Below are 72089 nucleotides of genomic sequence, written 5' to 3' on the forward strand. Positions count from 1 at the left end.
CTAAAGTAATACAAGGGGGAGCCTTAGCCTTACAGAGGCAAATTGAGGACTACAAGTTGAGGCCCTTTATGATTGAGACTAGAAAAAGTCAGATTTTGAAGATCGGAGCCTGGCCTGGACTAGAAAAGGAAAGTTGGAAAGATCCCTCTATGCAGGGATTAACTGACTTTTGGAATATGGACTTGGGTCAGGAGGAGATTGGAGTTCTGGGGGCCTTTGGATTTGGAGGAATTTTGAAACATGCCCGGAAATACTTTATGGATCCTAGTTTTAATTATGGAAATCTGGCTGACCTGTCGAGAAGGAATAAAAGTATCATTGGATTGGAGTTTCCCCGAGATCTGCTCTTTAGCATCAAAGAATATGAAGAAGACTGGCAGGAGGGACGTGGAAAAGAGTTAAGAGCCTCGGACATAAGATCTCCAGGTTGATGGACTGTATGGAGTTGACGGAAGTAGCTGGCAGAGTCCGAGACTGGGGAGAGGAGATAGTGGAAGAAGATTGGAAATTTAAAGTCTATATATAGAAATATTGTAAAATTAATGAGTGATAGAAAAATGTTGGAAGGAAATTTTATGGCTTTAGCTGAAATGCTATAAGGAGTTAAGCTTAAATAAGTATACTAATTTTAATGGAAATAAGATTAAAAATATGTTAAGACATTTATATGATAGAAAATAGAGAAAGATGGAAAGGAATTGCTGAAACAATTAATGGAAGTGGAATACAAAGAGGGAGGTGAGAGGAGGTCAATGATACAAGGGAATGAAAGATAGAATATGGAAAAGGTATGATGTATGTTTTTAAATTGTTTTTGTTTGGTTTGGTTTAGTTTATTGTGTTAGTTTAATGTGTTAAGGTTGTGTTTTGTATTGTTTATGTATTGTATTGTTTTTTCTCTTTTTTGTTCTTTTTTTTCTTTTGTCTTCTTTCTTCCTTTTCTTTTTTGTAAGTTTTAAAAGTAATAAATATTATTTTTTTAAAAAAACAACAAACAGGACCCAAGCATAAGAGCACTCCCCATTCCTGGTATTCAGAAGCATTCCGCCTCTGACTGAAGTCCAACAACATCTGGAGGGCCACAGATTAGCCATCCTTGCTGTAGAGAAACTTCTCCAGCCAACAAGCAGGCATCAGATTAGGGAACTAAGTCTGATTTAGCAATAATGCAATGCCTGCATGGCCCAGTTGGCTACTCACATCACCTGATTGACTCAACAAGCAGGAGTACACCTTCAAATTGTTTCAGGGTGGTGCCGCAGAGCTGCCAGAATCAGGCCACCTGCTCTTTCCACCACCAAGTTGTCAGATTCCCTTGTTTATCCTGCTCATGACATATCACAGAGATGTGGAATCTGTGGTTTTGCAGATGTTATTGGACTATAACTTCCATCATCCCTGACCAGCTTCCCCATCCCTGCCTCACAGTTTGTTTAGATAGAAGGATGTACTAATTAGCTCAGTGGGGCCTGTTCCCAAGAAGGTGTACATTGAATTTCTGATGGGGATACAGGGATAATGTCAGTGACTGAAAGCTGGGGGTTAGTTACTGGGGGTGTTGTTGTTTGTTACTATGTTATGCATTTTTGTGTTTTGATATTGTAATCCACCTAGTGATCCTCGGATGAAGGGCATTTATAGAAATTGAATAAATAATTTAATTTAATCTACTGGACAACAATGTGTGCTTCTTCCCCACATCCTATGAACATGTCATTTTACATTTCACGGCAAAGACCTTACTTTCTCTCATCTTAGAACTGTTGGTTGGATACTTGTCAGATCCTTAGCACTGAACAACCTGCATCCCAGACTCCATTATTACTGCTGATGCTAATCTCTGACTGTTAAACACGGGTCAGAACCAGCAGATAATTGCTACTCCATTCTGCCATGCATGGTCCTTTGTGAGCAGTTAATGAATGTTCAGGAAAATAAAGCTGGATGGAGAAAAAAGAGGGGGTTGTGGTTTGCATACAATGAGATGGAGCACTGATAGGAAATAGGGAAGGGCACAGCTCACGGATGGGGGAAAATAATTAGAAAAGATCATCTATATGGTGCTGTGTTATTCCTGTTCCACCCATATGGCTGTTGCTAACAGTGTTGTGCAGAATGACAACTCCCCAGGGAGTAATTACTTGCCGCTTTCTATTATAAGAGTTATTATAAGGAGCACTGTCACCATTGCTGGGGATCCAATTGCCATTTTCGACATGAAAAACGCTTTAATGGCTACTGCTGTTAGCGTGTCTCACAATGAGATAGTTGCTTGTATGTCTGGATCTCACAGATATGTTGCTCCCAAGAGGGCAGGCTCTTGGGTAGAGACTAACTCCATAATGTGAAGTTGAAACACGAGGTCCCTCTCTCATAATGGCCTTTGTGGAGGGATGCACACAACACTGCTGAGGCTTGAGAAGGGCAGCCTCATGCTATCACACATACAAAAGAAGCCATGGCACATGCAAGGAGTTTTTTGCATGACCCACAAATGCCTCTCTGTGATCTTCTTCTTCTTTGGCGATCACTCGTAGTCGAGTAAGATTGTCTTCCATAAGCACGGTTTTAACAATGAGTCCATAAGTGACTGTGGAGGCCAATTCTGGACCCACACGTCTTTCCACAGTAGGGACATTGGTTTCCGGGCAAGAGCTGATCACAGTGTGGATTTGCCAAGCGTGCCTTCCTCCTAGCACGTTTCTCCCTTGCGTCCTCAAACTCTCTGTGATATCCATGATATCACAATGAAATGGATTGTCTGTGTGCTATGACTTTACTGCTCTCTGTGAATGTAGTTACTCTAGATGTCATCAAGATTAGTTTGCACATCCATGCAATGACAGCCCATCTCAGACAAATATTTACCCCCTCTGACTCCCAATTGCATATGTTTTGTCTATGTTATGGTGAGATGTCAACATGATGTGCTCAAAAATAGGCCATGGCTTTATGACACTGGTGGCAGCCCCTTTTCCTTTCTTTTGATACCAGCTCACCATAACCCAGCCTAACCAAGAAGACAAGAACTACTTCCCAGGAACAGAGTCTCCAGGGATGGACTCAAAGGGAGGAAAAATGACAAATGGCTCACTAGTTGAGCTACTCTTACAGCCCAGAAAAAACATAACTGATGCCACAAGTGTCTGTTTGGAGGCCTATTTCCCCTTCTTGACTCTCCTCATTAACTCTAAAAATGCTGAGAGGAAATAGGGGGGAGAAGGCATTGGGGAAGGAGTTATAGGAAGTGTTTGGTGATTGATTAGCAGCCATCCTCCTTCAGCTGTTAATCAGATGAAGTAAATGGCTAAGTGAATGGAAAAAGTTACGATTTTAGTAGGGTTGAAAAAGGTCCATTTTGCTATTATACAGTGGTACCTTGGTACTCAAACGCTGAAAACCCGGAAGTAAGTGTTCCGGTTTTCAAACTTTTTTGGAAGCCGAATGTCAGATACAACTCTTGACTATTTTTGGGGCACGCGCACCAATCAGAAGCTGTGCTTTGGTTTTCGAACATTTCGGAAGTCAATTGGGCTTCCAGAACGGATTAAGTTTGGCACTTTTTGTTTTTGCTATTTATTTTGTGTTTTTGTTTTTGAGGCTTTTTCGGTTAATTTGTTTTTGTGGCTATGTGGAACCCAGTTCAGCTACTGACTGACTGATTGATTGTGACTGCAGAAATGGATAAAAGCCCCCCATCCAAACAATGACTATCATCAGTGCAGGAAAGAATTTTTTTTTTTTTTTTTTATCATCTACAATACTGTCATGTTTATTTTATAGTACAGAACATTGATTATTGCTTTCATTTTATGGATCAACAGTCTCGTTAGATAGTAAAATTCATGTAAAATTGCTGTTTTAGGGGTTGTTTTTAAAAGTCTGGAACAGATTAATCCGTTTTGCATTACTTTCCATGGGAAAGCGTGCCTTTGTTTTGGAACGCTTTGGTTTTGGAATGGACTCCTGGAATGGATTAAGTATGAGAACCAAGGTAACACTGTAATGTTGTAAGCTTCTTGCATGCATAATTGGAATATGCTATAGTTAAGAAATATTGCTATAACACGTGTCCAGGCCAAAACCTGAAAACCGGGATGTCTTCAAGGCTGTGCTCCAGGGCAAGTCACTTTACCCATGTGACCTCCTAAAAGTGCTTTTGCAGGGCAAGATCACAGGGCCCAAAATGGCCGCCGTGTTCTCGCATGAAAAAAAGAAGAGATGTACCGGTTGTCAGTTGATGGGTATGCTACAATGTTATGGAAATTGCACCATCTCAGCACATATCAGGTGGGAGCTTGAAGAACAACTGGCCATTGGCATGGGAGATGATATGAAACCCTCCCCCCCAATATCTCCTCTCTTGCTACATACCCAAGGAAAGACCAGCAGACCTTGCCCTCACTTACTTTCCTAAGGAACACCCCAAAGGCTACATACCCTGTAGAGGTGCTTCCTTTAGAGATGATTCACTACCCCCAAAATAAGTCATCCTGCTAATTTGACCCTGAGTTTAGGTCTTGCCTAAAACAAAAAAGTCCCTTGCTAACTCCAGGGCCTCATCAGAGTTTAATGCAGAATCCATGCTGCTCAGTACTCCATTTGCTACAGGCCCGAAACTGAGTTTTGTGATAGAATGAGGGCTTTGCTTATGGATAGCAAGCACAGAGGTATGCAAAGCAGGAAGCATTCATTTCTTGAGTACAGAGTGAGTGATGGAAGAGTTTCAGCTGGTAAAGAGTCACAGCTTATAACTGCATTTGAAGTAATGTCATTCTGAAGTCAATCTCGGGAAAGAAATATGACATATATTATGTAGCCAAAGTCAAGAGAATATCCATTTTTATGCCAGAGCTTTTAGAAATATGACAAAAGTGGATTTCAAGGAAAATCAATCCTGCAAGTGGCTGAGGGAATGTTTGAAATAGGAGTACAAACTTGATTCTGCTGATGAATCTGAGTGCTGCTTCCAATGTCACCATTTTAAAATATGAAATACCTCCTTCAAGTTGCCCCTTCATCTGGACAGCTCCCGTTGGAATCTCTGTGCTGAGAACTAAGGGCCAGTTACTACATTCAGCAGAATTGAGCTTTTTCTCAGTGAAATTTACTGGGCTGTACCATTTCAGGTTGCAAATATGAGGCTGCATGGCTCAGAAAATCTCTCTGAACATAAAATGGGAAGGCAAGGAGAAGGCTACTTGGAATTTGTTTCCTGGCATGCTACACTTCTATGTGCAGTGGTTATTATCTCATTGCTGTTGTTTGTTTGTCATTAAAGAAATATTTGAACATGCAAACCCTCCCCTGAAGTTTTGAACTAGTACAGTCTAGGAAAAGCTCTGCTACTTGATTTTACTGGGTGTATAGACTTCCACCCACTCTCATTCAGAGACATATTACGCTTTACTAGGAAGCAGAAATAGAAGATGTCTGATTGACTTGGGCATCCTTGTTCCACATTTCCTAGTTATACACAAAGGAGAATGTGGTACATCACTCACACAGGGAGGTATGATCTGTACCTATCTCAGGACCACACACATTTCCCCAGAGGGTTGATGGGTGCATTTTTCTTTCATATGATGCTTAGAAGTGAGGAAAGAAAATGTGCTAGTCACTCAAGACATCATCTATTGCTGTTTCTTCATGATGTGCCAAATGGCCTTTTGATGTATGCCCCACAGAAATAGCCCCCTCAGGCATTTTTCTCCATGCAGTTGTAATTAGAACATTGCAAAACACACACATTAATTCTTTAAAAAACTTTTATTTTTGCAGGAAGGGGAAATCTGTAAATGGGAACTTGCTGTGCTTGTACAGGTATGCCACAGGATTAGGAAACTTGATTGTGCAGACTTCCAATCATAGGGGGAACCTGTGTGTATATATTGCAAGCTTCCCTTTACCGCTCACCACCCAAAATCTGTGGTGGGGCAGATCTGGCAAAAAGCAACAGTCGGGCATTTTCCTCCTGCACGTGATTAGTCATAATGAAGAGAATACCCAAACAAGGCTGAAGAAGGTTCTGGAATCTGTCATCATCTCTCATGGAATCTTCTAATCAAGATTTTGGAAAAACCAGAAAGTACCAGTGAAATATACTCAAGAGTCGCAAAGTGATTTCATGCTCTTTATTCAGCTCATAGTGGTGAGGAGGAATGGATGAATGTCCCCTCAAAGTTCTGCTTTATATACATTATTTACACAATGGGCTGCACATGATTGGCTAATTCCGGAATTCTACTGTAAGCCAATCAGGTTGTGGATTCGCTTCTATCTGGAGAATGCTTGGGTGGTTCCTGGCAACCAATCATACTGCTGCATTGTTCTAGGACCAATCAGACTGCTGCATTCTGAATCCTATTGTTCTAGGACCAATCAGACTGCTGTGTTTTGGATCCTACTGTTCTAGGACCAATCAGACTGCTGCAGTTTGGATCCTATTCAACTCAGTACATAACAACCAGTTACATAGCGATGGATAAAAGGCACTCTGCGCCTACTCAAAGGCACTCTCTTCTGTGTTATTTCTCACATGCTGAAAACAGGTTCCACAGCTGAGACCAGACAGAAATGAAGCCCGGTTAAGAGCTCTCTTTGGATTTTGAATGTTCAACTTCACAGCTCAGAATCAATGTAGAAAAAAGATCTGCACAATATGTTCAAAGACCTGCCTGTTTGAAAAAAGAAACACACACACACACACAACCCCTGCCATGTACTCAAAATTATTAGAGCCAAAACTCACTGAGTAGCATCTTTTATGAATTATGTGCTGAGCTTCTTTACTTGGGATTTGGGCCAAATGTGGGAAAAGATTGATGAAACTTTCAAGCAACCGTTTGACCAATTTATCAAATTCCTACAAGTACTGTTGTTTTATGCGGATGAGGGGCTTAAACTTACAGAAAGAAACTAAAGTGGAATGATTCAAATTTCTGCCCCAAATATCTACATGTTTTAGCAGAGCAAAAGCCTGCCTTTTGATATTTCATCTTTTCATAGGATGAGTCCTAAATCACACCTCAGTTACTGCCAATATGAGGAATTTCTCGATAGAGCAGAGTGGACTGTCCTGGAACGATGGCACAGGCAGGGTGCCCTAGCAAGGAGGAAGATTGCAGGAGACCAGTACTGGAAGAAACATGGCACACAGAAGCAGGACTGCCAGGAGCCATGCTGTGTCACTGGAACTGCAAAATCAATTCCATGCCCTCACCTCAGACACGATTTTTGGGCCAGAGGAACAAGGACAGCAGTTGCAGACCTCAGGATACCCTGAGGCAGTTGTGGAAGGTACTGTGTACAGAAAGATTCCTGCCACTCTGCAGAGGAGGAAGAGATGTGTAGTGGTAATATGTGACTCCCTACTGAAGAGAACAGCACCAGGTGTGCCAAGGTAACAGGATGTCCTGGAAGGTGTGCTGACTTCCAGGTTCAAAGTTTTACAATGTGACAGATAGGTTGTCAAGTCTTATATAGCCCAGTGACCACAACCCCTTCCTTCTGATTCATGTAGGTACAAAAGATACTGGTGGACACTGCCTTCAACTTCATAGCAAATGACTATGAGACCCTGGGCAGGAAGCTGAAGGGCCTTGCACAAAAAGGTGTTTTTTTTCTTCATTGAATATCATGGCCCATGAAATGAGGGGAAAATACTGGAATTAAACTAACTGGCTGCACACTGGTGGACCAAAGCTCAGAATGAGCTCAGGCTTGCAAGAGAGGTTAAAAATGATTTTTAAAAAGGTTTCTTTGGTTGTGTTCAAAGCAAGAGGAAGAACAAGCAAGCAGTAGGTCATCTGTATGGAGAAGACTGAGAAATGCTACTGGGTGATAGAGAGAAGGCAGAGTTGCTCAACTCCTACTTGGTCTCTGTCTTCACCCAAAAGGAAAGCAGTGCCTAACCTGGTGATAACAGAATAAATGATGTAAGGAGGGAGCTGCAGCCCAAGATAGGAAAAGAGGTGGTAAGGAAACACCTAGTTACTTAAATGAATTCAAATCTACAGGGCCTGATGAGCTGCTTCCAAGGGTACTAAAGGAGCTTGCAGAAGTAATCTCATAGCCTCTGTCTAGAATCTTTGATAATTCTTGGAGAACAAGTGAGGTCCCTTCAGATTGGAGGTGGGCAAATGTTGTCCCCACCTTCAAGAAGGCAACCACATAGCTATTAGTTATGAGTGGATCCTTTAATGTTCTTAACAAAGCACAAGATTTTGCTACAGCTGACCAAATTCTAGGTTCACATTTTCCCTTCCTTGCCGCTCCTCCCTCAGTGTTTAATTTACTGATATGTGACATTTTGCCCCAGTGACATCTAGACATCTAGCTAATTTTGTCTGCTTATATAGGTGTGGGGTAGCTATGACCTCCAGATGTTGAGGAACTACAATTCCCATCATCCCTGACTACTGTATAAACTGGCTGAGTGGCTGAGGCTGATGGGAGTTGGAGTCCAGCAACATCTGAAGAGATACAGGCTCCCCATGTTTAATAGAAGCTAAAGAACAATAACTAGCTGCTTCCTGTCCTCCAAAACTGTTTCACAAGCTTATCTCAAGAGTCTGAGGATGCAGCTACATTGGCAAAGAAAAAGCACTTTATATGTGTTGTTTATGCATTCTAACACTGTGACACCAGATGACACTGTGGAGTTCTGTTTTTACCAACACAATTTCTCATACAAAGTATAAAACGTGTTTAAGTGAAACGCTTCTTTGATGTGTCTAGATCCAGCCTGATTTTCAGCATTCTGTATCAAATGCATTTAGTTGGGGAAGTGGGTGTGTTTGTGCAAATCCAGCATCTATGGAACAGAAAAATGACAAACTCAAGCACACACAGTTCCAGAAGGAGGCAGCACATGTATATGAAAATGCACAAAGATTATTTCCAGGACAACAATGGACAAGAGTGGTGGTATAGAAACAGCTAGGCAGTAAGGAATGAGCTAGAGATTGCCAAGCTCTTCCCCTGCTCCTTAGACATAGAATCACAGAGGACCAGGGCATAAGATGACAACCCCAATCGTACTGGAGAGCCAAAAGCACCTTCATAATTCCATATGTTTTGCTTGGGAATGAAATAGTTGAGGCTGCTGTCTCTTTTATTACTGCCACTAACAACCCCTCAGAAAACACCAGAGACCATTTTCACATATCTCAGTTCTGTGGTTTTAAGATAAATTGCTCTGCATTTCAAATGAGAATTTTAAAACCTTCCCTTGTATTTTCCCGCCCCATTCAAAGTGTCACTGAGATTCAGCTCTGTGCTTATATTTGAGTCCTCAAAACAATTGCCCCAGAGGGTCGCCACAAAACATTATTGTTATGTATTGTAATATGTGCTACATTCTTGAAACAGCTCGATCCAACATTCAATGGCTTGAAAATAACTAGTGTTCCATCATCATTGTTGATGGGCTGTCTAATGCTTTTAAGGGAATACATGAGCCCAGTCTGGAGACAAAACACTGGCAGATTGCCTTGCGTCATGAACATGTTCACCATAAATATGCACAACATTCTCGGTTTACTAACTTCTTGGGTTTGGAGTTGTCGAGGGACAATGTGAGATGCCAGTCATTTAAGGTAGCATCCTGGCAGTTGCCATTTAAAATAACATTAATAAATCCACTTAAATCTGGGTTTTGAGCTGTTTTTTAGACTGAAGGTTCATCCACATTTCCCACTTGACCAGTGTTTTGATCTTATCGTGTACCAATCAATTCCCATGGGTCCGAGAGCATTTTCCCCCTTCACCCCCTTCAGCTGTGCTTAGCACCCAGACTGATGAAGAGTTCTGGTGGACTCAGAAGCTTGCTCACTGTTGGGTGGTATTTTGAATGGTTTTAACAAGGGGGCTTTGGAATTTAAGTGGCAGCTAATGCACCCAACCCAAATCCTACTCTGCTTTGTTTATTTGCTGAGTTTCCTGTCTGAGAAACCATTATTTATTTGTCATGAAAAGGACTGGCAGCCAGTGACCTGGGAGATTATGTCATCACCATCCCTGCTGTGAAATAAGTGGCAGTGTGTTGTCTCTGCCTGTTACATCCATATATTAAATCATCTTGAGTGCTCCATGTTGGGGTGGGAAAGCAGGGTGAATTGACAGGCAGTGTGGCCTCTGGAGTACACCATGTGGGCAAGTTGTGACTCCGCTTACGTCTGTCCACACATCTAAATAAACAAGTCCTCAACTGGTGCCTCTCACATGCCCAGCATCTGCTCTCAGGCTTGCGGGCCATTGTTTCCCATTGATCTGGGAGTATGGATGAGATAGAAAAATCTGGAGACCCTCCCCACCCCACCCCACCCCCCAAATGCATTCAAGACAGCCGTGCCAAAGACAGCATAAGAAAGCACGGAAAGATTTCACATAATAAGATGGTTGGGGAATAAATTGGCAGTCAAAGTTCAGTGTGGATAAGTACAAATTAATGTGCACAGGAAAAATAATCTTGCTTGCACACAATGGGTGGGTTTCTAAATTAGCTGGTACTGCTCAGGAAAGAGAACCTTAAGTCATCATTGCCGAAAACACTGAAAGCAGTTTAATGCATTGCAGCTGTCAAACTCAAAGAAGGTAAACAGAATGCTAGGGACCATTAAGAAAAGGATAGAAAATAGCACAGGAGATATTAGGCTGGCACAATGTCATTCTATAGCACAAGTATGTTCATATCCTAAGTGTTTTGTCTCGTTTTGCTCGCTCCACTTCAAAAAATGTAAATAGCACAGCGGAAGGAGAAAATGAATACAGATTCCAAGCAGGACTAATGGAGAGCTTACCGCTAGAATTGTTGTTGTCGTTCGGGGGAGCAGTAGGGGAAGCAGAACTGACTTGCCTTGCTTGCCAGGTTTCCTCCTTTTACCACCGTCATCAGTTTTGTGGTGGCAGCTGTCCTCCCAGTGGACGCTAACTGATGGACACCATTTTGTTGTTGTTGTTTAGTCATTTAGTCGTGTCCAACTCTTCATGACCCCATGGACCAGAGCACGCCAGGCACTCCTGTCTTCCACTGCCTCCCGCAGTATGGTCAGACTCATGTTTGTAGCTTCAAGAACACTGTCCAATCATCTCGTCCTCTGTCATCCCCTTCTCCTTGTGCCCTCCATCTTTCCCAACATCAGGGTCTTTTCCAGGGAGTCTTCTCTTCTCATGAGGTGGCCAAAGTATTGGAGGACACCATTTAGAACCCCAGAATTCCCTTGGCAAGGATGGCATATGATGATGTAGTGTCACTCGCTGGGGCATTCTGGGAAACATTGGTTGTTAGCAGTAGTAGAAACGATCCCTGCTGATGCTGCCACCTGTAAATTCCTTCTTTCACCTCCTTTACCTTCAAAAATTGCTGAAATCACCTCCCTCATTTCCCCCCACCCAGGAATGGGACAATGAAAATGGAGTGTCCATTTTGCCTTAATATGGAGTCACATACCAATAAGAAAGGAGCAGCTTTAAGAATTCAACCCATGTACCATAAGTAGAATTGAACATAGTACTAAGGTAAATGTTCCATCAGTGCAATGATTTATCCTTCCCCCTCCTTCCTTTCCCTAAATCTATTCTAGGGGTTTCCCCCAAAGTCACTGGAGTAGATTTGGGAAGAGCTTGGGTTATGCACAGTGGGGAGTAAGGGCTAAGTGGCCTCATGCAAGTAGAAATCCTTGACCTAATGGGACTTGTTAGAAAAATACCACCCTGTAGAATTTAGGGTTGGCATCAAGCCTACTAAATAATATTTGGCTGTCAGGGCCAAGTTGTCTGTTGAGGTTTCAGGGTGCAGTGGTGCCAATGGCATTCAGTTTTTGAGGGTGATATGTTTAGTTTTCATGGCTGATCACTTGATGTAATCTTCCACTGGGAATCTTTTGAGAATTTCCTCACCTTATCTTCCTTATTTTCTCTCCTTCCTTCCTGCTGGGTTTCTTTTTCTCTTCTCCAATAGGTGGATTTGGATCACAAGAATGGGCAAGGATCTTTCAGATCTTCTTAAAGTCTTAGATGTTCTTAAATGTTTTAGAAGTTTTTTTTAGTGTTTTTAGGTGTTCTTAATTGTTTTTAAATGCTGTACAGGTGCTTTTTAGTTTAATTGTATTGTTTTATTACCTTATTGTTTGCTGACCTGTGTTCCTTTGGAAGCAAATGTGAGAAAAAATGACTTTTGCTTTTATTTCCCTGCCCCAGGCAAAGCCAATGTCTTGTCTCTTTTCAGTGGCCAGGTAGCATTCACTTAACTTGATTCATGAGGAGGTCAACCTTTTTGGAAATCATACTATGGAAATGAACGCTGCTTTTCTAGGAAAATTGGGCCTACAACAAAACAATTCAGCATGAAGTTCATGGTTCCAGCCAGCCACATTCCCTTCCAGGATATCCCATTCCATGTCCTGTTCCACACTTTCCCCCCATTTCTCCCTCAAAAGTTTGCTAACATTCTTTGCCCACCTAGCCTTTTCAGTTGTCCCTGAGTTTATTTGGGGAGTATTCCCATTAGTTGGTTTTTAAATATAAACTTCTACAAACCTTAGGATTTCTGCAAGCATTTTGAAACCTGCTTCTTGTGTATCAATGGATGTTTCGCTATGTAAATATCCACACTCAGTAAAGGAATTCCCTATTTGCAGGAGAAGCCAACATGATGCCCTCCAGATGTTGTGGACTACAGCATCCACCACCCCTAATTACTGGTGCTGATGGGAGTTGTCATCAAAAACACACAGAGAGAGCACTATGCTTGCTACCACTGGGATACTAGACCGTCTCTATATCTGAGCCCACTGGGGTTTAGGGCATGTTACTCTAGGATGCCTCTCTCTGCGAACTAAGAGAGAGCAAGGAAAGAATCAAGGTAACCTTAACCTATTGAGTCTGAATGGCTTGTTCCAGGAATAGATGCGTGTGACATAGAAGCATTGGTGGTTCTTGGGCTGAAGCATGGCTGTGTCTCATGCAGATGGTGCCGGCAAAGTGTACATCAAAAAGACATTAATGCACAGTCAGCCCATCAAGCTTTCCTGTGCTAAATCAAATGCCAAAGCCATAGGGCAATGGCAGTCCTTGCTGACACACATCCCAGATGCTACACCTCTGTATTTCTGGTGAATGCCATTCTGGTGCAGCTGAATGCAAAAGAATGCTTATTGACTTGTTCGTTCCCTGGTAGCAATTCCAGTGGGGCATGTTCTGTTAAGCTAGGCAAACATGCTGTTTTTTTCTTCTGCTGCTACAGCAGATTACATGCCCCAGGAAACCGAGGCAATCCCGGATCTCCGGTGGAGGCCTGTTGCAGATCTTAGGAAAATAAAATGAAAAGAGAATGAATTATCTGGAACATAAATTACTCCCACGTGTTCACATGCCACAGGATTTTCTGAACGCAGAGGGAACAATACAAGGCTCCTTAAATTTTGAGAGCTGCCGATGTGCATTCTGAATGGAAATTGAAGGTGCACACCCCTCTTGGCAACTGAAAAAGGCTTACATTTGAAACATTAAAGTGTAAAAACGATCTGCCACCAGAGGAGCTCACCCTGTTTGCTTCGGTGTGAGTCACTGAAGTGACTGTAACTTCCTTCTGCCACCTCCAGATATCCCCTGATTTATAGAGTGAAACTGAAATATTCCAGAATGTTTCATGTCAGCCCTAATCACATGAAAATATTATGGTGAGGTGTTCTGAGTCCCTGGCTCATCTGTCTTGGTGTTCTTTCCTACAACTGGGCATGTTCTCTACTTGAGATCCAAAATGGTGTGGACAGCGATTGAATCCATATGGAGTCAGCAAGAGTGATTTCACCACCTTTTCTCACTCTAGTTGCTTCTGGTATCATTTCTTTCATTGTGCATTTAAAAACCCCACAGACAGTTGATTTGTTATCTATCCATCTATTGTTATTATGAACATTCATTACTCACATCTGTATTCTTTTGTGTGTTTACCCCTGTCTCACTTTGGCCCTTCCTCCTGGCACTGCCTTCCATGTAGCAGAGTCAGCACCACACTTCAGTCAGTCTGGCCCCTGCCCAGCACTGCTGGCAATCCCTATTGGATAGCTGACTCTTCTTTTGCTTCTGCTGTGGTGGTGTGCTGCTCCCCTTCTCACCCAGGACAAATCCACCTGATGGTGGTGGTGATGTTGGAATGGGAGCTGCGTTAACACTGGTCTAGTCTATGGCCATTATCTGCCACTTTAGATTGCCCCAAATGCAATGCCAGACATCAATGTTGAACATTGTGTTTTAGACCATCTTAGATGGTAGCTGGCCAACGTAGATCGAAGCTGAGCACAGGCTCTGCTCCTGTCCCAAGGCACCATAACCACCCCCTGAGAATACAGTCAAGAAAGGAGGAGGCATGACTGGTGGGGACAACAGGGTGCAGCAACAATGGTATGGAGGAGCCCCAGGGTGGGTGGAAAGGGTGGCAGAGGGCCATTTGGGTGCCTCACCATACCAAGTCCTGATACCAACCCTAACCCTTACTGATAGCAGCAAAGCTCATTTCAGCAGCTTTAAGGATTCAAACTAGATGCCATGGGTAGAATTCAATGTGGTGCTAATGCAAACTTTCCATCATCATAAGGGTTTCTCCTTGTGCAACAGAACATTCTCCCCTCCTCCTCCTCCTCCTCAACCTACTTTAGGAGGGGGGGGGGGAATGATTGCACCACACAGGCATAACCTCCTTAGGCCACATCATTCTGTCCTAGCCTGATTCTTTGTAAATCAAAATTGCTGCCTAATTGATCACATCTCACTGTTCTCTTAACCAGAATAAGAAAGAAGGTGTTTCTTTCAGCAGCCAAGCAATCGGGAGATGGGACAGAGAAAGGTGATCTGATTAATCTGTAGGATGAGCGGAAATTAGTTATTTTCATCCTTAATCGCCCATGGGATAGGCCAATTATGAAGCTGTTAGAGACCGATTAGGTATTAGGGAAGTCACCCTTCCTCCTTACCTCACTCCTGTAACCCGGCATGAAATTACTGAAGTCACTCAATTTCACTCTGATTGAAATCCATGAAGGGAGATCTCACCACTGGGCATGGGGAGGCTGCAGATGCTTCATTTTCATTGCCAGCAGAGAACCAGCTTCCAGAAATCGACTTTACTGATTTTGTTGCAAATGGAGTCTTCAGCGTTGCAAGCGTACTATCCAAACACCTTACTTACCGACTCATTTCTCCCCCCTCTCGCTCTCCATGTATCTACCCATCCAAGGCTGTATGTACTCTTTAGGTGTTGCATTGTATTCAGATTCTGCTATTTCTTGCCATATTCTGGTTATTATTGCCAACGTATAAGTGGTCATCCTGAGACATATGTTGCATCTTTCATTTTCCCGATAGGGTTCCATGCAATTAATGAATAGGGTTGCGTGCAATTTAAAGGTGATCAGATCATGGGGCTTTTGATGCTTCCTAGGAGGGATGGAGACAGTTGGCAAATTTCTTTAGCAGCATGTTTTCCCCCCCATAAATAGGATCAAATCAAAGGTATTTGATTAAACATAGGACAGGTGTTTTGTTTGTTTTTTAAACCGAAGTTACTAAAGTAAATGTTAGTAACTGCTTCAATGTCAATAGCAGCATCAGAGAATGTTGCCAGATTCCAGTCTGGCTTGTGTGTCTGTCGCTGGGTCTGCGCCAGGGTGATTTTGTACGCTTTTACAGTTGCCAAGGGCATCATTGCCAACAGTTAACCCACTAGATAAGCCTCAAGTAGTTCCTAGGCAGAGACAGCAAAAGACATCTTCTCATTATTAGAACATAAGAAAAACCCTTCAGGATCACCTGTTACAGAAACCAGATGCTTTTGAGAAGAAACAACCTTACCGGGGGGGGGGGAGGAGGCTGTCCCCTTTTGTCACCTTAGGCAAAATGGGAAGCTGCTGCCCCTGTCACTACCCTACAAAAAAGCCTTGGTTATGCCTTGGTTAGTACAGGGATGCACAGCTGCAGGTTCTGGGTTCTGGCAAGATCTCTCAAGAGGTCTATGAGATCTCACTAGAGCATGGAAGCCACAGACACTTCTTTGTGCTTGTCCAGCAGCAGTGTGTTGGGAGGTGGTCCCCACCAAGGAAAAAGTGAGGAGAAGAGGTGGCAGTGGTGAGATCTCGTGTGAACCTCCCCTCTCCTCAGGCACATACCTCAGTAGACCTCTTTTGCAGCCTCTTTGGATGGTTTTGCCTGGTTTGAACTCTAATAATGTCTTTTGCTTGGTTGCATGGAGGAAAGATAAAGAGGTGTGTGTGTGTGTGTGTGTGTGTGTGTGTGTAGACACTAGCCCGCTGTACATAGGCAACATTTGCATGTGTTGCTCCACCCACTTTTGCCTCTGGCCCCTCCCACCACTGGCATGCAGCCCCCCAGAAAGTGGCCCAGAACAGAATGTGAACCTCAGTCTGAAACTTCTATAGCAATGGCTCAGTAACAACCTCTCGTGTCTCTTGCACTACCAGCAATGAAATCTTCTTTCAGGGCAGATTTTCCTCCTAATTTCTAGGAGATACAAGACCTGCTCCTGGAATGCACTTATTACTTAAACAGTGACAAGAAGGAAGTTCAGGTTTCAGTCCCGGATAGCAGCCCTCTGTCCTTTCCTCCTGGTTAAATTAAAATAGAGTTCCGCTCAGTGGCTTCCTGGTCCCAGCAGAGAATGAGCTCTTCCTTTGCCGCTTGAGCAGCTTCTAATATTTTACCTATCTCTTGCCATTTTATTTTATATATACTTCTTTCATTCAGTCAGTTAGGAAATAAAATAAAGTGTGATGGAATGAAATGGTGAAGGAAGAGCATGCAAGTCCCCATCCCTCTCCAAATCCAAAGCAGTTGATTTCTCTTCACAATTGAACCTCCCTGAGTTGGTCCAGATTAACACTTTTGCTGAAGCAGGAACATAGGAAGATACTTTATGCTGATTCAGCCCATCAGCCCAGCTAGCTCAGAGCTGTCACTACACCGACTGTGGCTCTCCAGGGTTTCAGACTGTTGTCCCTCCCAGCTTTATCTGGAGATGCTGGGGATAGAACCTGGGAGCTGCTGCATGTCAAGCAGATGCTCTAGCACTGACTTTCAGCCATTCCTGCTGACCGAGCTCGATTTGGAATTCAGCTTCTAGCTCTGCATTCCTGGCTTCGGATGGAATGGGGTGGCGTGAGATAGATAAACTTTATTTGCATTAGCCAACAGCCGTAGCAACATAAAACAAGCAATATATACAACAACAATGGATACAAAGGACCATCAGATGACCATTGCACCCTCGATAAACCTAGCAACCTTTGCTGTTGTCTGATCATTCTGATCTGACAACAGGAAGAACAATGTGGCCTTAGATGGGTGGCCTGGGATAGTAAGTATGAGGGGGTGATGATCTCATTCCTCAGGTCTTTATAAAGGGGGCAAGACAGGAGAACATGAGCCACTGTTTCCAGATTGGAATGGGGTGGTGGTGGTGGGAACTCAAGGGGTTGGTCTGAAAATCCTACTTGAGCTTTCACAGGACACTTTAGTGTGGTTATATATTTTGTTTGTTTCTTTATTGATTTGTGGAATAGGATGGAGCTTTAAAAAAGGGTCATGGCTGCACTTTTGACCTTGGTTTGCGAATTTGAGGGTGCCATATTGGGTGCTTGAGTCTGCGTACATACTCTATGTGTAAAGCACAAACCCAGCAAGATAGCTCAGTCGGTAGAGCATGAGGCTCTTAATCTCAAGGTTGTGGTTTCAAGTCCCACCTTGGGCAAAAGATTCCTGAATTACAGGGGGATGGAATAGATGACCCTCATGGTCCCTTCCAACTCTACAATTCCATGATTCTGCCAAATCCTGGAAGCTGTGAGTTTGTGAAGGGTGCTGGGAAATGTAGCTTTCTGAGGCATAAATATCAGTTCCCAGGATTCTCCTATATGCAGGCTTAAACTGGGATGAAGATTTTTGAAAAGGTGTGGATTTTGCATACAATTTGGGTATCATGCTTCGCTGCTTCCTTTATGGTTCCTTCCTTCCTTCCTTTGGAAAGCTGGCAGCATGGACATTAGAGGATTGCAGTGGCTGGTGGCCATTAGTCTTTCCCGCGAACATTGCTGCACCGAGATAGTTTAAATCAGTTTGTTGGATTCACTCCTCCATCTCTCCCCCACCTCCACACACATGGGGTGGCAAATTTGAGGGAGATTTTGCTACAGCCCCTCCCTAAGTACCCAGCAGATACTTGACATGATTCCTGAGTATTGGAGTTGATCCTCATGATTACACAGTGGGGAAAACCACTAAGAGCATGTTATTCATTCATTTATGCACCCATCATTCTTTCAACTTACATAGTGCTTTTTTACACAAGAATTCCAGACATAATAAAACTTTAAAATACAAAAAGAATTCAGCATAACAGATAAAACCAAATCTCTACAGAATATGCAACATACAGAAAACAGCTGAATCCAGCAGCTGCTTTTCTATACCATACAACAAGCCAACAATACTAATAAAGTGCAGAACTTTTGGGGGGCATTGAATTTTAGGGAAACTAAAATGGCAGCCACAACTGCAGCCACCAGAGGCCTACCGGTCACATTCCTGTTGGGACCTTCAGCCCTGGAGCTGACAGATCTCTTTCTGGGTTCAGTGGACTTCTCTTGCCATCATATCTGCCTTCGCCAAGGAGTGAATATCATTTGAGATGGGCATAATGAAGGGTGACTGTGTCCACCTCAAATGGGGATCAGCATAATTAGAATGGAGGGTTTGTTTGTTAAAGCACCTTCAAACTAGTGTCCCATCCTTACTACAGTTGAAACACAGAAGCTCGATTACTGACTGGGACCAGGTATACATCACCTATGTACCTCACTAACTTTGAAGCCATCTATATTGGCTTTGGGATCAATTCCGAACACAACTCAAAGAGCTGGTGTCAATCTTTGAAGCCCTAAACTCCTTGGAACACAGATACCCCATGGACTCCCTTCAACCACATCGACTTGCATTAAAAATATGCCTCATCAGTAAGACAGGTGGGGACCAGAGAGCGATGAAATTTTTGTTGGTGACATCCTAACTTTTGTCAGTATCTGGTGCAGGGGTGCCAACTTAAATAAAATATGCGGGGTGGGAATTAAGGCCCACCCCACATAATTCATCACTGTTTGAATTGCAATGCCCATCAACTTTAGGGGAGGTGGACCCCTCAAATATGCTATTGGGGGCAAAGGAACCTCAGTCCCTAGGAGTTGGCTCCTATGATCTGGTGAAATAATTTTCTTCCGGCTGCACAACAGAACTTATCTTTCCACTCCTCTTTCTGTGCCCCCCACCCCTATATCTGTTCTGAGGGGGTTCTCCCAACTCTCCAGAGCAGACCTTTTTTGGGGGGGGTGTGTGTGAATAAGTGCATGTGAGAAGAGAGGCAGGGTAAATTTGACTGCAGAAGTAGAAATTGTCTCATTGAATACCATCTTCTGGAATTATCTCCCGAAGGAAATTCATCTAGCATTGCAAGTCCCCTTTTACCTCTTTCTCCATATTGATGCCTGGGACACTCATGCACAAAACACCTACTTTACAAATAGGGGGAAGCTGTTCAAGTATGAATTAGCATCATTAAGTTTCCATTATTATTATTATTTATTTATTTTTTGGTTTAACTCCAAGCTTGCTGTGCTATGTTATCTGCTGTGTACCTGACGATGCCCTGTTAAATCGGCCCCTGTGCTGAGCGGGTGAGCCAGAGTAGCTTCAAATCACTACCCTGAGATGTATGGTGCTGGGTTGCAACCTTAACAGGAACGGATGGCTCTTTAGCTGACTGGGTGACATTCAGTGGAGCCAATTGCCTTTAATCAGCCAGGCTGCCTTTCTGCTTGCTTTCCTTTGGCTGCTAAGGAAATTAGGCAGGTTGCGAAGAATCTGTGCACAATTAGTGTGGCAAATTGGAGCTTCCCACGAGGATACACAGCATCACACACACCAGGAACAAGAACGGAGCTCTCCTGTACAAAGGAAGCCCATTTAATGCATTAAATATTTAATTCATCAACTAAAGCTTTAATGAGGTGAAGACATTACACAGAGGAAAATGCCAAAGGGGTTACTGGGGCAGGACAAGCCTCTCTGGGAGATAATATATTGTCTTCCTCTTAGATATATTGTGTTTCTCTTGTATTTTGTATTTTTTTGTACCACAAAAATCAGTGCCTTGGCAAATGGACTCATGATACTTTCCCTATATCTGAATATATGTTACAGCCTCGCCACCTGCTCAAGGTACGTTGATTGAAGGAAACAGGGCTGGAGTAGCAGCTTTGTTGTCTATCTATATAAAGAATCACTCCAAAAATTACTGTGGCGTTTTAAGAGAATGGCACAATCACTGCCACTCAAGGTGGAATCAGGCAACCCTGTGGCAGCTCTTTATTATTTGTTTGTTTGTTCATTACATTTATATCCACCTTTCCTCCAAGGAGCTCAAGGCAACATACATAGTTCCACTCCTTCCAACTTTATCCTCACAACACCCTGTGATAGGTTAGGCTGAGAGTGAATGGCTGGCCCAAAGTCACCCAGTAAGTTTCATGGCTGAGTGGGGATTTGAACCCTGGTCTTCCAGGTCCTAGTCCAACACTCTAACCACTACACCACACTGGTTGCCATGTGGAGAGGTGACTGCAGGACCAGCTAGTGACCTGAAGTCTCTCACAATGCAACACAGTCCTACATTCACTCTGAAGTTTGAATAAAGCCCTATTCAGATGCCAGCGCATATGGTGATTCTTGGGCTTGCATGCATGCCCCCACTCACTTCCTACTTTTAGCCCACATGCTTTTAGGCAAATGCCTGAAAAGGGCTTAACACCCTCTGGTGTTCTTTTGCTAGCTTGGCTGCTTCCTCTTCTAAGAATGTTCCCAGGAAGAAAACATCTGGAGCCTGCTTTTCACATGGACAGCTGACTATCAACGACTTGGATGATGGACTCAAGGGCATCCTGATCAAATTTGCAGATGACACCAAACTGGGAGGGGTGGCTAACACCCCAGAGGACAAGATCACACTTCAAAACGACCTTGACAGATTAGAGAACTGAGCCAAAACAAACAAGATGAATTTTAACAGGGAGAAATGTAAAGTATTGCACTTGGGCAAAAAAAAATGAGAGGCACAAATACAAGATGGGTGACACCTGGCTTGAGAGCAGTACATGTGAAAAGGATCTAGGAGTCTTGGTTGACCACAAACTTGACATGAGCCAACAGTGTGACGCGGCAGCTAAAAAAGCCAATGCAATTCTGGGCTGCATCAATAGGAGTATAGCATCTAGATCAAGGGAAGTAATAGTGCCACTGTATTCTGCTCTGGTCAGACCTCACCTGGAGTACTGTGTCCAGTTCTGGGCACCACAGTTCAAGAAGGACACGGACAAACTGGAACGTGTCCAGAGGAGGGCAACCAAAATGGTCAAAGGCCTGGAAACGATGCCTTATGAAGAACGGCTAAGGGAGCTGGGCATGTTTAGCCTGGAGAAGAAGAGGTTAAGGGGTGATATGATAGCCATGTTCAAATATATAAAAGGATGTCACATAGAGGAGGGAGAAAGGTTGTTTTCTGCTGCTCCAGAGAAGCGGACACGGAGCAATGGTTCCAAACTACAAGAAAAAAGATTCCACCTAAACATTAGGAAGAACTTCCTGACAGTAAGAGCTGTTCGACAGTGGAATTTGCTGCCAAGGAGTGTGGTGGAGTCTCCTTCTTTGGAGGTCTTTAAGCAGAGGCTTGACAACCATATGTCAGGAGTGCTCTGATGGTGTTTCCTGCTTGGCAGGGGGTTGGACTCGATGGCCCTTGTGGTCTCTTCCAACTCTATGATTCTATGATTCTATGCAACATGCAAAGAGATCATCTAAATTCTTCCACCCGCTTGGGTTGCTGCTCCATGTGTGCTTGGCAGCCATGAAAGTGCCTCACCTTAATCAGCTGGACATCTCTCCTGGGGTGGCTCTCCATGACATAATGTGTGGACAGAAGGTTCTAGATGTCTTCTACCTGTGAGATCAGCCACCATTAAGAGAGTCTGCAGAGAGGGTCTAATTGTCATAGTGGTTTAACAATCAAACCCTCCTCACAGGGAACACTGGGAATTGTAGCTTTCTGAGAGGGAACAGGGGCTTCCTAACAACTCCCAGCACCTTAACAAACTACAGCTCCCAGAATTCTTTGGGTTAAGCCATGACTGCCCAAATGGCATCACGATGCTTTAAATGTATGGTGTGATTGTGGCCTTACTCTGCATATACCATGCAATAAACTTGCAAGGAAGGGTGTGTGGGATTAGTATGGTTAAATCAGCTGCAGTAACCAATAGGGTTGTGCAGCATTATTCCCTTTCTCACTGGGAATCCCATAAGTTTGAAGTGCCTCCAGCTTCACAGCCAGGAAAAAAATACAAGGCAGTGGCAATGGCCAATTATTAAAGGACACATTTGCCTCAAGAGCTCTTCCTGGTTCATCGCACAGGGTGAATTGTATTATCTGCCTTTTTTGAACCTTTGAATATATAAGAAGTCCTTTAAGTCCTTATCAGCATGAGTCTCAGGTTTGGGTGTGAGGGAGGAATGCAAAGATATGTGGTTTTGGGAGTTTGGGGTTCCATCTTGTCCCTGCCAGAGGCATTGTAGGCTATGCTGTACTTGTGTTCTGTTGAGTATTAGTATGTGTGAGGGGGGAAAATGAGGGAGTCAGTTCTAAAATGATTCCAGCAATTGCTTCTGTATTAGAATTGCTTCAGATAATCAAGCACACGCACAGGGTTAGGGGAATCTTGGGATTTGGAGAGGAATAATAAAGGATTAATCAAGAAACTCCTGAATGAATTCAATATTTAAAAAATGACATACGGAGCATGCAGCTTGATGTTTTTATGATTAGGCTGGCGGATAATTGGAAAGAGCAGATTCTGCCCCACGCTTGGCCAGGCCCAGTCTCTGGGAGTTCTCTCTGGTTAAGCACTCCTTCCCCAGGAAGCCGCAAAGCCAAGTGTTTTGTAGCCTGTATCGGAAGCTACTTAAAGAACAGCCTCAAATTCATTTTGAAAACACACATTTACATTTTGAAAACCTTCCATGCCACAGATCTTGGTTTGTGTATCGCAGAGCCTGTTAAGCGCGTTCCTTGCCTTTTACTTCTACCCCTGCCTAGCAATTTGAGGCAATCTAGGGACATTCTGCTTGCCCATTCTCTGTCCCATTTCCTTAGCTCCGTTTTACACATTAAGCTAAAGGAAATGTATGTGCTTCAGTTGCTTTCTGCACTAGAGGGACAAAACCATGTGTAAATCTGCCATTACTGCACCTTGATTCCTGTATCCTTTATTACACAGTTGCAATGTATATTGCTGCATCTGTGGAAGCTTCTGCAGCCAATTGGAAGCCCCGTTGGATGTTCGGGTTCCAAAGAATGTTCACAAACTGGAACACTCACTTGTGGGTTTGCGACGTTTGGGAGCAAGAATGTTTGACTTGCAAGGCGTTCGGGATTCAAGGTAATGCTGTAATGAAATGCCTATTCATACTCATACTCTCATTCAGGGAGAGCTCTTGGTTTGGTTCAGAACTCCCCTACCCACCCTGTTTGTAGATTTATATGCAAAAATTATGTGCCTGTTTTACCAAGAGTAGATGTTCTTGGAGGATGCAGTTCAGCAGCATTATCCCTGTGCCAGTAATCTAATCCTGAACCGCTCACAGGTTTGGCACCATATCTCATTCTTCAGTTGCATCACCATTAACCTCTGAGCACAGAGACAAGAAATTTGGATTGATCCCTGGGGCAGCTCAGGCATATGGCCAAATATCTATCCAAGTCATGCTTTGAACAAATATACCTCTGATCATTCTAGTTGCCACTTGAGGAAAATGAGTTTTCTAAGTCTTCTTTATTGGCAAAGCAATGTTACTGTTGCTTTGCTGGAAATGGGCAATAGAGTGTTTCTTCGCATCTTGTGGACTTATCACATGACCTGAATTATATGGGGACCTCTTCAGCATCTTGACAATAAGATTATTTGTATTAGATATGAACTGTGCATGCTGCCTAACTGATGTCTGTTGAATCAAATATTAGTTTCCCTGATTTCTTCTGTTTTCCACATTGTTCCTACTGAAAAAACAACAACCCTGCTTATTTGTGAACAGATCTAGAAACTCAGCAAGTCCCCATCTCTTTATTCCCTCCACCCACCTTGCTTTTCTACAGAGATGCACCTAAGGCAGGTCACCTCCACTAGTGCCCATGTCTTACTGCAACCCTTCCCCATGCTAATACACTTTACATGTTTTGAACTATCACTTTCATCATCCCTGACCATGAGCTAAGCTGTCTGGGGCTGATGGGAGCTGTAGTTTGAAATATTTGGAGGGTACCAGGTTGAGAACAGCTGCCCTACTGTAACTCAGCCTGTAACTAAGCCCTAAACACATGCAATGGAAACAATACCATATAACTTCCCAAACCGCCCCCACTTCTCTATCTTTCTTTGATTGTTTCCCCCACATTGAATTTTAGATTGTAAGCTCCTTGGCACAAGGGTATGTCCTCTTATACTCTGTAAGGTACTATATAAATAATAAAAATAGTAAACTAGGCATGACAGCAACTTATTGGTGCTGCCATAGTGGTCTTCTGCTGACCTCCTGACAGAGGACAGAATGGTGCTGAGTTGCAATATGACCCAGTCAAGTTCCCTGTTTTGTTTTATTTTTAAAGTTGGGACTCTGTGACTGAAAGTAATTGCCCTCAGGGGTGAGGTCGGAAATGGACTGGATCCAGAATAAGTTAGTAGAGTATAATCATATAATCTTAGAGTTGGAAAGGAACCAAGAGTCATCTCGTTTGCTTTCGCCATTGATTTCATTGGGACTCAGATTCAACTAACCTCGGCTAGATTCAATCATATATATTGTGGGAAAGTGTGAGGCAGGGAGAGGCATCAGCTCCATGCTCAAAACCACCCATAGTATGTTTTAAGATATTATCTTCATCCTGCTTTATAGGGAACTAGAAGGTTTGTCCTCAGTGCAGTTTTGAAATTAGTGGTCAAAAAGCAGCGCAGTTTTGAAGAGTTCAGTCCACCATCTTGACTCAAAATGTCATCCGACTGACATAGACAAAAACCTGCTCCTTGATCTCAGGAAATATCATGCAAAATTTGGTTACAATGTTGTTAATAGTATCCAAATGCATATCAGGCAGATTTCCAAAATATTTAGTAGATGGATCAGCAAGATTTGGTTGGTACCACACTTCCATCATGTCTTCCAGTTGCATCCTCATCCTCAGACCCAGATGCTGTTAATAGCCATAATTTTGGGAAGTTAAATGTACTTGAATGAAGTTATAGAATTCTTTCTCTGTGTATTATTATTATTATTATTATTATTATTATTATTATTATTACCCCATCCATCTGGCTGGGTTTCCCCAGTCACTCTGGGAGGCTCCCAACAGAATATTAAAAGCACGATAAAACGCTGAACATTAAAAACTTCCCTATACAGGTTTGCCTTCAAATATTAAGGATGCCTGCTCTGTTGAACTACACAAGTGTCTTGCTATCCGAACACAATGAGTTTTCAGGAAATCATTTGTTAGGCAAGCATTTGCATGCCATTCTTCATTGATTCCTATGGGGAAAGTTCTAATGCATTCCCAACCATGGAATTTTGACACCAAAATGATAAGAAAACCCAGGAGAAACCCCTGAAACCTTGCAGAAGGAGAAATGGTCACTTGTTTGTACAATCTCTACTCACATTTGGATATTTTCATATAACAAGCATTTGGATAATGGGAGCCACACATGTAGCAGACCACTGGGAACTTTTTGCAAAGCACCTTGAGCCTTCTCATAGGCAGATCATAATTTAAGGATAATAAATAAATATGCATTTTAAAATGACTTAAGTTTCAAAGCAGTTTGATTAACAGGAAATGTTATTCATTCCTAACAACAATCTATCACTTAAAAGTGCTTTTCAAAATGAAAATACACTATAGATTTAAAACTGTGGATCCAAGCTGACGGCACATTACAGCTAAAAATAAAACCTCAGATTGAATTGTCATTCTGGTTGCTTTGTCATCTTGCCAAGGTAGCTATTTCTGCAAGGCAAATGGTGACCTCCGTATTTAACCTCCCCAAATAAATTCAATAATGTATTTTTTTTCCTATAAAAAAATAGAATGAAGAAGAGAAACTATGGGAAAGCAGAAGAAGAGCCTTAATGGGCTGGATCTAAGGTGTAATGAGTCCAGTTATCCTCTTTCTCACAGGGGCCAACCAGGTGCCTCTGGGGAACTCATCAAGAGGAAAGAAAGTCAATACTCACCTCCCAACACCACAAAGGAGTGGTGGCAGGGAGGAGCAGCACTGCAGACATAGCTTCCTTGGCCTTGCGACCTCACTGCCCCACCGTCCTGGTATTTGAAAGTGATGCTGCTGCAGAAAGCCAGGTCCATGGTGGCACCCCTCCCCACCAGCCCCCCTGCACCTACAGTTACTCTTGAGGAAATGGTATTGCTTAAAGGTTCCATGTAGGCATGGGCTTTGCCTTAGAAGCACTTTTCTAAGTACAGTGGAACCTTGGGTTACGTGCCGTCCTCCTTAAGAACGTTTCAGGTAATGAGCTCTGCCAACCAAGAAATAGATGCTCCTGGTTGCGAACTTTGCCCCGGGATGCGAGCAGAAGTCGCGTGCTGGTGGCGCAGCAGCCCCATTAGCAAAAGCACACCTCATGTTAAGAATGGTTTTGGGTTAAGAATGGACCTCCAGAATGAATTAAGTTACCACTGTACAGTTGTACCTTAGTTTTCAAACAGCTTAGTTCTCGAATGTTTTGGCTCCAGAACGCCACAAACCCGGAAGTGACTGTTCCAGTTTGCCAACTATTTTTGGAAGCTGAATGCCTGAAGGGGCTTCTGATTGGCTGCAGGAGCTTCCTTGGTTTCCGAACGTTTTGGAAGTCGAACGGACTTCCGGAATGGATTCCGTTCAACTTCCAAGGAATGTCTGTAGCTTTAGAGTGTGCACATGCTGTGTACAACCTCCATTTTGGAGTGCTGCACGCACAACACCATCCCCATGTCGTCCCTGTGCCACACTATTTCATACCTCCAGCGTGTTGAGTCCCCAATCCAGAATGTATGTCTTCCTGCCTGTGCTCTTGAACAAGCTATGTGACACGCGTGAGATCACATAACCCAAAAGACCTGCTTTTTGGGGGGCCATGCTCTCACAATGCCCAAAAACATGTGTTTGGGGTGCTGCGTGAGATCACACCCTGCCAAAAAAGGGCTTGCTTTGTTGCGAGATCTCAGCGCAAAATCATGTGAGAGCACGCGGCCCCCAATGGCTTCTGTGTTCTTGCGTGAAAAAGTGGGATGACCCTTTTTTTCTGGGACACTTGTGGGGTGTGCTATTTGTCCACCTAAAGTGCCTTCTGCTGGAACAGTGGTAATTTGCTTTGTGCCAACACTTGCTGCATTCACACACAGAGAGAGCTTTATTGGGTCACCTCCTTTTGGGGCAGACCTATCGGCAGAGCTGTGCCACACACCCCTCACCATGTTTAACTTGCCTATGAATGAAATAGGCAAAATCAGTAACTTAGCTGCCTCTGTATCCTACTATACATCAGTACGTCGACACACCAGTTTCCAGCCCCTCTTCTTTGAAAGTCTGTGATAAATATAGACAATGAAAGCACTAATTGAAGGGAGAGGAATAGAAAACACCATTGCGCACTAGTTTGAAAACATGCCCGCCCATGTGTACAGACAGCACAGATAGTAGCTGCCACTTCAGATGATGCTCTTACCTGAATGTGTGTACAATTGCAATCCACTTTGTGAAAAAGCACATTGTGCAAAAGCGGGCCCTGTGCATTTCAAAGGCTACATGTTGCACTCAGACTTATTATGTCTGTGATGAGTGCAAACTCCCAGCCATATTCTTCCTATTTCTGCATTTGGAGGGCCCCTGCATTTCTCCTCTTCCCCTGTCATGAAGCCTGTGTTCAGTTATATTTAAATAGCAGGAGCTTTAGCTGTTCCCCAAGGGCCATATTCATCCTTCAAGTAAGCTGAGTGGCAGGGCTGCAGCTCTGGAGGAAGCGTCAAGTGTTGAGCAAGTCCTTAAACCAATAAGAATGTATGTAGAGAAAAGTACATTGATGGAACAAAATCCAATCTTTTGAATCCTAAATTAAGTTGAATGGATTCGCTGGGCTACGAAGGGATTCCAGTAATTGTTTCTAATCAATAAATAAACACAAAGGCAAAGAGGTTCCAAACTGGAGGATTGCTTGATGGTAGAGTCCAAGATTTAACCAAAGAGTCCCACTAGGGGAAGCCAGTGAAATGTCTTCTGCTAGGCCAGTGGGGCTTTTTGCCCCCCTCTTCCCCATGTGCTCCCCACAACCCCCAAATTGATTATGGGGGTGTTGGGAGGACCCCAGAACAGCATGCAGGAGCAGAAGAGGGGAGATCATTCCATCTGGCAAGCTGAAATGCTGATGGACTGATCTCCTTAGCACTATGTTGAATGCTTCCCCATAACTCTTCAGAAATGGGATGTCCTATTCTGGCCTGACTCTACATCCCACAGGAGAGGCCTGGTCCATGCAGAAGAAAAGGGCAGTAGAAGGCCATGTGGTGGAGTGGAACTGCAGGGCTATCCTCCTGATCAGCATCACTGCCATTTACATGGACAGGTCTGGGAAGGGATGGGATATTGGTGAGATCCGGTTGTGCAGGTATAGCAGCAGAACCAATCCAGCATTCCTTCTGGGGCACCCATGCAACCTTAACCTCACTGTCACCTTGTCATGCCCTAATCCTGCACTCCTGCAACACCAGTGCTGGCGTGGGGGCAGCTCTGCCCCACTGCATAAACAAGGGCTTGGCAGCAGATTTCTGAATGGACATGGTAGACTCAATTTTTTAAGAAGGCTGAAGCTTGGAAGTGCTACTTTGACTGCTCCCCCATCAAGTAAAATAGGGTGGTCACATAGTCTCACCCCCACAAAGACAATGTATTTCCAAAAAAGTCACATATTTCCATTTGGTAATTCATATGTACAGCTAAAAAGTATTTTAAATTGTTACCATTTAAATAAAAATTAGATGCATCTCACCATGAAGAATGATAAGCTGACCCATGTGACTGATAGGCAATTCCAAAACTTCTATTCTGTATCTTCAAATCAAGCCCCATCTGTGTTCTACATTGAAAGCAGTATGATACCACTTTAAACAGTCATGGCTTCCCCCAAAGATTCATGGGAAATGTAATTTAAGGCTGTTGAGAGTTGTGAGAACACACCAGCTCCCCTCACAAAGCTACAATTCCCAGAGTCCTCTGGGAAGAGGGATTGACGGTTACACCATTCTGTGAGAGAAATAGGGGCCTGCTAACAACTCAGCACTTCCCATGATTCTCTGGGGGAAGCCATGGCAGTTAAAGCGGTATGAAACTGTTTTAAATGTATGGTCAGATAGAACGCTAGAACCTGACAGGCTTTCAAACAGAGGGCTCCTTCAAATTGAGAATTGTCTTCTGACAGCCCCCTTGAAGTAGGACAGATGACCGTTTATATCACAGCAATGGCAAGAAACCTGAACAAGTCTTAGAGAAAGGCTTTAATCCAGCCTGTTCCCCACTGTACTAGTTTTCAACTTGTTATGCATACATATACAGTAGTGGATTTAAAAATCGATTCCCTCACCTGAAGTGATTTCAACCCATTATACTGCTTTATTCATACGAACAAAGGAAGGGGCCTCCTATTTGGTGAGAACTGTCTGTCTAGCCCAGTATTATCCATTCTGAGTGCCTGTGTTTTTCAGAGACTCAGGCAGCCCCCTCCCCATCATTCAGTCCTTTCAACCAGAGTTGCCAGGGATCTTTTGCATTCAAAGCTCTACCACTGAGCAACAGCCCCTCCTACCCCGTGTGTGTGCATACGAGGGCATACTCTTCCTTTGAGGATAACACAACTCAGTGTACATTATAAATATGACTACATTGAGCCTGTGATTAGAATGCACCTGCTTAAATCTCTGAAGTTCATGGATTAGGATGATACAGAGCTCTGATTCATTTTGTCAGTTTTGTGCTATGTACACAGCATGTAGAGGAATTTGGATCTAATGTTTGCCTTCATTATAATTAGACACTATCTTTTAAGCATATAATGACGGTGACAGTCTCAGAAACCCCATCCTTTGAATCTGCATGTTTCTCACACACTTGGCTGCCGAGATCTCCTGGATAGATAGTTTCTAATTAATTGGTTGGTTTGTTAGGACAATTTATTGGATCAGTTCCAGAACCTGCTATTATTCCACAGGCATTTGCTGCGTTACGCCAAAGAAGGATTGAATGAACCTGGAGACTCGCCCCACACCACCCCCAAGCACATAATTTCATTGTAATATTCCAATGAACATGAAGATGGGCCCATCAAACTGGCACATGCTGAGAACTCAGTATGTTCTCATTGGCTGAAAGGAAGAATGGCAGCAGAAATAAGAGAAAGGATCAGATAAAGGAAATAAGAAAAGAGAAGGAAGTTGAGCTTCCAGTATCTCTCTCTATATATCTGTATAATATGGGTGATTTTTATGCAAGTGAATCAAAAGCAGTACAGGTATGCTATACATTAATTTTGAATATGGGTGTGCATTAGCTCTCTGCATACCCAAACAACAAGGATAAATTGGAAGTGTTTCAGATCATGATCTCACATTCCTAAGTTGGATCACACTGTTAGCAAGCAAGGTGCCTCAAGGCATATTTGGGTCACTTGGTAGTCAAGGTCTGAGTTTATTTTTGGACTTGGTTTTTCCAAAATGTTAGATACACAAATTTCCCTTCTCTTCTTTTCTGAGAAACAAAACCAAGCTGACTGGGGAAATGCCCAGAGGGCTGGCGAGAAGAGGGGTGGTTTTTTTAAATCATACATCTCTAAATTTTTTTCATCACAGAAAACAAATAAAATGCACAGAAACCCATTGATGAATCTGCCTGAAATTTATGTGGAAAAAAACTTTTATACTCATTTATACTCAATGGAAGCAAAGCAGTCCTTCAGATTTACCAGGTCAGATTCAGACACAAAAAATGAATTGAATTGGAACAACACAGAGAAAATCTGAAACAGAGTGGGTTGTTTTCAAATGCCACAGATACAAGGTGAATCTTGTGTTTGCTGCACACATTTAATATAAATAAAGACTGGGGATTTGTTGTTGTTGTTTAGTCGTGTCCGACTCTTCCATAAACAACCACCCCACCCTGTGATTACTGAACACTCCTTTGTAAATGAGTGCAGAATTGTTCAAATGAGGTGAAGAGGGAACATGTTACCATAATCTCTGATCCAGATCCAGTCATGCATATCTAGGTAACTGGGACACAATGTTGATCTGGTTGCACTTTGGGGTATACAATGCGCAAAACCATCCTGCTATCCTTTCAGCTTTAGCACTATTGTTACAGCTACAGTGTTAATGGTTCAAAAATGGCAGTGGTGGTGATTTTTAGACAGCGCCCAGAGACTGTAAGGGTTGCAGCTGCATTTCTGCAGCCCAATCTCTGAATGAAGCAGAGAGACGGAACATTACCCAGCAATTGTCAATGTGGAAACCACATTGGATGCCAATTATCTTCAGAACTAAATTCAAGCTGCTAGTGTGAAGAGATCATTGTATTTGGTGCTGGTAACTGGCTTAATAGCTATTGACACAGACTCTTCATGCAATTCCTGATCTGCCCATACAACCCATTCAGTGTAACTAACAAGAAAGCTTTTTCTCATTGAAAGGGTAAATGAAATCACCACTTCTTACTGGTAGGGGAAGATACCTGCAAGTTACTGCACTTGAAATAGTTTCTGTGCTTGAAACTAGGGAGAAGTTGGAGATCTGTTATTCAAGCTGGAATGAAAAGTGATTAATGTTGTTGTTGTTTTTATTGCTGTTAACATTAATCACCTGCCCTCCACCCTAACATCCCTGGGAGGGTTCTAACATTAAAATACAACACAAAAATATATATTAAAGTGATTTATATTATGCAACTGGTTTTGGGGGGATAAGAACCATGTGTTAACATATTGTCAGCAACTCCCTTGCGGACTCCAATTTCTCATGTAGCAACTGAAAGCAGTTTGATGTCTCATCCCAAACCGTAATGGAAACCATCCTCTTATGGACCACCAGAATTGTGCAAAGCACAGTGGTTACATGTATAGCCTCTAGAGGGCACCACACTGGCTAATGGTTGCTATGGAATGCATTTTTCAGGACCTGGACCTGCCATGTCCTGAAGGAACCTGCCTCAGGGGGCACCATGACCATGAGGAGAGATTAAAGAAGTTGTGTGTCTGACTCATCTAGCAATACTTTTAAAAAAGCATTAGCTCTGTCTCAGGCAGCATCTGGATTCCGCTGTAGGCAGCAAAATGTCCTGGAGATGATTTATTTATGTTTTCTGTTCCCACCCCTTCTCTCCATCTTGCCACCCATCATTTCCCCTAGTACCTTCTTGTTTCCCTCCAATTTGCTTTGAAATGTTTAAGTGTAAGATCTATCTATCTATCTGCCTGTCTTCACATGGCATGGTGATTTGAGCATGCTCTGTAACCGGCTGCATGTGTGTGTATCGAGGCAGGACATGCCTATGTTCATTTATGCACTATGACATGGTAAGCCTAACCTTCGCTAAGTACCACTCGGAAAGTGTGCCAGCATCTTCATAACAGCTGGCACAGCTGAAAAACTTGCCTGCCTTATTAACACTCGACTTATCTGGAATATGCTCACAGAGCAGAAACGGCTTCATAAATCCTTGTGCAATTTGCATTCTTCTTCACAGTTGCTCATTACGACTGACCTCCCTCCTTCTGCCAGAGCTGATCAGCCTCCCGCTCCCCTGAATCTGAAATGCCTCTCCACTACCACAGCTTATTAGTAGTGGTGGTGGTGATGTCGGTGGAAATGGCAGCTGCAACTCCTCTGCTAACTTGCCTGTGCTGAGTTAGGAAAGTTGCACAGCCCCCAGGCTTCTCTTATCATATTTATATTTGTCATTTCACTGGTTGGTTCAAGACTGGCTTACTACAATGCACACTATGTGGGGCTTCACTTGACCTGGAAGCTGTACACCATGCTACAGGAGTGAGACCCTGTCAGCAAATATCGCACCACGATTGAGGGGAGCCCAGGGCCATGTGACATCAGCAGAACTTTGGGGTGGAGGCAGCCCTTTCAGTGACAATTTCCAAAGCTTGTTGGTTGGACCTGTAAATCTTTCCTCAGAATCCAATTGATGGAGTAACTATCCTCCTCTGAGGAGATTTTGGGAACTGCATGTGGCACCTGGTGAGGTAGAATTACCTATGGCTAGCCTGGAGTTAATAAGCAGCTGAGACAATGCTGAATAATATGTGGAATAATTTGTAGTGGCTGAGGCTCATATTCCATATGTCACTCAGTTATATACCGTATTTTTCCATGTATAAGTCACCCCTATGTATAAGACACCCCTACTTTTTGGGACGGCAAATTTAGAAAATGGGCATATGCACTATCCATGTATAAGATGCCCCCAGATTTTTAACCTTCTTTTAAAGTAAAAAACAAAACAAAACCCTAGTCTTATACATGGAAAAGCACGATATATATTTGTACTATATTTCGTTGTTAAAAACCTAAAACATACATTTGCCATCTGGAGCAAGAGGCAAGGGTAGGGGAGAGGAGCAAAAGGCAGTATTGGTGGCAGAGTTCGAGAGGCAGAAAACACTAGATGCCAAAGGGTTAAGAATCCTCTCTCCTCTCCCCTGGATACTGCCTCTATATTTTAAGAAAAAGAATGAAAACGCTGGAGAGACAGAAAAAATTACACATATAGTTTATGTCTCATGGATCTTGGGGATATTTTGACAGCTCCTCCTTTCAAAAAATCTGTCTTCTGAAATGCAGTGAGCTCTTCTTAATTGCATCTCATCCATCTATCATTCCAGGTAGAGTCCAGCTGTGATTTTTCCATTTCCCCAATATCCTTCTTTTAATAAGGTGACCAGCACGGGGTAAGTATCATTTCCTTATTATTAATTATTACTATTTCAGCTGTACAGCCATGTGTTCAAGCTGTCTAACTATAGTCCCTAAGAACATGCCCTGATCAGCATTTTATCTTCCCAACAGCACTTCTTGATTGGGGTTTCACTCATTCTGCAATCGGCTGACTGGTGCTTATCCTTCCGTGAACATCCTCTCAGCTGCCAATGTGCACCTTTATGTTTATCAATTACATTTCAATTTTTTTTTTTTGCTTTTTCTTTTCTTTGCTACTCCCATAGAGCCTCAGACTCTCCCAAAACACACTTAGGACATGGACTTCTACATCATATTGCATCATATGTCATATATTGGCTAGCCATGACCAGAATCTTTCTCTTTGCACATGAACCTTGCAGTTGTCTGTGACTACCATGATAATCTAGGTGACAAGGACCACAACCCTTGAAGATAGCCTAGTCCAGGCTTCCTCAACCTTAGCCCTCCAGATGTTTTTGGCCTACAACTCCCATGATCCCTAGCTAGCAGGACCAGTGGTCAGGGATGATGGGAATTGTAGTCTCAAAACATCTGGAGGGCCGAGGTTGAGGAAGCCTGGCCTAGTCAAAGATGCCATAGGTTTGGACAAATCAATGCATCTCCTCTGCTCCAGACCTACCAAGATCACTCCGGGAGCAGAGGCAGTGGCATGTCCACTGCTAGCAGGAAGTCAACCATCTCAGAGTCTGACATGTGTCCAGCATGCCCTGGATCAAGGCCCTGGTGACAGTCAAGAAATGGCTAGAAAACAACCTTGCTACAGAGTCAAGACCTTGCTACTGAGGTGTTCCTTGCTGGAGGTGGGCTTCCTTGTTATCCTGATCAACCTGATCTCTGACTTGTTGGTTCTCCAGAGCTCTTAGTACTGAAGGATTTTGAGCCACATGGCAGAGGTGGCAGTAACAAGGCAGTAATGTGGATTGTACTAGATGCTTCCAGGTTCATCCCTTGAAAAATGCTGTTGATGCATCACAATCCATTCATGCTAGGAGACTCAGGTCCATTTCTGAATCCTGTTCCCCCTAAGCCATACCCTGCTATTTTGCATTGCTGCCACACACCTTATTTTCTGCACTTTGATAGGTTTAAGACATACCTGGGATTCTTGATGAATTCCCCAGTCCTGAATTGTGCCCCACCTGCAACCTCTGCTCTGAGCTCTTTCACTTCCAAGTCATATCCTCAATTTGTAATAATGTGAACCCAAGCTACTTACTGACATTTGAAGCCTACTTCCGCAATCCTCAAATTTAAACTGAACTTTTCCTAGCAAATGTTAAAAAGTAAACATGTTTGCATTCCAAAGCAGATCATATTGCAATTTTTGTTGCTATTCAGAAACAGTAATAGCAGAGGGCTGCATATCACAGGGAAACAATTGCATAGGAAATCCAATTGTCCTCGGAAGAATTATCAGACTAAATTTAGAAATGTCAGTCAGTCATTAAATTACAAAACAGAGGGATTTTAATCCTACTGTAGGTGAAAACTCATTGTAGCCTTAAGTATGGATTTACACATTTATAATAAGACGAAAAATAAGAAGGAAGAAAATCACAGTTGTTGTTTTTTTAAGCTGCAAGTCTAAGACACAGAGTGGAACGCAGTCAGAAACACAGCAACACTGATAGTAGCAATTTGGCTATGGCTAACTTAAAATTGTCCAACTTGAGTTCCACCAGCACATTTATCACAGGCCCCTGACCAAACTTAGCAGAATGCCACAATGTGCTAAGCAATTAATAATATACAGGTAATCATATGCAGGTGACCAAAGTAAGAAATATGTTTATACACACTCCAGTTTCCTAGCAGTAAGTGATTTCAGGGATGCCAGCACATACCTCAGGTTTGGTTCCCTTGGAAAGAAGGTCACTGCATACATTGGCTTCTTCATGATATATGATTTTATGTACACATGTATATTTGGGAATGTTAAGGATAGTAGGAGACACAAGAGTCTTTCTGAGTAAAGTAACAAAAAGTTTACTTACATTTCATTTCACGATTTGATCCCTGAAATGCAGTCTTTACTTAGTGGCTACATATTAAACTGTGAGTTCATCTCATAGGGAGACTGAACTCATGTGCTGCTGGCTGAGAGCCAGCAGAAAGAAAAATTACATTAAGATAACAAAATGGCCACAGGAGAGCAGCGTGGCAGCAAAAGATACAACAAGACAAGACTGCAAGACTAAAATAGACTGAGAAAATGGCTGCATGACTCAGCTCTTTTATGGAGTGAGCCAGGACCACACCCATCTCGCAGGTCACATGCAGGGGAGGATGATTCAATCAGTGGAACAGGAAGTTACACTGACTGGATGTCCTCCTGCCTGTGCCCACTCTAGGGAAATAAGGAATGTTGCATTTGACTGTACCAATGGATTACATCCCACAGTGTACAGATTCAGCATAAGATAGAAGGGTTACAGCACAACACTCCAGCAGATCTTACTCCTGCATTGGGTTTCTAGGAGTCTTCTTCAAAAGCCATAGCTATGGACTCAGCACAGAGAGAAGATCAAGCCTCTTTGTTTTCCCAGCTCCAGAGAATTCTGGCTCTTGTCCATTTTTTCTTCTTATACTCCAGTGACATCATCACCTCCAGCCAGGGGAAGAGGGAATAATAGAACTGTAGAGCTGGAAATAATCCAAATCACCTGCAATGCCTGCCCTCTTCTAGAAGCATCACTCGCTAGTATTTTCTGTTGTGATTGGTCACCTGGACTCCTTAGTCAAGTAAAGAGAAACATAACAGACTAGGGTCATCAACTTATCAAAGAGCCCCACTTCAACAGTTCCTTCTACATCAGAATCCCACCTTACAGACATAAAACCACAGGCACAGAAACCCAAATAGGGGGATTATCTGCCTTCCTTCTGTTCAGTGCCACTAGGTATGGGAAGTAGTGACTTGTCCAGTTCTTCCTAGACATAGGGCTTCTGGTGGCGCTATGGTCTAAACCACTGAGCCTCTTGGGCTTGCCGATCAGAAGGTCGGTGGCTTGCCAATTGGAAGGTCAGTGGTTTGAATCCCTACGACAGGGTGAGCTCCCGTTGCTCTGTCCCAGCTCCTGCCAACCTAGCAGTTCGAAAGCACACTAGTGCAAGTAGATAAATAGGTACCACTGCTGCAGGAAGGTAAGCTGCATTTCTGTGCACTCTGGTTTCCGTCACAGTGTTCCGTTGCACCAGAAGTGGTTTAGTCATGCTGGCCACATGACCTGGAAGGCTGTCTGTGGACAAATGCTGGCTCCCTCGGCCTGAAAGCGCTGCAACCCCATAGTTGCCTTTGACTGGACTTAACCGTCCAGGGGTCCTTTACCTTTTTTCCTAGACATATCATTGGATGCATAAACTGCAAAGAACAAAAGAACAGAGTTCCTGGGCTCTGAGCTAGTGGAGATTAACAAATAATCCAAAGGAAAACAGCACCCACACCTCATCCCAACCATGTGACCAGCTGCAACAAAAGACTGGGGTGAATCAGTTAATAAACCATGATATTGATGTTATTACATTTATATCCCAACTTTCTTCCACCACAGCACCAAGGCAGCAAACAAGTGGTTGTTCCCAAGGAACTGACTAGACCCAGACATCGAATTGCTTAGCTTCAGCTAGAGCATGCCCCTCATGGGTTTTCAGACCAAGTGGAAAATTTTCTTGGTGAAAAATGTATTGTAGCCTTATGTATGGATTTACACAAAACAACCAGTGCTACACTTTGGAGTAACTACTGAATGGTGTGCCATCTTCTGCAATTTTCATCATTCCATCCATTTCCCCTCCACCCAAAAGGGACAGAGGCAGTGTTATCCAGATAGTGTGCTCAGGTACTCTTGGCTGCATGGCAACAGCAACCAGGGAATGATTTAACATGACCTTCATTTGGCATCCATAATGTATAGAGCAGTCCCTTGAGATTTCTATTTTTTTTTTTATTGTTCAGAGAAAGAGTCTGGATGTGATAATCCATATTATTGATTGCTTTAAATTCATTAGTAGTTGGCATGTTCAGTGACACATTTGAAAAATATCCTCAAGTATGCTGATATATTACAGGGAAAATTAGAATGAAGACTTCTATCTCCTTAGGATATTTCTACCTCTGAGGATAGTACTTACTGAGTGGAGAGAGAGAGAGAGGTAGGTGGGATCCAACACAGCATATGCATCCTATAAAATAAATGTTAATTTAATTGCTGAAAGAGGCCGCTGGTCAGTCCCGTTTGGAGAATGGCTATTTAAACAAGTGTATGAATATTGATTATGTGGAACTGAAGGAAATGTTTATCATTCTTAATTGCAATACAATCGTTACTCTGGAGTTAAACATTTGAGCAGAATACTCAATGTATAATGCAAATACAGCCATTAATTTGTCTTGACAAAATCAACAGCAATATGTATATCATCAAAGTATGCCCAGAGACATATTGCAGTTGTAGGAATGAGAGGCCTCTAGAGGAGGCACCAGTATTGTGCTTGGATAAATGGTGGCTCTGTGGCATATCAGAACCCTGTCCAACCCAACCTGAGACAGCAGTACTTCCATATACACCTGTTCTCAATTGAAGAAAGGGCTTTTTTTAATAAAAAAAATTGCTCCATTCCACCCTCTGCCACCATCTCACCATTCAGAATAAGCACGACCATCTTAACGTGCATGCACACACACACCAGTATTTGTGACTATGGCCCATTATGTGGAATGAAAATTCACACACCCTTATTCCTAGCTCACACACTCACTGAGCCAGTGATCTGATTCATGTGCTAGAAGGAAATGTTGGAACTGAGCACACACATCATTGCCACCATTCTTTCCAACAGGTCCCTGAAATGTTTATCTAGGGGAAATCGTAGAACTGCCCTTTTAAGGGCAGTATATGCATATTGTAAATAATAAGTAAGGATAAAGATAGGCAGAAAAGTGGGGGCTTGGGTGAACAGCAGTAGTGGTGTGGCAGAGCCATCTTTCTGATGTGGCCCACCTGAATGTGGCTGGGGCAGACGAAGTGACAATGAGGGTGGGAGGCATTGATGCATTGGAGGAATACCATATCATTTCTGCCAGTGTGGCTGCACAGCCCCACCCATTTGTGCCCAAGCGCTCTTTTTTTGCCCCAGAGCAGTTCGTACAATTAGCATTAGCTGTGTAATGCAACTCCCCCATCCTCTCCTCGTTCCTCCCTGCATCCTCCAAATCTTCTCCAGAGGGTTGAGGATGTGCTGGGTCATTTGCATGGAAAGCGGATGCTCTGTAACTGAGCTGCATCCCTTCCCCTATATTCTTAAATGATAGATAGAGAGGTTTTAGCATCATGCCGCATATGACCTTTCGGGGGGAAACGTAGTATTGGGGGGGGGGGTCAATATTGCATAGGGCTTAGTAACTCTTGCAACCCTAAGAATAGACACCTGTGCTTTTGTAAACCTTCTGTTCACTTAAATAGAACATGTGTAGAAGATTCTCCTCTCTGGTGTGTTTCCCTCAACCCAACACAGAGCAGAAGAGTAACGGATTCTCTTGCAGGAATTCATGTTCTAGACTGAGATTGGAGAACCCCAAGGCATCCAGATGTTGTTGGGCTGAATCTACCACCGTCCCTGGCTATGGGCCATGCTGGCTGGGGGTGATAGGTCAAACAGTACTTGGAAGACCACTGCACTCCCCCTTTCCTAAATCTAAACCAATGTTTGATTGAACACTGTATAATGTAGAGTTGAGGACATTATTATTCACAAAAAAGCACCCTGGAAAGCTTCAAAGCAAGACAGGAAAACTTCAGGTTTTAATACTAATTAGAAGCTCCTGTCTCCTAGGTGTGAGGTGTTTATCTGTGGAAAGCAGGAGATAGCGTTGCAAAGAAGAAACGTGTACGCCGGGGAATTGAAGATCCAGCAAATGGCTGACTGGATTAAAAAACAACAACCCGCAAATGTCATAAAAAAACAGAACAACAACCAATGCTCCCCGCCCCCACCAACAGCAGATGAATTAAGATGTTGTGCAGCACATGATGGCTTCAATGAAACAGCTCGTGGTTTCCCCATGCTAATTCAGAAATACCTGAAGATGACACACCTGCAGCAATAAAATGAAGCCTTTCTCTGCATTATTCTTCAATTCTGTTCTGTATTTATTTTTCTTTTTTGTAAACTGAGCTAATCTCTTGTCCAGATAGGATGTTATAGCAACTGGAATAGTTTAGCATTTGTCACCCGACATAACCCATATATCTTCCACGTTGGTGATACCCATGGACCAAACACAGGTGTGCCGTCCAGATAATTCACCCCAAAGAGCTAGTCATTCTTTTTTTTCATGGTTGTCATTTTATAACAGCTATAGAAATTAACTCAATCAGGACATTAAAGTTAATGAGGAGATTACAAGGCAGCATTTATGAAATAGCTTGAAAGGTTTTAAAACATCCCCTCACTATGAGGTAGGCGCTGTGTCACACAAAGGTGTGTGTGTGTTGCTATTTGAATTACAATCCCAATAGGGCAGCTGGCCAGCTAACATGCATGAAGACAAGAAGATCAGAGCTTTCACGAGAGACAGAAGGAACACCAGAAGTACTAGACCTGTGCATTTTTTAAAAAACAACAACGTTGCATAACACACACACACACACACACACACACACACACACACACACACACACAATATCTTTGTGCTGTAGCAGCCAATGGAAACAGAGGAGAAGCAGGAGTCTAGAAATTTTGCCTGCCAGTTGCTCATGTTCACAGGGAAGCAAACTGCTACCAGAAACCAGGTGGGTCAGAATTAAGTAGCTAATAACAAAGTCTTCATTAGGGTGTTGGAAGTCTAAGGACATAATGTAATATAAGTCTGCTTGATCAGGCCAGTGGTCCCTCTAGCTCAGCATCCTTTCTCACAGTGACCAAGGAGATGCCTGTGGGGAACTGGCAAGCAGGACATGAGGGCAAGAGCACTCTGCCTACCCATGATTCCCAGCAGCTGGCATTCTGAGGCATATGACCCCTGACCATTGTCATTATGGCTAGCAGCCATTGATTGCCTTGCTCTCCAACCTATGTGCCAGCTCCTAGGGGCTGAGGCAGTTTTAGGCACCCCGATGGTATTTTTGAGGGTGCCAGGCCCCCTCAATGTTCAGAAGGCATTCGGCTCTGCCCCCAGCACCTCACGATGCTGTGTTGGGCCCCCTCTATCAGCTTGAGAAGATGGTGCCTCAGCTCTCCATGGATTTGTCCTTCGAGAGCTGAGGCACCATCTTTTAAAGCCCTTTTAAAGCCTTAAAGCCACTTTTAAAGCCATCCAAGTTGGTGGCCATTGCTGCCTCCTTTGGGAGGTAGTTCCCAAGTTTAACCATGTGCTGCCTGGAGAAGTAGCTTCTTTTATTTGTCCTGAATCTTTCAACGTTCCCCTTCATTGGATATTGATGAAGTCTTATGAGGGATGGAGAAAAACCTTTCTCTATCTGCTTTCTTCATACCATGCATTAACTTCCATCATGTCACCTCTGACTTGCTTTTTCTCTAACCTAAAAAGTCCCTTTTCCACATAGGGATGTTGGCCATTTTAGTTGTCCTCTTCTGGATCTTTTCCAACTCTACAATATGCTCTTTGACCAGAACCGTCTGTGCTGTTCTAAATGAAAATTCTTGGCAGTGGTGTCACTGTTGCTTACTGGAAGGGAGAGGGGAAAGGGTCAGGTGATGGGGAGGTCATGGCTGCCTAGTCTAAATGTTCGGAGCACTGGATTGGATCCACTGGTTCACATGCTGTTAGGATGCTGTTAGCGGCTCTCGGCTGGTTGCCCAGGAAAGTATAAGACAAGGAAAATTTTCTTACAGTCCTTTTCAATTTCAGTCTTTACAGAGAGAGGTTATAGAACCCAGCCTCTTGGATAATGGCAGTGTCCCAATTGAATTTCCACCCCCCACCCGTCTCTCCCACTTCCTCATTCGTCATTCTCATCATCTCTCCCACAGGTGCTGCTAAGCATCCTCTGTCTTTGAGCTCTTTGCTCTCCTACTTTTAAGGCTCACCAGGTTCTGGGAGATGGAGGGTCTGGAATACTTTCTAATGACAACGTGTCAGCCAGGTGTTGCTCTGGCTCTCCCATGATTTCCCAACTTTCCCCCTCATCTGCCTCTGAGCTGTGACCTCCCTCAAACCACTGTTGTAAATCTATATTGTCTTCCTCTTTCTCCTTCCTGGAAGGGTCAGGAAGGGGAGGCGGTCTCCACCATTCCTCCTGTGCCCAGTCCCTGATACCTGCACAGTTCTGAGCTCCCTGCCACCTTGGTCCTCACCCTCTCCCTCCTGGTAAGCGGCATTGACGCTGCTGCTGAGGAGTTAATATTATGGCTGTGTCCCAAGTGGCTCCTGTCTGAAAGTCAATGAGCATGCACAGAGTGCCTGTCTCAGACTACTCAATAACCACAATATATTGCATACAAACTAGGGAGCAGAGTTTCAAAGTGGGAGCTGGGAGTCTTCCAGGCTGCAGGGTCATTAGTTAAACTTATGGAACTCTTCAATGCAGGGTAAAGCCAAATGTGGAGGCCAAATACTTTTCACAACTTTAAGAAATTCTGGGTAGTTGTGTGGCACTTCTGAACATTCATTAAGCGGGTTTAAAAATGTATAAACTATAGCAGCCCATGTGCCTGAGAGCATAAATCTAAGCGCTGACTGACTGAAGTTGGATAGAAACTTCCACTGCAAGCTTATTAGCACATAATTGTCTGTTATGGGTGTTTTATGTCTTCCACTGATGCATCTGCTAGACGCTACTGTCAGAGATGGGTTATTGCTCTAGATAGATTATTGCTTTGATCCAGTATGTAAATTACTATATTCTATGGCAATCTCATGCTCTTCCTCCTATTTCTGCCTCTGCTGCTGACCTTCCTGTCGTGATGCATAACAGTAGGATGACAACATGGCTATTTACCACTTCATTTTTGCCCTTAATGCTTAATCTAATCTATCAGGAATTGCTCAGAAACAGTCAGTAGTGATTTTGCCCTCCTTCTATTCTGAACTGAAAGAAGCTCAGTGTATTATTTCTGCTATACTTTGGGAGGCTCATTCAAATAACCCAAGTACCTATGTCTGACCACAAGTTGCAATGGAAATAGTTGAAAATGCACTAGCACAAGGGCCCCCATTCTGTGGTTCCTGGAAGAATACAGCATATTTGTGGATTTCTGGCTGAAGATGAGAGATGGCACATCAATCACATTCACTATCTAGCATTCACTCTGCTGGAAACCCAGCCAGATGGACAGGGTATAAATAAAATTATTATTATTATTATTATTATTATTATTATTATTATTATTGCTTTTTATTTCTTAGATTGATTTTTAATGTAATAGAATTTGGGATTCAAATTGTAATACAAATATAAGAAATAAAAGAAGCACTATACAGTTAAAAATCATATAGCATCTATGCTACAATCAGGAAAACAACAACATTAAGTGGTCCGCCAAGACTACAATTGCCTTGTCAAGTGGTCCATGAGGGAAAGCATTTGGGAACCAGTGCATTAGATGAAGGAGGAGGGAGGAAGTCAATCGCCAGCTCCGCAACTTGGCTTCCTGGAGGCATCTGGTCCTTAACCTCATCCATCAGATCATGCAGATGCCACAACCTGGCCTAATCCCAGGATGCAGAAGCTGTTGCCCCCAGTTGTTGCTGGAGTACAACTTCCATTACCCCTGACCTTTGGCCATGCTGATCAAGATCAATAAAAGGACCAATATAAACAACAATAAATACTGGTTGGTAAAAAGAAATCCACATTTCAAAGCCTCTTTTGAATACTACAGTTTTGAAAAGAGGTCTAAGAGGAGGCAGGGATGATTCCTGCTGGATCTCTCCCAGCTAGGAGTTCCATAGGGCAGGGTCTGCCATCCTGAAGGCACAGTCCCTGGTAATGACCAACCAAACCTCAGGGGACCATTAGAGGTGTCCCATCAGACGATCCGCATGATCAAGGTGAAGCCTAAGGAACTATGTGGTCCTTAAGATACTTGGGACCCAATTTACTTATGGTTCTGTGAACTAACCTTTAGCAAACTGGCAGCTAGAGCACCTGTGTCAGCCGAGGGATAACATGTTGCCAGCATCCTGCTCTAGCAAGCAGTAGGGCTGCTGCATTCTGCTGCTTACTCCTGAATTATAAGGCGAGAAATCCCTTCTCTTTGACATACTTAAAGTATTGGGCTATTGGGCTGCATATTTTTAACATTCTTATCTTCCTCGCAGCTTTTATTCAATCTTATGCCTGCTGTTTCTTTCCACCCTTAAGGTTCCGTTCATTGTGCTACACTTGAGGTGAGGCATGCAATGAATGGTAAATATAGCACTTAACTGCTGTTTGCAAGTTATTCATTTACAATGCCGCTATTTAACTGTTACGGTGGTAGAGCACATGTGCTGCATGCAAAAAGTCCCTGGTTCAATCACCAACTAGGTCTAGGAAAGACTGAACCGATGCCCATCAGTTTGACCATCGGTGAGGAATCTTTTATAGCCTGTTCAAGGAGGCTTCCAGGCAGACAAAAACAGAGAAGGAGGATGCGGAGCAGGGACACTGTGGGGAGATGCCTGGAAATAAGGGGTGTTGCTTGGAGCAGGGATATTGGCTGGGTTCAGACCCGAGAAGCCCTGGGCCTGAGATGCCTTATTACTTGGATGAGATAATGGTAAACAAAGCTTTTATTCTTGATTAGCATATCCTCCAGGTGTCCTGATTTTCCAGGGATGGTTCTGGAATGACAAAAGCTGCCCCAGCTTCTGTGATTTGATCCCTATTTCCCCCACCAAGTATGGGGAGGAGGATAAGCCAGTGCTTGTCCCGAGAGGTGGAAGTGAGGGAGCATCCCATGAGCTTTCCATGGCTGCTGCAGGCCTCCTCACCCTTGGACAGCTTGTGGTGTAGTGGTTAAGAGCGGTGGACTCGTAATCTGGTGAACCGGGTTCGCGTTTCCGCTCCTCCACATGCAGCTGCTGAGTGACTTTGGGCTAGTCACACTTCTCTGAAGTCTCTTAGCCCCACTCACCTCACAGAGTGTTTGTTGTGGGGGAGGAAGGGAAAGGAGATTGTGAGCCGCTTTGAGACTCCTTGGGGGTAGTGATAAAATGGGATATCAAATCCAAACTCCTCTTCTTCTGGTGAGGAGGAAGAGAGGCTGCTGCCACCAAGGTCCAAACCCACATGATGCACTGGCTCTGAGAGGCAGGGAGAAGGCAGGGCTGCCATGGGTGGGAAGAAAGGGGGAGTGGAGTGCAAGGAGTCTTTTTTTAATAATAATAATAATAATAATAATAATAATAATAATAATAATAATAATGCTTTGTTCACCCATGTGTAATCTTGCCCCTTTCTGAAATTTATTTATTGGTGTGTGTTTTTCTTTTTTGTATATTTAACCAAAGAATTAAATAAAATAAAATAAGGATTAAGGGGTTTTCTCAAGACAGTGGAGGGCATGTGTGCTGTGTCTCATTGGTGCAGTGGTGATGGCTCTGTGGGGGGTGGGGGGCTCAAGGAGGGCCAGTTGGGCAGGGGGGGAGTGAGAAATCCCCCCATTTTCACTGGAGGAATGTTGGAGGGTATGGATTAGGCCTGGATTAGGCACAGCATATTCACAAACTTCTCCAACCAAGCCACCCATCTGAATCAGGTCTCCAGGAGCTGGCCTCCTGGGTCATAGCTGTTTCTCTTATAGGGGCTTTATGCCAGATATTTAGTTGATGATGCATATATTACACCTCTGGCATTGACAATCCTGAGCTAGAAGGAGCAATATGATGACTCAATACAAGGCAACCCTCTGGCCTCTCACCCCTCCTTAGTTGCCTAAGATTGATTCATCAGGTGTCTCAGGGAGATTCACACATGCTTGTTCATCAGATCACAGCTGCAGTATCCTATGATGACTTGCCAGAGTCAAAAAGCCATTACTGGAGAGACACTACAAACAGAGGTATCAAATGGCTTCTCATCAGTTCAAACACAGTCCTTTCCAGTGGAGGTAATTCACACACCCAGTTGTAAATCATCAAGTGACAGTTTTAAGTTGATGAGACATTGAGTGATATATGCATGTGCGAATCAGCTCCGACAAATGTCGGATATATACTTGGTGTTCTCTCTCTCTCTCTCTCTCTCTCTCTCTCTCTCTCTCTCTCTCCAGTTCGTTATTTAAAAATCTGCTTTCTCTTTCTTGACTTGGGCCTACTATGCCAAATTTGAAAATGCCTGGATGCTAAATGCTCCTTTGAATCATGATTATTGGCTATTCAAAGTTCCTGCTGTAAAATTGGTCACCAAAGTGGCTCCGTGTTCAAACTGCTGCCTGAATGAGTAAGCCTTTGTTAATTACTTCTGCCAGGCACTAATTTAGTTTCATAATAAATGGTTCTCAGCTGTTGGCCTGAAATTTACTTTCCATTAACTTTGTTTGTATTGCAAGTGTTTGAAGTGCTAAAACTTTTTTTTCTATTTAGGCCACTATATATTGGAAGTGACTAAACTATTTATATCGGCATATAACCTTGCTCTTTGCTTAGCTGTAATTCAGTAGCTTTTCATGCTGTGATGAAGAGTTCAGCATAACTCCAAAGCCTGCGCACATTTGCAGTAATAGAGCATCAGGAAGAATTACCACGAACATTTGATTCCCTAATCTAATCAGTAATGTAATCCTAATAGCAACAATACTGAGTTCATAGTGTGTTCCCCTCTCTCCCAAAGCATTTGGTTTACATCAGTTCAATTATCCATGCAAGGTAGGATAATATTATTATCCTCATCTTATATGGGGAGAGATGAGGCTGAGGATTACATTAGGCAGCAATGCAAGAGATGTATAGATAGTCCTCCAACACTTAAAAAGCCCCAAAGCAGCAATGACTTCCAGATTCTGTGAAGGAATATCAGCAAAGGCTCACAATGCTTGAGGAATTAGTTCTTTGCAAATCTAGAATAAACTGTCCAGATCTGCATATTCTGGATGTAAGTGTGATTAGAATATGCATCTTTATCATTTCAATTTTTCATGTCTATTCTATTTTGTAACGTATGTGTTTAGGAACGCATGCTTTATGAGGTAATACTTCAAGGGAAGCGTAGTCAGAACAAACAGAGACCAAAAATAGACTGATATATCTATCCCAAGGAGAGAGCGGTTGGTTGACCGTTCTTCCTGATGCCTTTTGCTTGTTCAAAATTGCCTTACCCGAGCTGCTTTACTCCCTGTAGGCATGTGGCTCTCACACCTTTTTGCCCTTCCCCAAATTCATTTCTATGGATGGAGGGCATAGCCTTGCTTCTAGACCCCCACATTTCTCCCCCCAGTTCACTGGAGTCCCTAATGTAGGGGCTGGCTAAGCCGTTTCCTTATTTTTATGAATGGACTGCAGAGATGAATGTTCCGCTTCATGACTTTATCCTCAGATCTACAGTATGTTCATGAGCTAGTTAAAATTAAACTTAGCTATCAAAATGCTAAACCTGATAGCTCATTTATCTTTCTGTCTCCCAACTCCATGTTACAATACAGCTGTGATTGATCTTGCGTCTTCAAGGTACTATATGGTATAAAAACTAAGAGAAGATTAATTAAAAGCCGTCGCATTCAGACAGGTTTTTAAATAAGTTTTAGATTTAAACAATATATCAGCTGAAGCAGAAAGACTCTAAGCCCCAGAGCCTATGACTCCAAAGTATATATATTTCTCTCTGTTTTGGGACATCTGGATATTCTTGCTCACAACTGGGCTAACTTCAAAGATATACAGAGTCAAATGTTCTGGACTAACGCAGGGAAATGTATATATTGACATTTAAAAATAATCTTCAGAGCAGGGGTGCCTCTAGAAGTGACTGGACTTGCCAACAGCCTCTGAGGGCTTCTTTCTATTGCAGCTTACCATACATCAAGCCTGCCTAGTGTAGGATCACAGGGCACATGAAATCAGCTCAAAAATTATCCACAACATTCCCCCCTCCCCATTAATGCTGCTGTCATATATACTCTGAATATGTTAATTTTTTTTCTTGAGTGCCAAGAGGGGAAAAGAAATAGCAACAGGATGGCAGTGGATTTCAGAAAGACTGGGATTTGGTTAAGGCATTTATTGGATGGGCCAATAAATGGAGGAGAAATTAATTCAGCTCACAGAGCGCTTCTCCTCAGACCAATACATGAACCAAACCGAACACTGTGATGCGGTGCTCCACCCCAAAAATGCATTGAAAAGCATATATCTGGCAAATGTGCATATCAGCGATAACAGCATGCAAAGATGTATTATGCTGGGGTAGATTGCTTGAGAAAATGTGCATATCAGGAGAAATGCATGCAAAATGCATATGAATTCTCATGCAGATTTTTATTTTATTTTATTTCCCCCCCCCCAACTGATCTTAATACTAGAAAAATGAGAAAGCAAGAGAAAGCGAAACTGGTGGATTTTGTCCCTCTCTATAGTATTTGCATGGTGTGTTTGTATGGTTGGTATGCAGGTGGCAAACTCTATCTCATATGGAGTCATACAAGTGATGTCAAGTGTGGCAATGGGTCTACTTGTGGACACTCAACTGCTCAGATCTCTGATTCTCATGACTTTCAATTCTTCTCACTCAGATAAAAAATGCAGATCACTACAGTTGGCCCAAGATATTTTGCTGCTTGAAATGATGGGCGGTCCTCCCCTCCCGTTCCAAGTGCAAAAGTCAGGTGAATCTCACTCTAGCAATTGTGACAGGACAGCATCCTGGATTGCATGTGGGGCAGGAGGCATCCACACACAGCTCTGTTGTCCAATACCTTGCAGCCACCCACTGTGGGCTTTCCTTAGCAGCAGGGCAACTGCGGCATCTACAGATGTGCTAATCATGGTGTTGATGCAGGAAGATGGGGGACAGGATGTTTGTGCCTGGTCTGGACCTGATGCTGTCACTTGACAGAAATGAGACTGGCTTGTGCCCCTTCTCTGCCTTTGGAACATCCAATTTTGGGTCTTCGCATGGGCAGGGATTCCACCAGTGGCCTTCCTTCACCCCACACATCTGATGGCCAGCAGGAGGCTGTTTTAGCTAGAAAGCTGGGTGGTGGGACACCTTCCCTTATTCCAACTCGGTGTGAGGGTGGTGGAGGATTGCTGTTAAAAATCCAAAGACTTAAAACTAAGATGAAAAGGGGCATTCAATAGATAATATTTTACTTCCCTCCTCAAATCCATCAGAGAAGTACACAGGATGTGGTCACAGAAGAAAGTTTGTCCCATATTCCCATCAACCAAATGTTTTTGGCTGATGATACACAAAGTCTAATGGTAAAGCTTGCTTTGAATGTGTGTTGGAGAGCCTCTGTATGGTCTTCCAGCATTGCACATGATATTCATCGGTATGGCTTTTCCACACATGACTATCCTTGCTGGTTCACTTAAGATTTCAACTGGGCAACAGATGCTTGTATATAAGTCTGCAGAAATCTAGGACTGTTTGGTACACGTACAAAATAAGGAGTTAAAAACAAACTATCTTACAACCATGACTATATAGCACAGTAATTTTTTTTTGTTTCAATAGTTGTACAGGAAAAAGTAATCTGATTGGTGTAACAGCAGTGCGATGGGAACATTTCCCCCTTTTATATTGCTATTAGAGGCACAGAGGCTGGATCTTATATTGAATCTTGCTAACAATAACTGGGGGGGGGGGAACCACTGTCTATGAATACTCCTGGCTATGTCTGCTGAGCACATTTCAAACACAAGGAGTTGAAAAATAAAAATAAAATTGCAGGATTGTACAGGGTCTAACAAAATTCATTTCACTGAAAACTGTAGGGACAGTTCTGTCCTCAGCCTGATCAGATTCTGCACAGCTGTATAAATGTGCAAGTTTTCCAGAAAAATCAAAATTTGTCAATTTCTTCAAATTAGACACTTTTCATGCTGTGTGATCTATTTCCTGACACCAGTAATTAACTCTTTATATTAGCTCAGCAAGTTGCTTTTGTTCAGCACTTATCCTGACTCCCTAGTCTTGCCTCTAAACTAAAGGTTATCTGCCTGGGATATGTCAGGCACTGGTTGCTGATGATGTTTTGCCACATTGTAAATGGGATGTTCTCAGAACTAATTTGAATTTCAATCATACGGCAAAAAGGACATCTCCTTTCTCCCCTATTGTCACTTGACTCTACACAGGTGAATTAATGCCAGACTCATTTAATTTTCCTTGGCTGGGTTCCGATAACTCAAGGCACCCACACTGAGTAATCTCCCATGGCAGAAAAAAAGCAATCAGTGACTAAGGTTTTGGTGTGTTTTTTTAGTGTCGTCTCTTAACCTTCAGTAAGCTGATGAGAGAGAGGAGTCCACCCCCTCGTGACAGAGTGAGTCATCACAGGACAACACATAGAGTTTCAACTGTACCTGGATCAGAAATACCATTAGCACACCAGTAAGAACACCAAGGGTCTTACATACATGAAATAAAAATAAAATAATGTTTTAGGCAGGAGAGTCAGGCATTCAGTGATTTTTGGCAACTAGTAAGTCTGATGTAAATGCACACCACGTTTTGGTGTTCTCCCTAGAGTAGGGTAGGAGTTAAGACAGGGGTCAGCAAACATTTTCAGCAGGGGGCCAGTCCACTGTCCCTCAGACCTTGTGGGGGGCTGGACTATATTTTCTGGGGGGGGGGGGATGAACGAATTCCTATGTCCCACAAATAACCCAGAGATGCATTTTAAATAAAAGCACACATTCTACTCATGTAAAAACATGCTGATTCCAGGACTGTCCTCGGGCCAGATTTAGAAGGAGATTGGGCCAGATCCGGCACCCGGGCCTTAGTTTGCCTACCCATGAGTTAAGAGATGCTGAAGCATAGCAACTTTTGATGACCAGTCAACATGGTTTGCTATACCTGGACCAGAAAGAGAGCTAATACCCCAGGGCTGCTGATCATGATATGAAGCATTCATTCTGACCGGCAGATTTACACATGGTATCTAGTTTTGCACAAATGGAGAAGGAGCTAGTGGTTCAGTTAGGAGATAGCAGAGCATATCTGTTGTTCGCAAGCTGTGGACATATTTGCTAAATGTAGTCTTCAGAGGGAGGTAGCGTTCCAGGTAAAAGATACTGATATGGAACTAATTTCATCTACCAGCCCTCCTGGCAAAAGTATACCTTATCTAGTTCTTTGGAATGGGGGATGAACAAATGGTACACTTATGAGACCATGAAGTGTAGCAATTTTTAACAACCAGTTGACATTTTGCTACACCTGCCTCAGAGAGAAAAATAATGTTCGGATGAGAAAAAACTGGCATGGCTTCAAATTAGACCAGCACAAATGCACCCAATGTATTATTTACTGCTCTCCTGGAAAGGAGTGGTTCAGATAAACTATCCCAACATGAAGCTATTTTAACTATTTATTTTCATAGAATCATAGAATTGTAGAGTTGGAAGGGATCCCACTTCTTGCAGTGCAGGAATCCTGCCCATAGTCATCCCTGGGTGGGCTCGAACTGCCAACATTCTGGTTAACAGCCAGACACACTGACCCATCACACCACTTTTATACACAATAGACCATGGGTAGGCAAATTAAGGCCCATGGGTTGGATCTGGCCCAATCACCTTCTAAATCCGGCCCGCAGATGGTCCGGGAATCAGAGTGTAGAATGTGTGCTTTTATTTAAAATGCATCTCTGGGTTATTTGTGGGGCATAGGAATTGTTCACCCCCCCCCCAAAAAAAATAGTCTGGCCCACCACAATGTCTGAGAGACAGTGGACCAGCTCCCTGCTGAAAAAGTTTGCTGACCCCTGCAATAGGCAGCCGGACAGCATGCTGTTTTGGGTTCAACATATGTAGAAATTTCTGAAAAACCAGACTTGTGGAAGTGGTCTCTGCTCAATGGAAACCAGGATGAATGTGTGGTTTATGTAGGAACTTCCCAAAGTGTGCAACAAATATTCTGCTGCATCTACACAAGAGGAGACATAGTGTTCAAAGGGGAGTTTGATTACAGCCAGTGCTTCTTTTTCTTCGGGGGGGGGGGACTCAAGGGTACACAGTACCGGCACCTCTTTTGCTGCTGTTGTTAAAAAGTGTGACACTTACTGTAACAACTTCTTGGTGAGTACTGGTACTTATTTTTCTAGGGGGTGACACACTGATTACAGCTTTTGAATGGTCTCCAACGCCCTATTGTAGAGTTCATTACAGTAGTCATTCCTTGGTAAGGGTAAGGGGACCCCTGACCATTAGGTCCAGTTGTGGGTTGCGGCGCTCATCTCGCTTTATTGGCCGAGGGTGCTTCTGGGTACAGCTTCTGGGTCATGTGGCCAGCATGACTAAGCCTCTTCTGGTGAACCAGAGCAGCACACGGAAATGCCGTTTACCTTCCCGCCGAAGCGGTACCTATTTATCTACTTGCACTTTGACGTGCTTTCAAACTGCTAGGTTGGCAGGAGCAGGGACTGAGCAACAGGAGCTCACCCCGTCATGGGGATTTGAACCTCCGACCTTCTGATCGGCAAGTCCTAGGCTTTGTGGTTTAACCCACAGCGCCACCCGTGTCCCTTGTAGTCATTCCTTGAGATCTCAAATAGTTGCTAGGATATAGGAAGCATGGATTCCTCCCTGACCCTTCTAATTTAATCCTTTTTATATGTGGATTAGTCTGAGCTCTGTGTGGCTCTTATTGTCACCAAGCTGACTGATGGTGCTGTAGTCCAATGAGACACCTCAAGGTTTTTGACTGGATTTCACTTCCTTCTGCCCTTCCCTCATGCACATTAATGTTTGAATAATCCTCTTTTTCTTCATACTGTTATCAGATCTGGGCTGAGGGCTGGCACTGCCATGTAAGCTGCTGATACTTGTTTAATGCTAGCAAGGCTTATCAATTAATTATTATTATTTTTGATAATGTAGGGATGTTCATTATGATAAAGGCAGTGGTGGAGGAAGGGGAGTGCGGGGTGTGTTGGCTGCCCCGGGTATCATCACTGAGGGGGGTGACAAAATAAAAAAATATATATGAGTTATTTTTATATATAAAAATGGGCTCATGAAACTTTTTAGTTCAGTCAACAAATGTAATGAAACACAGCTGGCACTGGTCACTGTTAGAATTCCTGATCTATGATTGCAGTCATTTGATTTTTGTCTATCGCATGACGGTGTATGTTTTGACTCCACAGAGTGGGAAATGACGGAGACAGGATGTTTGTGTTACTGTGTTCCATGAAGTGGGACTATTGTCCTTTGTTCTTTTTCCTCTTTGCTGTCTGATGCTAGAGAGAGAGGGAGCCATGTTGCAGTGCTCCATGTGTGTTTATATGTAAATAAAGTAGATTAGCCAAAATGCTGAGTTGCTGAGGTCTGTCACACAGGGTGCGCAAACTCTGTGGATCCCTAAGTGTGCCAGTGTCGGTTGGCATCGGTTGCTGTGATGTTCGGGCTGAAGAAAGCTTTTGAAGCTCCCAAACGATCAATCAAGAGGGAGGGAACATGCCAGTCGGGCATGTGTCTCTGCTAAGGTCCTACTTGAGTGTAGGCTGAACTCCTGACAGGCAACACATCATGGGGGCTGGCACTTACCAAGGGGCCTGCAGCATGCTTGAGCCACGCATCTCTCCTGGGAGTGATGTGGTGGCTTGGGCACCTGCAGGCTTTGCACTGCCTGAAACAGCAGCGTGGGACTTGCGTCTGCCCTCTGCCTCTCCCTCAGCTGCCCTAAAGCTGAGGGAGAGGCAGCAGAGAGGCTCCATGCAGCACACCCCACCCCCATGGGCGGTGCGTCCCACCCCCAGCTGCAGGACGTGCGTGCCGCACCCGGCACCTGGCACCCGAGCGGCTAGCTACGCCACTGCATATATTTAAAGCACATTTAAAGCACATGACTTCCATCCCAAAGAATCCTGGGAAACTGTAGCTTACCCATCACAGAGCTACAATTCCCTGCACCATTGACAAACTGCAGTTCCCAGGATTCTTTGAGGGAAGCCATGTGCTTTAAATGTATGGTGTATATGCAGCCACCTTGTGGTTCACATGAGGGAGGGGGAAAGCCTGAAAACCAAGACCAAGAACAATTAATTTATTTCTGTTGAAAGCACAGGGGAAGGAGACCAGCCTTAGGGGGACAGCAGGCCATAAGGAGAAGAGTAAACAACAGATATGCATGTTAATATTTAGTGCTTTTCATCTATAAATCTCAAAAGCAATGTCTGAAGATGGATAGCTCTCATTTTCCCCACGTTCCCAAGCCAGAGAGAAAGGCATAGAGATCTCAATCATTTTTTCCATGTCAATGGAAGTACAGTGGAGTACAAATCCCAGCATTTCCCGAGGTTGTGTCTTACACCACCTTTTGGCTTCACAGACCTTAGGCGCCCAAGTGTAAAATATATATATTGTATCTGTTTTGATCAGGACATGCATGTGCACATCCCTATGATCCCCTTTAAAATACGTGGAAATCGATACCTGACTTTTCCCCACTGCTACCTGCAACAATATGTGTATCTATTGTGACGAATGCTGTCCTCAAGTATTTGGAACCTTGCCCCAAATACGAAATGTACTGTGAGAAGCCACTCTTAGAGCTAGTCTATTTCACATATCACATCACACAATGACCACCATGTGAAGTGATGGCTTACAAGCATACAGTGATGGCATGCTATCAGAAATCCGCCAGCACCAAATATCATCAGATGCAGTACCTTTTCAGTTCAGTAAATTTTGCATTCAACTCCCAGCCATCATCAACATCACCACCACTGTGCAATCAGTGTGCATGGCATGTTACCAGGTGGGAACCTGGGTTGGAGGAAGAGGATCTTCTCTTTCCACCCCAACACCAGATACTTCAGGAAGAGGAGTACTGTGTCCAGTTCTGGGCACCACAGTTCAAGAAGGACACTGACAAACTGGAATGTGTCCAGAGGAGGGCAACCAAAATGGTCAAAGGCCTGGAAACGATGCCTTATGAGGAACGGCTAAGGGAGCTGGGCATGTTTAGCTTGGAGAAGAGGAGGTTAAGGGGTGATATGATAGCCATGTTCAAATATATAAAAGGATGTCACATAGAGGAGGGAGAAAGGTTGTTTTCTGCTGCTCCAGAGAAGCGGACACGGAGCAATGGTTCCAAACTACAAGAAAGAAGATTCCACCTAAACATTAGGAAGAACTTCCTGACAGTAAGAGCTGTTCGACAATGGAATTTGCTGCCAAGGAGTGTGGTGGGGTCTCCTTCTTTGGAGGTCTTTAAGCAGAGGCTTGACAACCATATGTCAGGAGTGCTCTGATGGTGTTTCCTGCTTGGCAGGGGGTTGGACTCGATGACCCTTGTGGTCTCTTCCAACTCTATGATTCTATGATTCTATGAGGAGGAGGGATGCCAGCTCTCCCTCCTGACTTTCTTGTGGAGCGAAGAGCCTAGTGGAGGCTGCAGAGGGCTTAAAGCAGCTGAGTGGGGAGGTGAAACCAGAGGCAGGAGCAACTGTACAGGAGCCCTGACTGGAACCAGTAGCCACCTTCACAGATGGGACAGACCCACCTACCCAGGAAGAGTGTTTGTTTGCAATCGCAATATTCCAGCAAGACAAGCAAGTCTGCACTACATCTCATATTTAAAACTTGGAGACTAGGGCATGGGCACTTGTTGGAACATCTTCATTGCTTCTGTCTAGTTCTGGACTTCTTGATCGGCTTTGAACTGAACCATAACTCTTGAACCTTGTGCCTGTGGCAGAGCCTGTACCATTATTTGCCTGAATATAGGTCTCTTTCTTATTTACCAGTAAGAGCTTCTGCTTGCATGTTTGGGGGCAGGAGCCAGGATTGGTGGGGATATAATAAGCATAAGAATAAGCATTGAAAGATCCTTACTAGCCTTGTAAGGATAGTTACCAAGGGTTAGAGAAGCAAGTGTGAACTTACAGTTATTTTGTGTTGGGGTTTGGCTTGTAAAGTGGTTGCTTTTTGGCTTTAAAGGCTCTCCCACATAGAAGGGTCAAAGCTTCACAGGAAGGTTAAAAGTACAAGGGGCAATTTTGCTTAGCAGGGTTAAAGTTCTTCCAAGGAACCTGGCGATTAAGGGGAAACATTAACTCCACTTACACTCTGCTCTCTACCTGATTGGCTAAAAGGCTGATAAGAGGAGAGGAAATATTGTGTAAGTTAAGCTAGAAAATAGCTGAGTTAGTCAGCTGTGAAGTCGGATATTTAAAGAGCTGGAATGGAAGAGCAGCAAGAGAGAGGAAGGGCTACAACACTGGAAAGTGTTAAAGAGCACATTTTGTATTTAACGCTGATTATTATTATTATTTATTTATTTTTAAATAGTTTTTATCGAATTTTACAAATTTTATATTCATCACAATCAATGTTATCAACAAAATAGTATATAAATCCCTAACCGCCCCCCCCCCAACTTCCCCCAACTTCCCCTTCTGGTTCATTAAGTATTTACTTCTCCTGCCCATTTTCTTCTAGTTTCCTTTTATAATCTTTCAATTAAATATTTTTATAATCATTTCAATTTTGATTCAGTTCATCTTTCCCATATTACATCATACCCTTCGTTATTTTCCCATTATTACATCTTAAGTTTTTTTCTGTTTTCTTAATTGTAAGTGTTTACTCAAACCCTACTAGTAAGTCCACTTCTTTACAATGCAATGGTACCTCAGGTTAAGTACTTAATTCGTTCCAGAGGTCCATACTTAACCTGAAACTGTTCTTAACCTGAAGCACCACTTTAGCTAATGGGGCCTCCTGCTGCTGCCATGCCGCTGGAGCCTGATTTCTGTTCTTATCCTGAAGCAAAGTTTTTAACCTGAAGCACTATTTCTGGGTTAGCGGAATCTGTAACCTGAAGCGTATGTAACCTGAAGCGTATGTAACCCGAGGTACCACTGTAGTTCTTTAAATACAACATAAACAGGTCCCAATCTTTCTTAAAACCTCAATTGTCCTTATCAAACTCTGAATATTTTTGATCTGCTCTTCTGAGAGATCAAACTAAACTCAGACTAAAATTAGTTTGCTTTTCTGAATTCATTTTCTCTTTTTTTTTAATAAATATTTATTAAGGTTTTTAAATATAAATGCACACATAATAAACAATCTTACTTCTTTTACAACAATTTCATCACTTCTTTGGACTCCCTCACGTCTCCCGCTCCCATTTACATCGTTAAAATTTTTTTCCAAACAAATTATCAACTTGTTTACAATCTCATGTCCACTCATTCAAATATAATCTGGCACTTCTTCCAAAAAATGTTTATATTTTCTTTAGTCTCACTTATCATCAGATTTAAATCTAGTTTAGTGGTGGCCAGTTTTTTATAATCTAGCATCCTTCTTAACATTCAACCAAATTACAATGTTTTTGTAGATACATCTTAAATTTCTCCCAGTCTTCCTCCATCTTCTCTTCTCCCAGATCACGGATTCTGCCGGTCATCTCGGCCAGTTGCATATAGTCCATCAGCTGCATCTGCCACTCTTCCAGTGTGGGTAGATCTTGTGTTTTCCAGTTTTTTGCAATAAGAATCCTTGCTGCCGTTGTTGCATACATAAAAAATGTTCGATCCTTCTTTAACACCTTCTGGCCGACAATACCCAGAAGGAAGGCCTCTGGTTTCTTTGTGAAGGTATACTTAAATACCTTTTTCAGCTCATTATATATCATTTCCCAGAAGGCCTTCACCTTAGGGCATGTCCACCAGAGGTGAAAGAATGTTCCTTCATTTTCTCTGCATTTCCAAGTGAATTCATTTTCTCAAAGACTGTTTAACTTGTTGGTGAAAGTATTGTTTGTTTGGGAGGGGCAATGGCTTGAAGCCTTGTGATTCAACCCATTGCTGTACCATGTCACTCTATCTACTATAGGGAGTAGGCTGGGCCAAGTAAAGTCCGTAAACCAAAAGGGTTAATACATGGAGGCAGCCAGAGAGGGGAAAAACAAAGATATGCACTTGGTGGCAGTAGTGAAGCAGCAGAGGTTGGTTTGGGTTGCTTGTAACCATTTCCTCTCACAGCCTAGGCTACAGCCTGTGCAATCGCTGCAAGTGATGTGTATGATATCTTCATAACTACGGCCTGTCCGCCAGATCACACACATTTTTATTCTATGTGAAGTTTTATTATACAATGTATTTTTTTTTTTGCTAAGTATTGCAACAAGTATTGTCCTGGTACTCAAAAGATGGGGCATAGATAATTTTAAAGGGAAGTTTATTTTCAAAGTACAAATGAGCACAAAACATATGTTTAGTTCAGTTTTATTTTTACACTTACGGCCTCATATCCTGGAATTATGAGAAGCCCCCCCCCCCCCAATCAGTACAGTTGTGAAAATCAGGGCAGTTTTTAATGGTTTGGTCTACTCCCATGATTCAAAATGGCAACCAACTGTATCCAAACATAGAGGAAATCCTGCTCCTTGATCTCAGGAACCATCATGTAAAATTTGGTTATGATAATTTAATAGGTGTCTTTAATAGGTGCATAGTGAACAGACTACTTTCCAGCATATGTAGTAGATTGGCCATGTTGTTGTTTAGTCGTTTAGTCGTGTCTGACTCTTCGTGACCCCATGGACCAGAGCATGCCAGGCACTCCTGTCTTCTACTGCCTCCCGCAGTTTGGTCAGACTCATGTTTGTAGCTTCGAGAACACTGTCCAACCATCTCGTCCTCTGTTGTCCCCTTCTCCTTGTGCCCTCCATCTTTCCCAACATCAGGGTCTTTTCCAGGGAGTCTTCTCTTCTCATGAGGTGGCCAAAGTATTGGAGCCTCAGCTTCAGGATCTGTCCTTCCAGTGAGCACTCAGGGCTGATTTCCTTAAGAATGTATACGTTTGATCTTCTTGCAGTCCATGGGACTCTCAAGAGTCTCTTCCAGCACCATAATTCAAAAGCATCAATTCTTCGGCGATCAGCCTTCTTTATGGTCCAGCTCTCACTTCCATACTGGGAAAACCATGGCTTTAACTATACGGACCTTTGTTGGCAAGGTGATGTCTCTGCTGAGATTGGCCATAATGCATCACATAAACTCATCTGAGGAAGGAACTTTTCAGACGAGAGCTCCAGTCTCTGGAAAGAACCTGCATTGGTCCTCAGTTGCTTGAGAAGGTGGACAGCTCTTAATCGTGTTTCAGTTTTGGTGAAGACTCACTCTTTTCCTATGGCTCCTCCCCACTCTAACTTGTAAACACTTGTTTTTGGTAATTCATGGGTTCAATGCTGAGTCGACCCTGCCACATTCTTTTGACATTATTCACCTGACAATTGTGGCAACATACAGGGAATTCTTATATTTATAGTCCATCTGTCTTCCATCATGGAACCCAAGGAACCTATGGTTCATGGGTGGTCACCCATCCAGGGATTGACTAGACACAGATATGTTTTACCTTAAGCAAAGTGATTGACTCATGAACCTTCAGGTGCCCCTGGGTGGCATCTCATAGGAACATAAAGAGTCAAAGCCCCAACTAGTCCAACACCGTATACTCACAGTGGCCAACTAGACACCCATGAGAAGCCTGCAAACAGGACATGAGTGCAGCAACACTTTCCCCACTTGTGATTCCCAGCATCTGGTAGTCAGAGGCTTACTGCTTCCAACAGTGGAGGCAGATCATAGTCATCATGGCTACAGGCTACTTCCCATTGGCAACCTTATTCTCCATGAATGTGTCTAAGTGTGTGCTAAAGTCATCTAGGTTGATATCCCTCATTACCTCTCAGGGGACCAAATTCCCATCTCCAAGCTCTGTAACATCAGCTACATCCAAAGTATCTTTGGGGCTTTGCCTTAAATACCAACAAAAGCATTCTATATTTTTCTCAACACTTCTTTCCAGCAGGTTTCGATTGTGCTCAGAAATCAGCGTATCATTGTCAATTCGTATAATAATAATAATAATAATAATAATAATTTATTATTTGTACCCCGCCCATCTGGCTGGGTCTCCCCAGCCACTCTGGGCGGCTTCCATAAAAACCAGAAATACACTAAAATATCACGGATTAAAAACTTCCCTGAACAGGGCTGCCTTAAGATGTCTTCTGAATGTCAGGTAGTTATTTATCGCTTTGACATCTGATGGGAGGGCGTTCCACAAGGCGGGTGCCACTACCGAGAAGGCCCTCTGCCTGGTTCCCTGTAGCTTTGCTTCTCGTAATGAGGGAACCGCCAGAAGGCCCTCGGCGCTGGACCTCAGCGTCCGGGCAGAACGATGGGGGTGGAGACGCTCCTTCAGGTATACTGGGCCGAGGCCGTTTAGGGCTTTAAAGGTCAACACCAGCACTTTGAATTGTGCTCGGAAACATACTGGGAGCCAATGTAGGTCTTTCAAGACCGGTGTTATGTGGTCTCGGCGGCTGCCCCCAGTCACCAGTCTAGCTGCCGCATTCTGGATTAGTTGTAGTTTCCGAGTCACCTTCAAAGGTAGCCCCACGTAGAGCGCATTGCAGTAGTCCAAGCGGGAGATAACTAGAGCATGCACCACTCTGGCGAGACAGTCCGCGGGCAGGTAGGGTCTCAGCCTGCGTACCAGGTGGAGTTGGTAGACAGCTGCCCTGGATACAGAATTGACCTGCGCCTCCATGGACAGCTGTGAGTCCAAAATGACTCCCAGGCTGCGCACCTGGTCCTTCAGGGGCACAGTTACCCCATTCAGGACCAGGGAGTCCTCCACACCAGCCCGCCCCCTGTCCCCCAAAAACAGTACTTCTGTCTTGTCAGGATTCAACCTCAATCCATTAGCCGCCATCCATCCTCCAACCGCCTCCAGGCACTCACACAGGACCTTCACCGCCTTCACTGGTTCTGATTTGAAAGAGAGGTAGAGCTGGGTATCATCTGCATATTGATGGACACCCAGTCCAAACCCCCTGATGATCTCTCCCAGCGGCTTCATATAGATGTTAAAAAGCATGGGGGAGAGGACGGAACCCTGAGGCACCCCACAAGTGAGGGCCCAGGGGTCTGAACACTCATCCCCCCCCCCCACTTTCTGAACACGGCCCAGGAGGAAGGAGCGAAACCACTGTATAACAGTGCCCCCAGCTCCCAGCCCCTCTAGACGGTCCAGAAGGATGTTATGGTCGATTGTATCAAAGGCCGCTGAGAGATCCAGCAGAACTAGGAAACAGCTCTCACCTTTGTCCCTAGCTCGCCGGAGATCATCAACCAGCGCGACCAAGGCAGTTTCAGTCCCATGATGAGGCCTGAATCCCGATTGGAAGGGATCCAAATGGTCCGCATCCTCCAGGCGTGCCTGGAGTTGTTCAGCAACCACGCGCTCAATCACCTTGCCCAAGAATGGAAGATTTGAGACTGGGCGATAGTTGGCCATACTGGCCGGGTCTAAAGATGGTTTTTTAAGAAGCGGTTTGATGACCGCCTCTTTCAGCGGATCTGGGAATGCTCCCTCACAGAGGGAAGCATTCACCACCCCGCAGAGCCCATCGCCCAGCCCTTCCCGGCTTGCTTTTATTAGCCAGGATGGGCAAGGATCCAGGAGACAGGTGGTTGGTTTCACGCGTCCAAGCAGCCTGTCCACATCCTCGGGGGTAATGGATTGAAATCGATTCCATGCAACTTGACCAGACAGAGCTCCAGCACTCTCCCGCCCCAGCCCTGCTCCCACGGTGGTGTCTAGCTCCTTCCGAATATGAGTGATTTTATCTGCAAAAAACTTTGCAAAATCGTTGCAGGAGATCTTGGGGTCTTTACAAAGCCCCGGTGGTAAAGGTGGTTCCGTTAAATTACGAACCACCTGAAAAAGTCTCCTGCTACTATTTTCTGCAGATGCAATAGAGGCGGCGAAGAAAGTCTTCTTCGCCGTCGCTATCGCCACTTGGTAGGCTCGACGTTGAGCTCTAACCTGTGTCCGGTCAGATTCGGAGTGAGTTTTTTGCCACCGACGCTCTAGCCGTCTCAGCGATTGTTTCATCGCCCTCAGCTCCGAAGAAAACCACGGAGCTGTCCGGGCTCCATGCAATCGGAGAGGGCGCTTCGGAGCCAGACAGTCGATAGCCCTGGTTAACTCCGCATTCCAGCGGGCCACCAGGGAATCAGCTGAAAGGCCATCAACATGGGATAAGGCATCCCCTACCACTCTCTGGAAACCATTTGGATCCATTAAGTGGCGGGGGCGGACCATCCGAATTGGTCCCACCTCCCTGCAGAGGGGAAGGGTCGCGGAGAAGTCCAGTTGCACCAGGAAGTGATCTGACCATGGCACTTCTTTTGTTTCACTTTTACTTAGTGTCAGATCACCCACGTCACTAGAGGTGAACACCAGGTCTAAGGCATGTCCATGACTATGAGTTGGGCCAAACTTATTCAGGGACAGCCCCATGGAGGCCATGCTTTCCACGAAGTCCCGAGCAGCCCCTTGTAAGGTCGTGTCGGCATGGATGTTAAAATCCCCTAGGACAACCAAACTAGGTGTCTCCAGGAGAAAATCCGCCACGACCTGAAGCAGCTCAGACAGGGAATCCTTGGTGCAGCGGGGAGGTCGGTACACCAAAAGGAATCCTGTACTGCCCCTATTGCCCAACTTCCAGAACATGCACTCAGAAAACTGGATCTTCCCAGTAGGACGCCTGGTGCAAGCTAGTGACTTCCTAAAAATCACTGCAACCCCCCCTCCCCGCCCACATGACCTGGGTTGCTGTGCGTAAGAGAAACCTGGTGGGCAAGCAGCGGCAAGGACAGGCCCATCTGCTTCCTCCAACCAGGTCTCTGTCACACATGCCAGGTCAAGTCCTCCATCCACAATCAGGTCGTGGATGGCAGTGGTTTTATTCCTCATTGACCTGGCATTACACAGCAACACCTTCAGGTCATGTAGGTTTCCCCTGTTGATTCCAGTATCCATCCGGTCAAGGCCAGACCCGGAGGCAGGGATAGTCTTCAAACAACGACTAAACCTGCCTCCTCGGTAATGACATGGTCTGGTCTTAGCGTAACTCCGCCTCCTGCCCATGATCACCGAGATCGGATGTCCCAGTGCTTCCCCCCCTGTGGAACTTGTCCAAGCCATCGTGATGACTGGGGCCCCACTCCCAGGCAGCCCTGATCTAGCCCCTTCAAAACAAAACATAAACTATACAGAACCAATAAAACAACAACAACAACAGAAAGGAACAGAACAATTATAATAAAATTAATCCCCAACCAAATATCCATCCCACCCACCCCCAGCAATGGAAAAAAAGAAATAAAAATTTAAATTGCCACCGACTGCTTGAGGACATTTTAAAGCACATTAACCCCCTGGAACAGGGAAGCAATGGCAGAACACTTCCCACCCTTCCCAAGAGTTTGTTCCAAAAGTTTGTTCCTGGGCCACGCCCCCTGGGCCAGTTGGAAAAGGCCCTGGGAGGGAGCAGGCCCTGCAGTCCTCACCCAGCCGATGGTCCGAGGCCTCACTGCAGCAGGAGTCCCTTTATAGCCAGGAGAGAGGGCCTGGGCCACGCCCCCTGGGCCACTTGGAAAAGGCCCTGGAAGGGAGCAGGCCCTGCAGTTCTCACCCAGCCGATGGTCCGAGGCCTCACTGCAGCAGGAGTCCCTTTATAGCCAGGAGAGAGGGCCTGGGCCACGCCCCCTGGGCCAGTTGGAAAAGGCCCTGGGAGGGAGCAGGCCCTGCAGTTCTCACCCAGCCGATGGTCCGAGGCCTCACTGCAGCAGGAGTCCCTTTATAGCCAGGAGAGAGGGCCTGGGCCACGCCCCCTGGGCCAGTTGGAAAAGGCCCTGGAAGGGAGCAGGCCCTGCAGTTCTCACCCAGCCGATGGTCCGAGGCCTCACTGCAGCAGGAGTCCCTTTATAGCCAGGAGAGAGGGCCTGGGCCACGCCCCCTGGGCCAGTTGGAAAAGGCCCTGGGAGGGAGCAGGCCCTGCAGTTCTCACCCAGCCGATGGTCCGAGGCCTCACTGCAGCAGGAGTCCCTTTATAGCCAGGAGAGAGGGCCTGGGCCACGCCCCCTGGGCCAGTTGGAAAAGGCCCTGGAAGGGAGCAGGCCCTGCAGTCCTCACCCAGCCGATGGTATGCAGAAGAACAACAAAAAAGAACATAAAATATGTTTCAAATTTTGATGTGTGTCGTCCCCGTCCCCTCCCCCCCCCCAGCATAAATTTTAAGATTTTGGTGTGGGTTGTTTTTGTTTTTGTTTTTTTTAAAAAAACCTTTTGCAAAAAGCCAGAGATGGCAGCATGTGGGAATGGCTGCAGGAAAAGCTACAGTCACAGGAAATTACCTTAATAGAGTGAAAATTAAGAAAGGACCAACAACACAGCCTGTCTCCAGGATACAGTCGGTATTTTCACGCCTTGCCAATTATTTTGTTTGCATCAATTTAGGATTTTTTTTTTAAAGTTTCCTTTTAAGAGATAGGAAGCTAAATACAAAAATCGGCTAAAAAGCATTGGGGGGAAAAACCACCTTTTTGTTTCAGTAAAAGAATAATTATTCTCTTCATTCAGCAAGCACGAAAGGAGCCGCATAATGCTTTTCTGACTTGAAAAGTGATGGTGCTACTTAACTAGGTTACTTTCATGTGGCAAGAAAAGGGAGGAACGAGGGGAAGGTGGGGAGGGGGTTAATTTCCTCCCCCTTTGTTTCCGCTCACTCTGGTGAGAGAGATGCTCTCATTTTAGCAAGCCCAAATGCAGGGAGCACCGTCTGCGGTAAGGAGGTTAATGGAACAGGCGGCTTTACAGACCCAATTCGCATGATCACTTTTTTTATGCATGGTAGCTGTCACTCAGCATGTGCAGAGGTGCTTTTGTTGTTCGATGGCTCTAGTATGCTCAGAAACTGGAAATTCCCCTTCTTTTATGTTCCCATTGAAATGCAGGTGGTTTAGCTCAGGCACAGGGGCCAAATACTCCCTCTCTGACCCTTGAGACTCTGCCCAGGCCACGCCTCACCTGGTCCACGCCTTCCTCGAAGGTTCTCCCTGTCTGGAATGTGTCACTGAATGGTGATAATGCCTCTTGCTTGCCTAGATGGTTGGTGGAGAGGCGTGTTGGTGCCAGTGGCATAGTGTGGGTTGCCAGTGGCCGGCCGCACAGGGGGTGGGTGCTTGAGAGGGAATCAGACAGAGTACGCATGCACATTCAGCTGCTAATGGTATCCATGTCACCCAGGAGATTGCAGCCGCAGAGATAGGAGCCATTCCATTGTCTGGAGAACTCACTTCCTGGTTCGCATTGAGGAGCCGTTTTCAATGGAGCCCAGCAACAGGAGTGCATAGCTGTATATCTCTGGTCTCTGACTGTGCAAAGATAAACATCATATCCCCTCCACCCAGTTTTGCCTCTGGCTCCACTCACTGTTTGCAATCATCCCCCAGAAGGCCATGAGAGAATGTGGCCTGTAGGCTGAAGAGGGTTCCCCAGGTCTGGTTTGTTGTTGTTGTTTAGTCGTTTAGTCGTGTCCTGCTCTTTGTGACCCCATGGACCAGAGCACGCCAAGTACTCCTGCTGGTAGCTTCAAGAACACTGTCCAACCATCTCGTCCTCTGTCATCCCCTTCTCCTTGTGCCCTCAATCTTTCCCAGCATCAGGGTCTTTCCCAGGGAGTCTTCTCTTCTCATGAGATGGCCAAAATATTAGAGCCTCAGCTTCAGGATCTGTCCTTCCAGTGAGCACTCCGTGCTGATTTCATTAAGAATGAATAGGTCTGATCTTCTTGCAGTCCATGGGACTCTCAAGAGTCTCCTCCAGCACCAGAATTCAAAAGCATCAATTCTTCAGCGATCAGCCTTCTTTAGGGTCCAGCTCTCAAAGGTTTGGTTTAGGATGTATCTATTATTTCATTACAAATTTCCCATCATGCCCCAGAGTGATGCTATGATCGGGGCACTGAGACAAATGGTGGATAGTGCACAGCTTCCTGTGAACGTTCACAGGGCTTCTTCTGTCCGCTCGTGTCCTTCCTTCCTGTAACAAGGCGTCCTGCCTCTGGGTGCCTGCAATGAACATGTCCTTCTCTCAGGCATCTGGCTGCCTTGTGGTTAGTTAACTTGTCCCGTGTAGACTAGCAGGAAGGTGATGTGGCTGTGTGAGAGGGAGCAAGCAAGCAGAGGGAAAACTAATGGCTTCGTATGCTCATCTGTCAGTTAGGTTGTGAAGGGTGAGCACTCAGTGTCATGAATGTGCTGCGAGGCTTCTTTATATATTACAGCTGCCTTCTCCTGCAGTCTGATGCATTTCTGCTACATATACATAGTATTCCAGGGGTGGCCAAAACAAATGTCTCCAGCTCCTGTCAGCTCCAGCCAGCGTGGATGCGAGTGATGATGCGAGTTGAAGTCCGACAACATCTGGAGGGGTTCACACTTGCTACCTGTGTATTATTAGTCCAAATTTATAACCAACCCCTCCTCCCTGAGGTGGAAGTCCAAGGCAGCTCACAGCATTCAAACTATGGAAAACAAGTCAAAACATCGTAATAATCTAAATTGAATTAATTGGATGCCAATCAATTTCAAACATGAACCCACAGCTACAAAAATTAGGCTTCTGAAACACAGCTGAAGCATCTGTCATGGAGATTATTGCATTGCAGGGGTCTCTTCCAACTCTACAATTCTATGATTCTTTAATTCATAGATTTCTCTGATTGGAACATCTCATACTGATTTCCCCCCACTTTCAGAGTTGCCAGCAAATTCACTATTTTGTTGAGAGAACTGAACCTCAAATCCATTGTGGAGAATAATGTGTGATCATCAGGGGAATGGGTTCTGCATATACACACAGTGGAGGAGGGAGGGAAGCACAGACTGATTAATTGAGAATGACTTTGGGTCTTATTTTGCCCTAGCATCTAACCAGCGCTGCCTCCCTTGCATTCCTAGCAGAAGCCTCTCTGAATAACAGTGACATCATTCTTCGTGGACCATTTGTGCAAATCATCTTTATAGTGCTTGCAATGATGGCTCCCTCTAGTGGGGGCCCTGAACAATGATAAGTGTCTGTCAGAACTTCCTACCTAAGGGTATTTGGAGTTCAAGCCCAAGTGGTAGCAGGTGGTGCTGTCAATGCAATTACAGCTTCAATATCCACTAGTGAAAGCGTAAGCAGATGTCATTTGTTACCCTTGTATATTACCAGTTCAGAATGTGGAGTTTCATGCCCTATTGAAAAGTGTGAATGATTAAAAGCAATGGGGAATTAAACTCATCATCTTTGGGGTGTTTTTCAGTCCTGATAGATATTATGTGTAAAAATCACAGGGATAGTCTCTCCCCCCCTTTTTTTTCAATAGCTTAAGTGGTTTGTGCCTGCTGCTCCTTGCTGGGGACCATCTTTTCAATTACGATTCAGTGGCATGAGATTAGAGCACTTTTAATTCTTCTTCCTCGACTCCCTGGCTTTCCCCTACAAGTGATTTTCATTTCACAAGCTCTGTAGGACTGGGATGTGCAACACAATACTTTCTCAGTCCTTTTTCAGTTCGCTTCTGTCGGGCCCAGCTTCCATTTCTCTTCCATGCCCTGAAGCCAGTGCACAGGGGACCGGCACTCCAGTGTGTCTCAAATCCTTTCCAAATTGCCAGCAAGCTGGGAAGCCTATTGGGTGCCGATCAAGCTTTTGGTTCCCCCATCCAGAACAAATGTTTCTAATTGTATGTTTCTGCAGGGAAACGCCTCACTCAGCGGGGCAATATGAAATGGCTTTGGTGGAGAGCAGAGGTTGCTTTCTTCACAGCGTATTTTCTACCCACTGAGGGGAAGCGGGGGGGGGGGGGAGAGTGGAAACATTCCTTCATTTCCCCTATCCCCAACCACACAAATATATTGAGCTAGGAGTAGCCATCTAGATGTTTGGGACAGAGGTAGAGAACCTGAGGCCTGAGCCCCGCAGACTTCACTATCTGGTTCTCGGGACTTTCCCGCCACACCTCTTTCTCAGTGTTCTCAACTGCAGGCCCAAAGGAAGGCTCGTGGGAGTGGTTCAAAGAAATATCAAAGAAGGATGTCAAAAACACCCAAATGACATACCTGCCGCACACCCTATTTTAAGTGGGATGGCCCTGTTTACTTTGAAGGAGCCCCTGGCTTGGCCTTCATTCTGGGGCATCCAAGTTTGCTTGATGGGTGAGTGAAATAGTACAGAGATTGGGCAGGTGGGTTGGAGAAAGAGCATGGAGATCAGGTGGGAGAAGGGAGTGCAGAGATCCAGTGTGTGAGATGGTGCGGGATGCATGTGTCCCGCTTTGCCCTCCCAAAATGTTGGAGGGTATGGAATGCTTAGTTCTAGTGCTTTATTAAAGAAAGGTATGGATTGACAGCTAATCAGCCTTTACAGACACGGGACAGACACCGCAGCAAAGAGATAGCTTGTCTGTGCCCAAACATTCTTTATACACAAAGCAGCATACCTCATTTGGGCCAGGACTTCCCATCGCTCCACTTGACCTGTTGAAGGCATAAGGCATCTGAAGGCAACCTTGTTTAGGGAAGTTTTAATGTCTGATGTTTTATTGTGTTTTTAATATTCTGTTGGGAGCTGCTCAGAGTGGCTGGGGAAACCCAGCCAGATGGGAGGGGTATAAATAAATAAATTATTATTATTATTATTATTATTATTATTAGTGGCAAATACTCAAATCTTACAAATCGTTCTCCTTTCTGGGCTCAAAGCCCAACACCCCAAGCCCACAGATAAGCAAGACAAATGGCTTATATCAAAGCAAGTGAATATAAACATACGTGAGCTCATTGCTACAACAACTACCAATTAATTGTAGGGTTATCTTGACTACCAAGATGCACTGGTGGGGGAACGGGGGTGCGGAGGGAGCAGACCACCTCCAGCACCACTATTCCAGTAGGGTGCCATCGCAGCGCCCCCGACATGCGCCACACATTCCCGCGTGCACCAGGTGCCACTCCCCCACAGGTGGCATGTCACACCTCCAGGGGGTGCCACACCCCTGTGGGCAGCGCACCATACCCTCACAGGTGATGTATCATGCCCCGAAGATGCGCACCATGCCCCCAGGGGGCGCCAGCCATGCCCCCTCCTCCTCTATGCCCCCGGTAGCAGAGCATGCAGCTTCGCCACTTTCCGAGATGGCACTTGCAGGGCACCTTTGGTTCAACACACCCAGTCACCTCCTTTCTCCAGGCCTGCTTCATGCCCACCTTGAGTATTTTTGCCTGGCTGGAATGCCTCCCTGAGCTCTAAGGATAGAGAGGTGTACGTAGGAACTAGCCTTTCCATTGCTCCACCCACTTTTCCCTCTGGCTCCCCTGCCATCACCAGTGCCATGAAGGGTTGCTCAAAAGGGAATGTGGTCTGTGGGCTGAGAAAGGTTCCTATTTGTTGGACTACAAATCACTCACATCTGTAGAAACATAGGCATCCTTCACAGGGATGCCAAACATATAGCTCCCAAGGAGGGGCATGATATGTTGTTATTGCAGGCTGGGCTAATGGCAGAACTGTGCTTCCCGCCTTTACATCATCATCATCATTTCAATTTATATCCCACCCTTCCTCCCGAAGGAGCCCAGGGCAGCAAACACATCAATAATAAAGCGATTTTAAAAGAGCATTCTAAAAACAGTCGAAAACATTCTCTCTGCTTGTGATCTTGGGGCTGTCAGAATGTTCCTTTGAGCATCTCTTTCATATGTTCACTGCACATATAGAGGAGGGAATATGACTTGTGTCTCCTTTCTGCAGGCCTAAGGCCATGCAGCCTTGGATGTAGACATCTAGGGTCTTTCAAAATGACCAGAAGCCCTCCAAAAGGCAACCATTTATGTACAGTCTGTCTGTGCCCATAGGCTGAGCTCAGACCTTTAGCTCCACTCTCAGGTGTCAAGGATGAAGACAGGAGACATAACCCCACTTCTGTTCTGCATATTGAGTTTACATGCAATTGTCGTTTGAAGAGGGTTGCATGCCTAGATGCTTATTGCTCCTACGGCCAGCACCAAATTATAGCCACGATTTGGAGAGAGTTCAGACTCCCTCAAAGGCTTGTACTCATCAGATGGGATTTTGTAACCTTTCTTCACTTGAAGTCGCCCCACTCTACCCCTCCATGGCAAATAATGAATTGCTTTTGTGATTCTCCATGATTTCAGAAGACTTTTGCCCTGCAGCATGATTGGGGTCGAGTGGAGGGCTATTGTTGGAGAGAGATGAGTCCCAAACACTGTCAGGAACAGAGAACTAGTTGAGTGATTCCTTGGTACCAGGCCAATAAGTATGACCCATCCACTCTTTCAAATTGTACAATAGTCCTACATAGCTGCAGATCTGTAAGCTGTGAAGACCTTGTATGCTTTCCTGACTTAGGAACATCGTTTACTTTTCATAAATTATTGCACTAGCCCTTTGGAAAGAAAAAAACGGACTCCCTTTAATTTTATCCTCGGCATATTTATAACCATGCTTAAATGCTTCCCATTTTCTAGGCACAAATTCTTACCAATTACTGATAAGCCTACCTTAGCTGTCTTGTAGCCCAGCATGCAGGCTGAGCCCTCTGGGCTTCTCTAGTGCTCAAGGCTCCAGTGCTTGGCTATGGCTTGATTGTTAAGCTGGCATGGTCCAAAGATGGGAGATATGTCCAGAAGCTTCATAAATGTGGGTCAACTATTGCTATTCTAAGACCTCATGAGTAACTTCAAAGCTGTTATAACCCATGCCTAGTTCTTTCTGGCTCTTTTGGACCTTATTGCCTACCACTGGTAATATTTGCTATGAAGATGAAAGCTATGACTTTTTTTCTCTGGCGATATCACAACCTTAGTTATTTCAGCAATTTTTATGCTGCTTAATTACAATAGTATCCAAGTGGTTTACAAAAATACAATGCAAAGAATAAAAATAAAACCACAGAACTTCAGTTAAAATGCTTGTTCAAATAATAGTAATAGTAATAATAATAATAATAATAATAATAATAATAATAATAATAATAGGTCTTTCGTGCACACCAGAAGTTCAGTAGGGAAGGGCCTGTCTGACCTCTGCTGGAAGGGAGTTCCATGAAATTTGGTACATATTACTGAACACATGGTTGCTGGTAGATATGAGCCATGCATCAGAGCCTGGGAGGAGCACTAACAGTTATTTCCCCCTGAAACCTCAGTAACTGAGCTGGGATGTAAAGGATGGACTCCTAGGATCATTCTGGAGAAGGTGCCTGAGAAGAACATCAAGGAGGAGTTGTTCTGCATGCTTCAAAACTTAGCAATTAGGGACATGGAAAAGGCAAGGTGCTTCACTTTCATATGACTGGTGTGCAAGTTCTGTTATGCAAAATGGAATTTTAAGGAAAACACAACTTTAGGTACTCTGAAAGAAGATACTGGAGCACTCAAAATCATTTGACTATATAAGGGCACAGAACATGATAGAATCTAGCTGAAAGGCAACACATGGATTGATCATTGCAATGCACTCCTAGTTGCCCAAGCAAGCACACAAAGGCAGTGAAATAACTGAAACAAGACACTAGGTATTGGGTGAAAATCAGGCCAGATCTTTATTGGCTATCAGCAGGCAAGCAGGGTTAGCATGGCAGTAGGGCAAGGATCAGTTCCTCATTCCACTCAGCCCTTGCTGATGGAATGGCACTTTGTCAAAGTTGGGAAGCCCCCAAACCCCTCCATGGAAGTTGCTCAGGGTTGAAGGTAAAAACAGTAAAGGACCCCTGTTTAGTAAAGTCCAGTCAAAGGCGACTATGGGGTTGCAGCGCTCATCTTGCCTTCATGCTGAAGGAGATGACGTTTCTCCACAGACAGCTTTCCAGGTCATGTGGCCAGCATGACTAAACCA

General features: G+C 44.2%; 2 long non-coding RNA genes across 3 annotated transcripts; both read left to right on the forward strand.

Moving 5' to 3' along the window:
* Positions 1–29364: 29364 nt before the first annotated feature.
* Positions 29365–40317, forward strand: LOC309340410. Of its 2 annotated transcripts, none has more exons than XR_014155980.1 (4): positions 29365–29533; positions 34096–34161; positions 38261–38344; positions 40025–40317. It is a non-coding gene; the product is annotated as an uncharacterized lncRNA (long non-coding RNA). The 2 variants fall into 2 exon arrangements; XR_014155981.1 differs by lacking the exon at positions 29365–29533 and adding an exon at positions 29541–29858.
* A 545-nt stretch (positions 40318–40862) lies between these two features.
* Positions 40863–50739, forward strand: LOC309340214. The gene is made up of 2 exons (XR_014155863.1): positions 40863–40983; positions 50561–50739. It is a non-coding gene; the product is annotated as an uncharacterized lncRNA (long non-coding RNA).
* Positions 50740–72089: the final 21350 nt, after the last annotated feature.

The sequence above is a fragment of the Podarcis erhardii genome (assembly GCF_964252035.2).
Source record: "Podarcis erhardii genome assembly, chromosome: 4".
Lineage (NCBI taxonomy): Eukaryota > Metazoa > Chordata > Lepidosauria > Squamata > Lacertidae > Podarcis > Podarcis erhardii.